The sequence below is a fragment of the Sturnira hondurensis genome, unplaced genomic scaffold, assembly GCF_014824575.4.
Source record: "Sturnira hondurensis isolate 20B ecotype Veracruz unplaced genomic scaffold, ASM1482457v3 Scaffold0021795, whole genome shotgun sequence".
Lineage (NCBI taxonomy): Eukaryota > Metazoa > Chordata > Mammalia > Chiroptera > Phyllostomidae > Sturnira > Sturnira hondurensis.
Genome location: NW_028094426.1, coordinates 2242891 through 2314979, shown reverse-complemented (window position 1 = coordinate 2314979; position 72089 = coordinate 2242891). Strand labels below are relative to the sequence as shown.

The following is a 72089-nucleotide window of genomic DNA, read 5'->3' as shown; positions in this document are numbered from 1 at the left end:
TGGATTGTCAACAACTACCATACAAACAATAAGACTGGAACTCACTTGAGGTTTAAGGAATGAACTGTGGAACCAATATTGAAGACGATTGAATTCTTATCACGAAGGCTATGGAAAGCTTCCTGAAGGAGTGGAATCAAAAGTATACTTTGGAGACCCTGGAGGTCCCTGATACCCTTTCAGGGGGGTTACAAAGTCAAAACTATTTTGTAGATTATACTAAGATATCATTTGCTCTATTTAGGTGTACAGTAGAATCTTTCAGAGGCTACCTGATGAATGCTACCACAGCACAATTAATGCTGAAGCAGTTATGAACATCTAGTTGCCTTCCTTCATTCCAGAGATTTACAAATATTTAAAACAATGCCCGATTCTACTATTTTTAGAAATTGTAGTTATTTCTATTAAAATATTTGTTATATTCATTTTTTGTTTTGTTTAAAAATGGATTAGTAAATATTTTAAAAGATCTAGGTTTTCACTTTCAATACAGTTAATAGCAATAGGTAAGACTCGCATAAACAAAATGTCTTTGGTTTTCTTAATTAATCATGTTTTAAAATTTAATGAAGTGCTGAAATCAAACTTTTGAGAACTGCTGGATCAGAGGAAAGGAGACTGGAGTTGGTGTCAGAAGACTCCAGTTCGGGCTCTCCCCTGCCACTCACCACCCCTCAGCTGCTGGGGGAAACCACCCAGCTGCACCAAGTCTTGGCTGCTACTCAGACAGACACAAGGGTAGCAGCACTCACCCTCCCCCGAAGCGTAGACCAATGAGGTAAAAATATGTGAAATTGTCCAAGTCGTGGGAGCTTCTTAGTACTTGATCGGTAATGGATCCTTCTTACTTCAGTGTAAAGTATATCAATTCAGTGTTTGTGTGTTGATTGGATTATCAATGAACACTATTGGCATTGCTATGACTTTGTCAATCCTGTTCACGGTGTGTTGTCTACAGGCTCAAAGCCAGATGAGATCTTTGTGCCACTTGAAAGAAGAGGTTTCTGGCCTAAAAGAGAAAATGTGTTTTAAGCATATGCTCAAAAACATCCTGCTTTTTAATTATTTTACTACAAAGAATCTACTTGCTTTTCAAATCTCTCTCTCTCTCATTCTCTTTCTTAATCATCTGACCTCTTATTTACAATCTGCTGTTGTGACAGCTTCCGATTCTTAGGTCATGGTTGTGATACCTTCGTCGATAGCCCTGAGGGCATTGATTAAAATGTTTAGCTACTTCTCTTCTGATTCCTCTCCCTGCTCCTTCTGAGTGCTGTTCATCTGCATCCTTCTGTTTTGTGCTGTTGATTTTACTTACACATTCTGCGATCCTTGGCTGCCTGCTCACATGTACACAAAGGGACAGGATAAATGCTAGACTGCCAGTGACCTCCAACTTCCAGAATTGGGGAAATTTTAATCTGCCATTGTAGGAATCTCAGTTTGCTTCATTTCTTTAGAAAAGTGTGTGGGTATAAATTTCTGGGTGGAATGTATGAGTGTTATTCTGCACTGAAGAGTGGAGGTGGAGATAGGGATGGTGGGTACAACTGTTCTCTAAAGAGACCTTTAGTTAAGTCCCCAGTTTTCAGCTCCACCTCTGAACTTTGCCCTCTATACCTTCAGCTTCACAGCCCAGAGTCTACCTAGAGCTCTACTTGGAACCCTGGCTCACGACTCTTCTTTTGGGGGATCACTGGGGCTACTACTCCTGCCAACAAGTTCCCTTCCGCTTCCCACTGTCCAGGTATTTATTGATGTCTTTCACAGACTGATGACTCCTTCCCTTTTTCTTTACTCATAATAGGCTTTTTTTTTTCACTTCTTTATGGCCAATTCAATAGGTCCTGGGAAAGATAGGCAAATACACATGCTCAAGCATTATTTTGTACTAGAAGCCCATGGCAATTCTCTTAGAAAGCTGTTTTAGGGACTGATGGACTACCCATTGTATCTTCAAATTTATTTCTCAAGAAATTGGGAAGCTAAATCCCAGTACATTAAAATACACTGCCCTGATCATTTTTCTTATTTTTTTTGCTTGTTATTATGTTGAGTGTGGCTCATATATGTGGATGATTAAATTTATATGGTGTCTTCAAGTATAAATAAAGAATGGAGATTTCTTTAATACCTTAAAACTGGTAGACAAGGAAAAATTCATTCGTGGCCATCTTAAAAAATCTGAAGTGCAATATGTGACTTATGTGATTTCCGTATGACAGTCACAAATTTATTTCGGTCAAAACATGATAGGATATGGAAGGCAGAGCTCTCGTGGTTAAAAGCATCCTTGGGAGGAATTGGCCAGGATTTCACTGGTCACCAAGAAAGTATATACACCCTGTTTACAACCAAGTACAGATGAGGAAAACTACAATAAATTAGGAAACTTCTTGTGGTCACCATGAAAAATGTTAGACATTCTTTGAAGGTTGAACTCACACTTTCAGAGCACTGTCACTAATTTATTCTACTCACCTGATCTTTAAACACTATCTTGGTTAAATATTGATTGTTCTTTAGGCTCCACTTAAGCTACGAATACTGATCACTTTTGCCTACTTTGTCATTTTTAACAGCTTTATTGAGGTATGATTGACATTTAATAAATTACACATATTTAAATTATACAATTTAATGTGTTTTGACTATGTATACATTCATGAAATCATCACTACAATTGAGATTATGAACATATCCATACCCTCTAAAAAGTTCTCCTGTCTCGGAGCAATCCATCTTCCCTTTGCGTCCTCAGCTCCACCATTATCTCCAGGAAACCACTGACCTGATTTCTGTCACTATGGGTTAGTTTGCATTTTTTCCCTAAGATTTCATAACACCACGTGTACATTTTCTTCCTGGCTACTTTCTCTTGGAATAATTATTATGCAGTTCTACTCTGTGGTTACTTCCAATTTATGACTATTATAAATAAAATTGCCATGAACATTTGTTTACACATTGTTGTATGGACATAAGATTTCATTTTTCTCTTGGGCTGGGTCACTGGTAGATACGTATTTAACTTTTTGAAGAAATCTGTGCTATCTTGCATGCCTAGCAACAGTGTATGAGAGTTTCAGTTCCTCCACAATCTTGTCATCTTTTGGAATGCTCAGTGTTTTAATTTTAGCCATCCTAATTGGTGTGTTATGAGATATCTTGCGGTTTTAATTTGTATTTCCCTAATGATGCTGTGCATCTTTTCAGGTGCTTATTTGGCATACATATATCTTATTTTGTAAAATGTCTATCTAAATTTTTTACTGATTTTATTGGGTTACTTGTTTTTTATTATTTAATTTGAGAGCCCTGTCTATATTCTGGGTACAAGATTTTTATCAGTATGTGGTTTGCAAATATTTTTTTCCAGTCTATGGTTCCTCTTTTCATTTTTTTACCATCTAAGTAATTTTACTTTTTTGTGGTATTTTTGGGAATTTTTATTTTTAAACAATGATGATAATCATATTTATTAGTAGCCTATCTAGTTTGGTTATCTTCTATACAGAAGGCTGAAGTGATGCCTCAGCATTTCGAACCTAACTGTCATGAGGCAGGGTACTTGAATTGTTAGTTACTGTGGGAAATACAATTCTATATAATCCTCAGAGGTCATTTCTTTCTTGCTTTTCCTTCTTTTTTTTTCTGGGACCACACCATTTTGTTGAGGGCTTTTGGGGGGAAGGTGGAAGGGCCTAGGAGGACGAGATCCAAAGTCCTCTGCCTGGCCTGGATCTCCCCAGCTTCACAGCCACCAAAAAGCACAGAGGTTATTTCTTAAAGTTAAAAATGATAAAAGCTGTAATTTTCATGGGTTTTCAAAAGTAAATTAGATTCTGAGTATAAGAAATGTACTTTAAATTTCTTAAGTTGTAAAATTATTTCAGGTATAGAAATTCTTTTAGCTCTCTGTCTCTCTCCCTCTCTTCATTTGGATATTTTAACCACATTGTTGTAATGAAATAATTTATTCAGTCTCTGTTTCAACCTTTTTATCAGTAAAAGACTCATAATCATTAGATTGGCCACAGAATTATTGGGATATATGACTCACATTCAGTAATAAATGAAAGGGAGACTATGAATCATGGCTCTATCACTTTTATAAGGATCTATAAATTCCTATGGTGACACCAAAGTTTTGCTAAATTTAGTCCTGCAATTAAGACAAACTCTAGGTAAGGGTGTTCAGGCACTGCATTTTAAAGTCGTCATCCTAGACTCCATTATGCGCCTTACTGCACACATTGGGAAGCTGAGCAACACTGAGCAACTCTACACAATAACTTCCTTGTCAATAATCTTATTTATCACTCCTATTCTTATATTATTGGGTGCTTGTGCAAACTAAAAATAGATATCCCTCCCCAAATAGTTGAAGTTGCATGACCTAGGTCTTCATTGGAAGTAGCTACTTCATCCTCTATCATGGAAACACCATCCCCCCCGTTGCTTTCAGTTAGATTATTGGGCACTATTTTCTTTCTGCCTTCATCCCCAATCCTATTGCCTTCATCAAGTCACAGTTTATTTGCTGGATTAATACATTGGCCCTATCCCGATGTCCCCGGTCCCATTATTTTCCTCCTTCAGTCCATTATGCACACAGCAGCCAGGTGATGCTTCCAAAATATAAATCCAAACACACACTTTTCTGCTCAAATCTTGGCCCCAACTTTTGATTATTTCAAGAATAAAGTCCAAACTTTTAGTGTGACTTTTCAAGGCTCTTCATGTTGGGCTTTATCCTTAAGAGAATAAGAATGCAACAAAGGGAGATTGAATTTTTAAAAACTCAGAATATAAAACCAGAAAAGCTCAGTGACTGAATAGATATAGGGTTGTGGCAGGGATCCAATGAGATAATTTAAATAAAAGGGCTTTGCGCAATATAAGATACTTAATGCCATTATCAAATTAGTATTATCCCTATCTTTCAATGAACCTCTGAGAATTATGGAATACCAGAAGTCATCTTTAAGTGGCTTGTTAGTCCAGCCTAGGCTCAGGAAGCCCTGTCATATGGGCTTGGTTGCTACATGGCTCTGGATTCCCAGCTAAATGCCATAGAGTTGGGCGCCTTTGTCTGCATCCCCAATCCTTAGAGGTGCTCAGCTTTGAGCACTAATGCTGTCTAGTGACTGCTCAGTCAGGATAATCCTGGGAGAGGGACAGTGAAGGCAATGGAAGCTCCCCAGGAATCACATACAACTTCAACTCACTCCGCATCACCCGAAGCTTCCCCTCTCATCGAAAAGCTCCTTGAGTTCTCCTCATTGTCCATTGTCATGGGCCCACCTGGAAGAGCTGACTGGAGCCCTTGGGGACCAGAAGTCTCAAGGCAATGGCTTGCAAGGAACAGAAATCCCTGAAACTAAGAACTGGGAAAATCAGGAACTGGAATTAGTCTCTCTAGATCCTAAGCACCACAAGGTCTTTCTTACATCTGTTTTTAACTATACGCTGTATTCTGCTTTAACCAGCTCTCTCCTTATTTGTCTTGCACAAGACCCAACATGCACATTCAATTCTATATATACTGTGTATATCTGGACTGGTCATCTCTGCCATTCACTAATGACCAGTCTAGTTGCTCATTTCCAGATTTACAAGAGAGGAATCTGATTGGCCTAAGTAAATTTTCCAAAAACGCCCCAAGTCTTACTGACTGGTCTAGGAATCAAATCTCCTGGGTCAGCTATAAGCAATTGTCCAATTACTTGAGAGCGTGAAATTCAAGGTCACATGCTTTGACACACACTTAGTAGACATTAAGAGTGAGAACTGCAGAAAATGAAGTGGCCATGGCAACAACAGGCATCCCTAATACATGAGAAACAATGAAGGGTAGTAGTTAAGTGCATGGACCGTGGAGCTGGACCATGTGGGTTTAAATTCTCTCTCCAACTGGTAACTTTGGGCACATGACTTTACTTTTCTGTGCCACCATTTCTTCATACAATGGAAATAACAATGGTATTCCTCTAATTGTGTTCTTGTATAGATTAATATTAGATTAATATCTGTGCAAGCATGTGCATGCTTAGTGTGTGTTAAGTGCTATAGAAATGTTAACAATCATGATAAGGATGAAAATCTGAAGGGTAAATTGAGAAGGGCTGTGCCTGGTTAGTTGAAAAATAACTACCCAAATACAGGGTGAAAGCCAGCATAAGTGGGAGATGTGGGAAGGAAAGCAAATTAATCAGCAGAGTAAGAATAAATTCTGAATTCTTTAGTTGGAATTTTGGGGGACTAAAACATGGGAGGAGTTAGGGGACAAAGGAAAAGGAAAAGAAGCAGAGTGGGTCTGGCTCAGGAGCAGACAAATGCCTCAGCTGCTGAGACATGGAAGCTCAGGTGTGCCCTTCAGGTCACAGCATCTTCCATGGTTGTCTCCAGCACAGTTGGCCCAGGGTCTGTTCTCCTGGTACCAACTGGTCTGGGGTGAAAACCTAAAGGCCTCCTGAGGAGTTTAAAAATATTAGATTCTCTAAAGATATATTAGTGTAGATATCTGACTAGATGAATTCATTAAATTATCCACTCATCAAATATTATTTGGCATTCACTGTGGGCCAGGCTGTGTTGGGGGTGCAACAATAAACATGTCTGGTAAGAGATCAGTGACTCACAGGCTTACAACTGAGGAGAGAACATTACTTCACACTAAGAACCCACGATGACCTGGGAACTTTCAAGAAGGAGCATAGGCGCTCTAGGAAAAATCTTGAGGGGCAGAGCTGGCTAAGGCTTTAGGGTCCAGGCAGGAGTTCTGGGAGTTAGCTGGGAGAAAGGAGAGAAGAGTGTCCCAGCCCGGAGAACAGTGCTCAAAGGCCCACCAGCAAGAGGGGAGCAGTACTTGAGGAAGGGCAGGAACCTCGTGTGGCTGGATACAAGACCGAGGAGAAGGTAAGGGCAGAGAGCCAGCGGGGGAGTCATACACATTCGGGTTTGTACTTTTTTACTGAGGCCAATGGGAAGGAGTAGAAAAAATTAAGCTTGTCACTTGCATTGCTGGATAGCCCTCTTGTTTTGCTGGGAAGTGTGGGCCAGGGGGCCTGATACTATTAGATTACAGGTAGATTCAAAAGTGAGGTGAGCCTGTGTCATGCAAACAAAACCTCCTGACTTCACCATTTTGTTGGGGACTCTGTGTTCTTAAACCATCACCAGTAAACAAAGGCTCTGCATGGGTGTGTTTTCAGTTTCTGGTGACTGCATCAGAAGTACTGGTCTTACTGTATGGACTTAGTTCCAAATGCTTCCAAAGAGGCCCTTTAAAATGGACTGAGCAAACCATACAAAAGACTTCAAGAACACACAAAATTTCATCTTCTAGTTTAAGGCTACCTGTTGAAAGAGGCAACAGACCAAATTCAACTGTGTACCCACCTTAGGCCCTCTGCAAACTATCATACATATGCACAGTGTTGCAGTCTCTCTGCTGATGCTTAGCACTTGAGTTATTGAAACCTTCTGATGGTTGGATCCTGATTTAGTCAGGCATTTACCTATTATTCATTATTTATGTATTTGTTTATCGTAGTGTTATAGTAAATATTCCCTTTGGTTGCTGTCTTTGTGTATGAAGAGATCACAGCTTGTCCTGACATAGCAATGTATGCCCTATGTTATGTTTTCTGATGGCACAGAAAAAGATTGTTCCCCGGGAGTACTCCATGCTGTGAAAATTAATAAAGGAAACCTCAATTAAAATTAGAGTAGGGAAAACCTGTATAGGGGGCTCTCATGCCTTACCACTCAAGGTCAATTACCCAAAATAGGAAGCTGTCAATTACTCTTAACAGGAAGATCACAGTCATAGACAAACCTTGCATTCCCAAACAGGAAGTGCACCTACTTAACCAGTCCAGCAGGAGGGAGGTTTTCCTGTCGCCCAGCAACAAGCCCAGCCAATGGAAATGCCACAGCTCAGCCAATGAGAAACTATCTTCACCTGAACTCTTACTTTCCTCCAATGAACTTCCATTTTTCTCAGGCTGACGAGTTCCATGGCCCACCCTTCTTTCTCTAAAAACCTTTCATCCTGTTTAGTCCCTTGGAGTATCTCTCCACTTGCTAGATGAGACGCAGCTTAATTCATGAATCATTTTATTAAAACCAATTAGATTTTTTAATTTACTCAGTTAAATTTCGTTTCTTAACAGAGCTCTCCGACAAGCTCTCTTGTAATTAGAGATCTTGGCAAGATTAAGGACTTAGTTGAAAAAGGTTGATGAATTTATGTTTCATTTTCTTCCTTTACTTCTTCTCCTGGAGGTGTGAACAAACGATGAAACTGCTAAAAAGGAATGGCAGCATGCAAGGAGGCTGAACAACTGGCCCTTGAGAATTCAGAATCTAGATCATTAGCCGTGAATCTGAGTTGGAGGTGCTGAATATTCATCCACACAATTGAGCACAGCGTGGCGAGATTTCTTTTCTTGACAAAATGAACAGAGTGTCCTGGCACCTTTAGATACTAGGGTGCTTGCAGAACCCAGTCAGAGGCGATAACAAGGGAAGGGACTTTCTGATTTACCTCCCACGCCAGCCCCAAAAGCCCCACCACTACTTACAAAATATAAACTAAACCACTACATTTAAGAAATTCAACTTTTTCCCCTTAACTGTCCCCTGGGCTTTCTGGGTAAAGAGCATATTTTTCTTTAATTAAAAATTTAGCTTTCAAGTTCATAGTTAAATAACAGCAATTTTAGTTGAGAGATATATTCTGGAGTGAAAGAAATATTATCTTAAGATTTTAAGATACATAGAAACTTGAAAGGATTTGAAATCATTTGAGAGGAATGGAAATTAAATAAGATTTTTTGGTCTTTTCATCTAGAATCACATAGCATCTCACACATAATTGGAGATATTGAGCAGGGGATGAATTAGAGATGAATTAATAATTTCCAAAGGAGGAAAATCCCTGTTGTCTGCCATTCCATTTAGATGTGCACACCTTGGACCCGCCATAATCCCAGCCAGGTTAGCTGTGTTCCAGGGAAAACATTGTTCAAGGACAAGAAGCAGCCTCAACAGAAAACAGAATGACTCTCTTACACTGCACAGAATCTTACGTAAGTTCTACTTCTGTTTAAGGGGGATTTGTTTTCTTTCTCACTTTGGTCACATCAGTAAAAAAAACTGTGATCTCTGTGAAAATCTTTTTTTCTTGCTTCGATTTTAGCACTCATTTTTCTTTTTTAATCCAAAAGAAAAAAAAAAGCTGTTGTAAATGTAGTTTGGAAAACTTTAATTTTATCCACTTCTTCGTTTAGCCAAATTCTGTGTTATCTTTTACTTGAAGATGTGATAGTAGCAAAGTTATGTTGTAAAACAAAATTATCATTTAGGACCAAAGTTCTCCCTAACATTCTGATTGTTGAAGGGAGATTAGTCAACAATGGAAGCCCTCTGACACTCTTTTATTGTTATAACTGTTTTCTCATTGGTGGCTTAAAAAGGGGGTTGGTGAGAATGCATTCTAAAACCACAGTTTCTCTAGATTCTGCAGGAAAGTTTACAAAAGGCAATTAGACAATCTTATCTAAAAGTGTGGTTGCGAAAGCAGAGCAATTACAGATCAAAGTTTAATAATTTTCCTTTTTTTTTCTTTTTCTTTGTAGGGTGATCTAAGCCAAACTTGTCAGTGAGATAGTGGTCTGAAGGAAACTAGTAAACAAGATCTGGCCCACTGATGTCTCTCATTGGAACACCTGTTATTGGAGGGTAACATTGTTCAACTTAGAAAAATGAAATCAAAGACTGAATTTTAAGATTGCAGAACTTTTTTTAAGTATATTTTCTTTTTTTTAAAGATTTTATTTATTTGTCTTTAGAGAGGAAGGGAATGAGAGAAGGAGAGAAATATCAAAGTATGGCTGCTTCTTGTGAGTACCCTGCTGGGAACTGGCCTGCAACCCAGGCATGTGGCCTGACTGGGAATCAAACCGCGATCGTGTGGTTCGCAGGCCCGTGCTCAATCCACTGAGCTACACCAGCCAGGCCAAGATTGCAGAACTTATATGTAGAAATCAATGTGTCCTGTTCAAAGTAGTCACTTTGGATGTCATTCCACTCAGGTGGTGCTGCTGCTATTGCTTGAACACTTTAAATTATTTTTTGAGAATTGCTTTTAAGCCCTATGTGCTCCATTATGTTTTATCTTACTTCTGCGTGGAAGCTAATATTGTTCTTAAAGGATGGACTTAATTTGTTGAACAACTGACAGTTGTTCAGAGGTGACTAAAGGATGTGGCCGGGTAGGAGGAGTCTAGCAGGAAGAATGGGCTAACCTAGCTGAGTCCCAACACTGCCATCAGGTAGTAGTAGTAAGACTGTGAGCAAGTGACACAACTAATCAGAACTTCATCTGTGAAAATGAGGAAGGGGAATGATTCATTCACTCATTCATTCATTCATTCTTCATTCATTAATTTATTCAATAGAGGCTATTGAACATTTACTCTGGGGTGCAGATAACAGGAGTGGAGGCATAATATTTGCCTCCAAATATTATGCTAAAATATGCCTTAGGTTTCTGATGCTAAAATTTGTCTTAGGTTGCTGATCAATATTTAACAAAATAAAAATAACAGGCTAGGTTTACATAAGCATTAAGTAATAAGAATGATTATTTGGGGTGGCTCATATATCATCTTTGATAAAACTCCCTAAGGAAAAGATTTAAATGTCTGCACAACTATAGCTTTGCTAAGGAAAAGTTTAACTTTTTCTAATTGACAAAGGTGAAAGACCAGGCTCATTTCAGATGCATTAGTTGGTGTCTGGATTTATTTATTTACTTATTTTATTTCCATTTTGGACAATTATAATCATAGCCATGCATTAAAATCATTTATGGAGACCTTGAAAAGCATAGATGCTATATGCAACACACTTCCTGATCTAGAATCTTTCTATGGATGCCTAGGAATCAGGGGTGTCCAACCATTTGGCATCTCTGGGCCACACTGGAAGAAGAGTTATCTTGGGCCACATATTAAATACACAGACACTAACAAAAACTGATGAACAAAAAAAAGGTTTAAATAAATTTACAATTTTGTGTTGGGCTGCATTCATAGCCATCCTGGGCTGCATGCAGCCCACGGGCCGTGGATTGGACATCCCTGGGTCATAGGCATTTAAAGAGAACATTACTGATAATTTTGACACACAACCAAAGAACCACTGGCCTATTACAACGTCTCATACTTTCAGAAATCTCTGCCTTTATCTTGTATATCTATCTCTCCTTCTCACAAAATTTTCTTTTAAAAATATCTTAGCAGTATCTTATAATTGAAACTAAATTCAATTAATATATGAGGATTTAATCCAATATAAATTTCTCCATCTGCCATGTTGTGATATCTTTTTAATTGAGCAAACACTCTGTTTGTTGTTTAGGTGACCTTAAAATAAATCTAAGGTCTAATCTCTACCCTAAATGGCCAGGGTTAGAAATCAGAGACATGGTTGATAGTGTTATGAAAGCACAGGTATAGAATACCAGATCCACTCCAAACCACAGTCACCCTTCCTCATGAGCTTCTTGAAGGATATAAACACTTAGGGAATGTGGGAAGTTGCTAACTGGACTTTGGACAGACACCAGTGCAGGCTGCAGTGTGATTCTCAGCCGGATTACAAGGCTCAGGCTGGTACCCAACCTGGGCCATGTCACAACTCCTGGTCATGATCTCAGTCACACTGCACTCTAGATGGTAGCGTGCAGGGAGGAAACTGGGAAAAAGGAGCATCAACTGAGAGAATCAAGGGGCCACAAATGAGCCTTTGAATGAAGGGGCCCTTAAGTCAGCCCGCCAGGTTTGCTTATAGGTGAAAACTTGAAGAAGCAAGCAAGCTTGTCCTGCTTCCAACCACTATGCCAGTGGGTGCTCTGGATTCTAACAAACCCATAGCAACTTTTTAGGGTGCAAAGTGTGGAGTGGAAAATGGGGAGATTACTGCTCTGTAGCCTACAGATGGCAACCCAGATTGGGGAAGAGTAAGGTACTTTCTTTATGAATTTTCAAAGCACTGTGTATATTTATAAACTGTGGTTATTTATTACACTTTATTCTGCATTCTTTCTTATTCAGTTCTCCTTGTGCTAACACAGTTCCTAGCACATGATAGGTAACCAACGATGTCTTACAGGTGAAGTCTATTGAAAAAAATTATTTAATGTATGTTGATATAAATAAAACTTATAGTATGTTTTTACATACAATGTTAGAGAAGTGCAGAAAAAGTACTTCAGTGGCTTGGATATATAGGAAAATCTTCACAGAGAAAGTAGGCTTGAGGTAGACCTTTAAAGTAAACCTTTTATGTATACAGAGAATGTGTGACCTAGGACCAGAGCTCTGGACTCTCTTTGGAGGTTGGAGAAGAGTGACAAGTCACCTGTCACTTTGAAAGTCAGTATACACTGGAAATTTGGCAAAAGACCATCACAGGCAAATATATAGACCATTGAATGGCACAGTTCATTTCTAGGTGAGCACCCACTGTAGAAAAACTATTATAGAAATTAGTAAATAGAAATATTTTATGTCATGAAAAGGAAGGAAGCAAAAATGTAATGTGAAATAATTGGAGTGAAGTCCTGGGGAAAGCTAAGGGGTTGTGTGTATGTGCATTTTAACATTATAATGCAATGTGCCCTTTACAACAGAAAAATAGAAGAGGAACATGTCATCCATGTATCACTGCCCCCAAGCAACTTCTTCTAACATACTGATGAGTGTTTCCTAGTTGCTAGTTTCATTCTTATTAAAACACAAGCAGCTTGCTTCAATAAACATTTCACATTTCCTCTCTTTTCTTTGCCTGTGTTATTTCCTCTGCTTTCTCTAAACAGAATGTACAAGAATATTAAATTATTTTTATTTAAAATATGGATTTTTTAAAAAAATTTAAAGATTTTATTTATTTATTTTTAGAAAGAGGGGGAGGGAGGGAGAGAGGGAAAGAAATGTCAATGTACAGGCCCTGGCTGGTGTAGCTCAGTGGATTGAGTGCGGGCCTGCGAACCAGATGATCACGGTTCGATTCCCAGTCAGGGCACATGTCTGGGTTGCAGGCCAGTTCCCAGCAGGGGACTCACGAGAAGCAACCATACATTGATGTTTCTCTTCCTCTCTCCTTCCTTTCCCCTCTAAAGATAAATAAATAAAATATTAAAAAAAAAAAAAGAAATGTCAATGTACAGTCACTTCTCACACGCCCCCTACTGGAGACCTGGCCCACAACCCAGGCATGTACCTTGACTAGGAATCAAACCAGCAACCCTTTGGTTGCAGGCCAGTACTCAATCCACTGAGCCACACCAGCCAAAGCTAAAAATATGGATTATTAAGGTTTTTAAGAAAAAAAAACTTATTGCTTGGACTTACACATACTGCATGATATTGAAAAATAGACTTTTTTCAAAATTACATGAAGAATTAAATATTTATTGCAGGTTGCTTATCAGTGAAAAAAGTAGATGTTGAAGAAAGTTGCAAATGATTGACAGGCATGGGGTTCATGAATACCAGTAAGTCTGTGTTTTTTCCCATTCAGGGAGCTGAGAGAGGGAGGGCTATTATCCCCTTATACCCCTGGGGGAGAGGAGCAAAAAAAAAAGTGAAACTAGGGAAGATTGTCTCCAAGGACTAGGCACAAAGAAGGAGCTGTTGTCTGAGCAACATGGTGAGGAAGGTCTGACCTGACACATTCCAGAGTCACCTCACAGATGAATAACCACAGGGCATAAACAGTCACTCTGCTGTGTCCCACACTTCCCAACTACACAGTCTGTGCGCCTTATATTGAGACACGCTGTAGTAGATTGTGACATGCCACAGCAGATTACAACACGCTGGAGTAGAATCACTGCCTTTTGTGCCTTGCTGTACCTTACACACAATTCTGTCCTCACAAGTGTAACATTTTACTACACTTCTCTGTGTGTATGTCTGTATCCCTTGAGCTGAACGTGAGCCCCTCGAGGATAGGAATCTGCCTTTTACCATATGGCACTGGGTTACTTGGTAATGTTAGGCACTCAATAAATGTTCATTAAATGAATTCAAGAAAAAAATGTCATACAGGCAGCCACTACTGAGGAAGAGGTACAAAGAAAAAAAATAAATGATGAAGTTACAGTTCATGTTTGGAAAAGGGATGCTTCCTATTGCCTTAAAGGACAGTAAGAATGTTGAACTTAGCTTGGGGTGTCTCCTGGACTTGATTGCAAGGGTACATTCAAAACATTCTAAGTGCCCAGACTCCACCCTGAACATAACTAAATCAGGCATGTAAAAGAAAACACATTTTTAATTAAATTTTTTTCAATTGCAGTTGACACACAATATTATATTAGTTTCAGGGGTACAACAGTGATTAGATATTTATTTAATTTATGAAGTGACTACCCTGATAAATCTAGCACCCATCTGACACCATGAATAGTCATTACAACATTAGTGACTGTATTCCAAACACTGTACTTTCTATCCCCATGACTGTTTTTGTAACTGGCAATTTGTACATCTTCATCCCTTCCCCTTTTCCATCCACCACCCATACCCTCTCATATTTGGCAATTATCAAAATGTTCTCTGTATCTATGAGTTTATTTCTGATTTCATTTTTTAGATTCCATATAATAAGTGAAATCATATGATACATATTTTTCTCTGTCTTATTTCACTTTGAATAATAACTTCTAGGTCCAACCATGTTGTTGCGAATGGCAATATTTTATTCTTTTTTATGGCTGAGTAATATTCTATTGCACACATGCACTACATTTTCTTTATCCACTCATCTGTCAACAGACATCCAGGTTCCCTCTGTATCATGCCTATTGTAAATGATGCTGCAATGGATATAAGGATGCATAAGAAAACATGTTTTAAATGCACTACAGCTTATTCTGACCTGCATCCTGGCTAAAAATCAGTGCATACAAGTATCTGCTAACTCACTACGTAGTTTTATGATTTAGGCTAATGAAAGAGCAACAAAGTTCCAGGTATAAATAAGCAGCTGAGCATGATGTTATACTGGTACAAATATAGTTGAGCTAAAGGTAGCATAGATAGATTATAAAACAGCACTCGGCACTTCCCCATATGCCAAATGGCAAAAGTTTGGTAAATAAACACCATATAAAATGTCTATCCTGCCCTACAATGGCTTGTATCTTCTACACAGTTTGACAGAAAATGTGTTATTTTAGTATTTCTGCTTTTTGGAAATAAACTCATGGCTCACCTGTCACTTTCTACATTTCCTTATGCCACTGTAGATCCGTAACTGCAGAGATGAGAATGCTCCTGGGCAACACTGAGATTTACCTGTTTGGGTATATTAGTCAGGAGGCATTCAGTTTCAAGGGTTTGAAATAGCTCATTTAAACCAAGGGCATACCTATTGACGTGTTTATTTTTTTAACCATTCAGCAAAAATTGATGGAGCACCGAGTGCCTGCCAAGACTGAAGACGCAGGGGTGAACAAAACAATCTCCTGCTTTGTGATGCTCCACAATGAGCTTGCTTCGGGCATCATCATTTTCTGGGGCTCAGAAAATGGCATGAAACCTCTCCTCCACCAGCTTTCGATCTTTTTGACTGTTCTAGCCTCTTTGCTCATTGGCCTTATTCTCACCTCTCATAAAAAGACTCCCTCCAAGTTGTGCAAAAGAAACCCTACCCCTGGCAGCCTTTCTCCCTTCTCAGGCCTGATGGAAGGATTCTGACCCACCCTGCCTTGGAACTGCCCTTCATATGCCTGACCCTTAAACACAGGCGAGGGGAGAGGGATACCACAATTGGCCAGATCCGATCCAAAGGCCCACTGCTGTGGTCATGGTGTGGGCAGCAGTCAGGCCAGACCATGTTGGTGGGGTGAGGGGTTGTTCTTCTATATGAAGGATTTTAGGCACAAAACAAAAGACATCTACCATGCCATGTGTGATATTTTAAAGAGGATAACATTTGAGAAATATGAACATTTTTCTGTTAAACTTTAACTAAGATAATCTGCTTAATGTTATATTATCAAAACATTGTTTTTAAAGTGCTAGCCATTCAGTATCTTTTTGTGAAATAATTTGAAATCAACTGAGGAAGTCAAGTGTAAATTCTCTACTTATTTTGAGGTAGCCATCACAGAATGGTCAATAAAAGATTATAAAATAAAACTGTGGTCCTTTTATGATCACTTGGGGTGGTTACAGACAGCATGTGACTCCGGTCACTTCCCAGAGGATGAGGTCAAAGGTCAGATGGGTCACTCAAAAAAAAAAAAGAAAACACTAGAGGAAGTGGGGGGGTGTGTGTGAGTCATCTTTCTTGAAGGGTCATTCATGAAAGATGACCCATCCAGAATTACAGACTTGGATGAGAGTAGGGAGGGTGGTGAAAAAAATTACATTGTGAGGTAAAGCACTAATTCAGTGGTTGAACTTCAGAGGTATCAGGCACTGAGTAAAAGGGAGGCTTATACTTTTTCTGTGGAGAGTGAAGAAGGAGAAACAAAGAAAACAGGATTGCCAAAGAGAAACGTCAGAGAAAGATAACATATAGAAAGGGGAAAGAAATAAGAAAGGGGGGCAGGACTAGGATAATAACTAACAATGACTGATTACTTGCCCATGCCAGGAAATGTTCTCTGTGCTTTATGAATTGTCATACATACTTCATAGGAACCTTCCAAGGTAAGCACTTTTAATATTCACTTTTTACAGAGAGGATATCAAGGCTAAGAAAGGTGAAGGAACTTGTCCACATCACACAGCTGGTGAGCCTGAGAGCCAAGAGTGGAAGTCAGGCAGTGTGACTCGGCATTTGCACGCATACCTACATAAAAACGAGAGAAAATTCATGGAAGGATTGTTGGAGAAAAAGAATATGGCCTACAAGATTTTGTCTTCGTGTCAAAGCTGCTTTTAATGTGGTAACGACTATAAATGGAACCAGATTCAGGGGGTTGTAAGTCTATGAAAACTTACATTATTATAAAAATGATAAAAGATAGCAACCTGTTTAGAGTCAGACAATGACTCACTTATTCTAACTAAGGAGGAAGATTGGTGGTCTGAGTGGAAATCATATAGCTTGCTTATAACACACAGGATATAAAAAATAACTTTGTGGTGTTTTTAAGGCTATTACTCAGAAAAACTGATTGTAGTTCATCTAAACTATCTCAGTTGTGTTATTCCCAAAGACAGCTATGAAAACAAAAATAAAAATGTACAAAGAAAATACACAAATCCAGGATTTTAAAGAAATATTACTTATATCAGAAACATCTAAGTCCTCGTGAATCTTGTGTGTATGCTGTATTTATGATTTAAAATGTTTACTAGGTCTATACACTATCCTTTGTACTGCGCTGAGTGCTGTAGGGCCAATCGTGACTAGGGAAGCCTGGGGTCTGCCCTCATGGTGCTAATGGTGGTGTAGTCCAGCAATGTTCAACCTTTTCCATCTCACTGCACATGTAAACTAATTACTAAAATTCTGCAACAAGACAAAAGTATTTTTTGCCAATCTGACAAAAAATAGCTATAATTTTGATTCATTCACAACACATGACTATTGTTGTGTTAGCTGTTGTCATTTTTCTCTTTGACGATCTATGGGAAAAGAGGTGGGTACCCCTGACTAAATGGTCAGGTACCATGGCATATTTTAAAAATCCTTCCAGCATACCAGTTGAAAATCACTGCTCTAGACTCCAGACGCCATCTGTTCCTGCTGCCCTTGGACTTGGCAGGGATATCTGCACACACAGCACTGCATGCCCTTAACATTCATGATTACCTGTACATGCAGCATACTGGTCCAATTTTCCTATACGCAACAACATCCAATGTATCATGATGTATTTGTGTATTTTTTGTATCAGTTATACCTCAACAAAGCTAAAAAATCCAAGTCATTCAGCTAAAATATAAATAGAAAGACTGCTAAACTTAGAGCAAGAAGAAAAAATGAAGCCCTGGGCAAATAACTTAACGACTCTGAAGAAATTTCAACTATATTGGGTTTTGGTTAGCTTTAAAGACATAATTATGCAAGAGTATTTTATATACATATACATGTATATATATACACATGCATATATGTGTATATACATATACATATACACACATATACATATACATATATACACATATATACGCATTCTAGATGGTTTTATTTTAATTTACAGAAATTACTGTTGTTTCTTTTAGAGAAATTTTTCAGAAAATGATGTATTTTCATTCAAATTTATCTACACTTAAGAGATATAACAATAAAATGTGCTGTGGGATAAAATGTAGCAGTAGAATGGCTCTATACCCCCAAATGTACATCATCTAGAATTAAAATATTGATACTCCATTCATTATACACATAGCCCAGAGGAGGCCAGAAGATACAAGTTCTCTCAACTGCTTCCCTCTCACTCCTGCAAACTCAACTGCACGTTACCTAGTCTTTCATTCTTTCCTCCTGTCTCGGCCTACAAAGGGACTTTCCTTCTGTCCAATACTCCCACCACAAGAAATTTATCTGATCAATTGTCAAAAAAAGAGGCAAACTTCTCTTTGACTTTATATTGTCCCTTTAGCTATAGCTTTTTCTGTTTCTTTCATAGCTAAAAATTTTCCACAGTTTTCTATACACCTATTTCCTTCTTTGTCCTCTTGAACTTAACTGGAATCTTAAAGCTGCTATATAGAGTCCTCTTGGCAAAGGAAACCAATGACCATCTTGCCTCTAAAGTCTGTGGAAGATTCATCTTTGCCTTATTTGATTTCTCTAGAGTTTAATGACAGAGTAAATTTGAGGTTCACTGGGGACATTCATATGGAGATGTGCATAAGTAGTTACATTTGCTAATCTAAAGTGAAGGAAAGAAGTCTGGGCTCTTTAGACAGTTTTTCGAGTCTTCATTGAAGCCATGGAATGTATAATGTAAGAAGGAAGAGGACCAAGAAAGGATGTAAGAAGGAGAGGACCAAGAGGACCAAGAAAGGACCAAGAAAAATTAAGATAAGTAAATGGATCTTAATTTTTCTTGTCCTGGGTGTGAGCTGGACTTAATGACTCCCTTCTAAAAAATAAAATGTGGCTCAAGGGTTGCTAGGTGACCTCTGAAGCCCTGTCATGAAAAGGATAGTGAGTACCTCGTTTTCTCAGTCTCTGAGTCTTTCATTCTGATCAAAGCCAGACACCATGATGTGAGGACACTCAAACCATCCCGTAGAGAGGTCAATGCCTAAAGAAGCTGCACGGAAAGGAACCAATTGGCCAGGAAATCAGTGAGCCACTGTGAAAGCAGAACTTCCTACCTAGAGATGATTCTAAGTATTTCAGCTGAGACTCCAGCAAATGTGAAGAAACAAACCTTTCCTGCTTTGCCTTATTTGAGTATTTGACTCACAAAAACCATGAAATAATAATTTTTGTTTTTCCAAACTACTCCGTTTTGGAGTGAGTTATATTATACAGCAATAGATCATTAATACAGAGTAGCCAGAAAGGTAGGAGAAAAATGAAGAGAGTGTGGTATGGTAATTTAAATTTTCAAGACCCAAACTTTGCTTTTTTCTATTGTTAATTAGTTATGGATACAGAGTGACTCCTTTTATTTCTTATTACACATAAAAATTGAGGTATCATCACATACAAGAAACATGCACATACCTTAAATGTTGTTCAATGAGTTCTCACAATTGTTTATACCCATATAACTACCACTCAAGGCAAGACACAGAAGACTCCCATCACCCCAGGGAGTCCCCGCTCCTCCTTTCCAGTCAGATCTCTCATCCCGATCCAAATAACTTTTTAAATTCAATGATCATGGATTAGTTTGGCATTTTTATTTTTATATAAATGGAATTAAGCAGATTAAAACTACTGAAATTGAGCCAGTAATAAAAACAACTCCCAACAGAGGAATTTTACCAAATATTCAAAAAAGAATTAACACCTGTCCTTCTCAAACTATTTCAAAAAATTCAAGGGGAGGAAAAACTCTGAAGCTCGTTTTACAGGACCAGCATTATACTAATTTCAAACCCAGATAAAGACACTTTGTACAAAGAAAGAAAATCACAGGCCAATATCTCTGATAAACATAGATGCTAAAATCCTCAACAAAATATTAACAAAACATTATCAAGTAGGATTTATTCCAGGCATGCAAGGTTGGTGTGATATCTGCAAATCAATAATGTGATATACCACATAAACAAAGTGATGGATAAAAGCCACATGATCATATTGATAGATGCAAAGAAAGCATTTGATAAAATCCAGCACCCATTTATAACAAAAAAATCTCAACAAAGTGGAAATAGAGGGAACATACCTCTATTTCCACTTTGGAAAGTAGAAGGCCATATATATATATGACCTTCCATAATAAAGGCCATATATGACAAACCCACAGGCTACATCATACTCAATGGGCAAAAACTACAAGCATTTCCTTAAGATTGGGAACAAGACAGGGATGTCTGTTTTCACCTCTCGTATTCATTATAATAGTGGAAGTCTTAGCCATAGCAATTAGACAACAAGAAGAAATAAAAGGCATCCAAATTGGAAAGGAAGACGTAAAACTGCCATTATTTGCAGATGACATGATACTGTATATAGAGAACCTTAAAAATTCCTCCAAAAAACTACTAGAACTGATCAATGAATTCAGTACAGTAGTAGGATACAAAATTAATTATCCAGAAATCAGTTGCATTTTTATACAACAATAATGAACTATCAGAAAGGGAAACTAAGAAAGCAGTTTCATTCACAATCACTTCAAAAAGAATAAAAAATACCTAGGAACAAATTTAACCAAGGATTTAAAAGAACTGTACTCGGAAAATTGTAAGACACTGAAGAAAAAGTTGAAGAAAAAAATTGAAGATTCAAATAAGTGGAAGCATATACTGTGTTCATGGATAATAAGAATTAACATCATTAAAAGTCCATACTACCCAAAGCAATCTATAGATTGAACACAATTTCTATTAAGATACCAGTGGGGTATTTCATGGGACTCTAAGAAATATTTTTAAAAATTTATATGGAATCACAAAATAGCAACAGCAATTTTGAGAAAGAAGTACAAAGTTGGAAGAATCATGCTACCTGATATCAAACTATACTTCAAGGCCATAGTAATCAAAGCAGCATGGTACTAGCATGAAAACAGATATGAACTCAGATCAACGGAACAGAATAGAGAGCCCAGAAGTAAACCCACACATTTATAGTCAATTAATATTTGAAAAAGGAGGCAAAAACATACAATGGGGTAAGTACAGTCTGGTCAATAAATGGTGTTGGGAATATTGTAGAGATGCATAGAAAACAAATGAGATTAAACTACCTTTATACACCATACACAAGAACACCCTCAAAATGGATTAAAGACTTAAATATTAGCCTCAAAACCATGAAAATCCTGGAAGAAAACATAGGCAGTAAAATCTCAGACATTTCTCATAGGAATATTTTTTCTGATCTATCCCCCCAGGCAAGGGATACAAAAGTAAAAATAATAAAAAGGGCCAAGTCAAACAAAAAAGGTTTTGCACAGCAAAGGAAACCATCAACAAAATGAAAAAAACAGCCCACTGAATAGGAGAACATATTTGCCAATGATACATGTTAATATCCAAAATTTATAAAGAATTTATACAACACAATACCAAAAACCCAATCCAACCAAAAAATGGGCAAAGGACCTGAATACATACTTCTCCAAAGAAGACATACAGATGGCCAATAGACATATGAAAAGATGCCTTCACACACACACACACAATCAGCAATCTCTGTAGACACATTTTGTGTATTGAGGCCAGTGAGACATATGGGCCAATGGTGTTCTCTGTGTAACTACTTTAAATCAGATGTAAATGAACATTTTTGATATATTTAATAACACATTAGAGAGATGTGATACAGACCCTGCAATTGTAATAATTTTCTATGACATCTGTTTTGTTCTCGGTGAAGTCTAAGATCACATGTTTAGAAATATGCTGGTTTGGAGACTATTTCAGTTGGGTCTCCCCAGGACATTTTATTGATGACATCGGTTGTGAAAAGAGTTAGCATATTCCCAGGTCTAAACTTCTGAAGCATACACCCTTCCCAAGAATGTTGAATGTGAGATACAGCAAAGAGAAATACTAAGCTTAATTTTGTTATTTTCCCCAGGGGATCAAAATAATCCCAAACCATATACATTAATGACTCTCCTGTGCTTTCTAATTTATAACCTCTGTCAGTTTGGAGTTATGGGTGCAGCCAATAGAGTATCTGAAAACACTTTGTTTCTCCTCTGCCTTTCTTCCCGGTAATATAAATATCTGAAGAGGTTATTGCTTATCCTATAAAATACAGACATTATAATTTATGAACACTAAGAAAACCATGTTCATTCCTGTTAAGTTATGTGATGAGCTGGAAATGGTGATTTTTCTCAGTGGAAAAGGTATATTAATGGAAGAGCCTTCCTTATATCGTTAAGGGCCCTCGGATCCCATTTTAGCCTTGATTACTCTCTATCACTCATCTTTTGACAATTTTCGTCACCTTATTCTTTGCTTCTACTTTCCTGTATCAATTAAGTGAAAATCCTATCCTCATCAATATCATCTCATGGTATTGCCAAAGGTCGGGCCCCGTGAGGCACAGATTCAAGCATGTAGCCCAGAATTTGAGCAGCTGTAGGGCTGCCTCTACCGCCGCCGCCTTCGCCTTCTTCGCCGGAAGCTGAAAATCGAAGTTGGCAGTTGTAATCAGACCAGAGGATTACAATTTATCTGGGCTGTTGCTCAGTGCTACTGGTTTCATTTGTAACTTGTCTCAGCTAGGCAATTAAAAGTAAGCCTTCACCGTAAGACTTTATGTATAACTGTTTTAAACCTCACGAGTTCTGAAACTTAGAAGACAAGCTTACAGGAGCATCCCATTATTTTGTTTAACAACTCTAACGCACATCTAATTTAAGGTTTTGAGGAAAAGGCTAGGGATAGTTTTATCCTTAACTAAATGACAGCCCAGCAGTGTGGTCAGCAAATACAGCTTGTATCTAGTTATAAATTTATAAAAGAAATGATGGTCTCCATCAACTATTGTATATATGATGGTGGTGAATCAAGACATTTTTTAAAGTTCTCAGGTAGCTATAGGTTCGAAGCTAATAGCTAATTCTGTGATAGATAAAATACTATCCATAATCATTATTGTTTAAATTTTTTTTAAAAAATGTAAATGGTCCACCCATTTGTTTGCCTATAGGAAGTAATTAATAAAACAAGTAATCCGCAAGAGTTCACATTTGGTTACTCTCCCCGCCATCCCCAACTAGGAAAGTGCCTTATTAATATGGTTATGTAATAATAAATATGGTTATGTAATAATTCTGATACTGTTTTTCATCTTTAAAAGTGAAAATTATAAAGTGGTTCTAAGGAATAACAGTAAGGTATGTAAAGCACCCAGCATGTGTTTATTACAGGATAGTCAGTAATTGGTAGCTATATTATTTATAACAACAAATAATTCCAGGCAATTAGCTTCCTAAAAATGTTTAGAGTGTTTACATAGAAAAATCACATATGGTTTGTTCTGTTTTTGTTACTTAGGTTGTTCTCAGTCAGGCCCACACCAGGTGGCCACCTTGGTTAACACCGGCTTTGATTTCACTGTCCTCCCTAGAAATTCTAGTAGTGGAATGGCCCCAAAGCTGAAAATGATCCCGTGCCAGCCCTTCTGCACCTTCCCTGAGCCTGAGGGTTGCCTCCTTGGCTCCAGGTAGAACACTGGGCCGCACAGTTTGGACTCTGCTTTCTAATCTACTGCATTTGTTCCATGGGCCATGTTCTTCTCACTACTCCAGAAAGAAGGTAGCAGGAAAACACTAATGTTCATCGAGTAAGTAAAAATATATCTTATAGTCTCAAAGGTATCTTTGTGTGGCCTAGGCTGTTTCCAAGAAGACCTGGTAACAATTAGTGTATAATCCTAAGGAAACAGAGCAGGGAGTTAGATGTTCCTTCAATTTGCTGAGACAGAACAACCTAGGAGTAGACTTTACCTCTTCTAGCATCTTGGTAACATCATTCATTTTTTAATACAGCTTTCTGAATGTTAAAGTGACCATGCCAATGTAGTATATAAATACTCCAAAGGGAGGGGATGATCTCTTAGTGGTTTCACTGGTATTTGCTCTAAGTGCTACTGAGAAGCATGTGGGAATCAGAATGATCAGTGTTATTGATTAGTTCTGCGACTTTGGGCAGGGACAAATTCTGCCTTGAACATCCTTATATTGCTGCACACTATACAGGTGCTTTAAAAATACCTTTGATGTAGACTGAGTCCTAGGGGCACAACAATCCCCCTAAGCACTGTTGTTGGGCGTAAGGAAGGGACACTGGCTAGGGGCGCCATATAAAGAATTAAAAGAGCTTTTAAAAGCAAATACATGTGACAGAGTTCACAATTAGCCCAGCATCTCTATAAACAGTTATTTCAAAAGCAAGTACCTCAATGGGGAAAATGCCTTTGCCAGTTGGATTGCAGAATTTAAAAAGAAAGAGCTTATGCCTTTGTTGGAAAATAAACAATTTGGCTTCTGGAAATGACTTCACAGCTTGGAGCTCAGCAATGCCTATTTTGGATTAAATTGTCTGTTAATTAAACTGAAATGATTTAAACATTCATCACCTTGCCTTGCACCTCTCAGACAACAAAAACAAACCCAAAACAACAACAAAAAACCGTGGGGTTTGAAGTGAGAACAACAGACACCACCCCTCCCCCCTCCTTCCACCGCCGCCCCCACCACTCCCCACCAAGCAGCCAGCTTGTTTAAAGTGCACAGGATTTATGAGGCCGAGGGACGCGCGCCGGCTTCCCACGGGCGATTGACAAACCCTGCTCGTGGGCCCAGCAGGCGCAGAGTCCCAGCGCGTTGGCAGTTGGCGACCCCCCTCGACTCCCCCTCTACTGCGAGCTCCCTGTGGCCTTTGGAGGCTCCGCGAGTCGGCTCCAAACGTTTTCCATATTTGTTCAGCCTCCGTAATTCGAATACCAGGGCAGGCTCAGCCCGCCCAGCGCCGAGCTCCGGGCCCAGCGCGCAGTACACGCACCCACCCACGCAGCCGCCATGGGCAAGGACAAACAGCCCCGCGGCCAGCGGAGGCAGGGGGGGCCTCCGGCCACGAACGCCACCGGGCCCGACGACATGGGGCCGAAGAAGGGCAAGGGGGCCCCCAAGGAGAGCGGGGAGGAGGAGGCCCGGACTTGCTGCGGCTGCCGGTTCCCGCTGCTGCTCGCCCTGCTGCAGCTGGCCCTGGGCATCGCTGTGACCGTGGTGGGCTTTCTCATGGCGAGCATCAGCTCCTCCCTGCTAGTCAGAGACACTCCATTTTGGGCTGGGATCATTGTAAGCATCAAGTCTGTTTTGCCTAAGTGCGTTTGCCGAACAGGAATGCAAAGCCGCATGGTCGAGTCACGACTAACCCAGCTGCATGCTCCCTTCCCCAGCTCCACTCTAACCCGCGCTCTGCTTGGTGACTGACGCCCGCACTGTCGGTTTGCCCCGGGGCCAGGCCCGGCACCTGAGGACTCGCGCCCCCTCTCCTGCTTGTGGCTCGGAACGCCTCCAACCCGCCCGACTCTGATGCGCTGCGGCGCTGGGGAGGCGAGTCCAAGCCCGCTTATTTTGATCAAATTGACCAGCTCCAAAACGATACATTCACTTTGGCTTTTTTCTTATCCTAGTCGCTGGACCCCACCCCTGTCCCCATATAAGTAGCAAACAGTGAAGTAGGTCCATCTTAGTGAAAAGTAGGTTAGGAAAATCCTGTACTTGGAGTTACCAATTGGGTAGTATTAATTTTATTCATCACATTTGAGGTTCATTAGTAAGTTTTACAAAACAGTGGCCTAAAGCAGGAAACGTGAATACAGCAAGAACAACCTTAGTCTGCTGGAGTCTAAAGAAGGATGAACTCGGAGCTCTGGCGGCAGCAGACGTTTACTTGGGACTCTGCTAATGGATGTACTGTTCTAAGCAGAACACTGCTCAGCTGTTGTGAGTGTTGAGACACACAGCATACTTGGCTTAATGAAATGGACTCTTTAATGTAAAATGAGTGCCATTCGTTGAGCACCTACTGTGTGCCTGTGCTGCTAAAGGCCTTACGTATATTTTTTCTAATCCCCACATCACCCTTATAAGATAGTTTTTACTCCAGGTCCCAAATGAGAGGACCCCGCACAGACTCATTCACCCAGGGTCGTGAGTTGGCAGAGTTGGCAAACCAGCCAAGTTGGTTTCTTTTTGCACGAAAATATATCTGCTTTTTCTTCATTGAGTCACATGGTCGCCAGATTTGACTTGTAATTTTAATATATATTGCTGCAGAGTCTGATTTATTTTTTTAAAAAAAACTCTTGCATAATAAGGGCCTGGAATTATGAGAAATATCCTACGTTGATTAATATGGCATTTTTGTACAGAATGTAATTTTAATATTATGTCCTATTATAACACCTTGTGGTTTATTGAAATCTCATTGATCCATGAAACAACACGTTGAGGTGGAAACTTTTTTTCCTCTTTAGACATGAGGAAACAGATTCAGCAAAGCTAAAGGACATTCTCGAGGCCCAGAGATTAAAAGTAGCAGAGTCAGGCGAGACCAGAATCTCACTTCTGGCTCCTCGTCTCATATTGCACCATTACTGCTATTACTGACCGCAGAAGCTCTAACTCATAACGCAACCCTCCAAGTAAGTTTGTGTCACGGCAGATGTTAGAAACACCTGATAAATATGCATTGAGGTTGGTATTTTCTAATTAAGATTATTTGAACTCACACATTCTTGCAGGGCAATTTAAACCTTTTAATCTGTGCACTAAGAATTCCCACAAAATTATCATGATTGGAGTTTTCTAAATCAAGTGATTTTAAAAATAGCTGTTCACCAAGATATAGTGAGTATTTTAGTCGTCCCAATGACTGTCAAGATCCTAGAGGGAAAAAAAGTCTGTTAAGACTAGGCTGATTAAAAAAAAAAAAAGGAACGAAACTCCTTCATTCAGTACTTTTGAATACCATTTGTGAATGTGTTTTCCAACTTTTTTTTAAAGATATTATTTATTTATATATCTTTAGAGGGGAAGGAGAGAGGGAGAGAAACATCAATGTATGGTTGCCTTTTGTGCGTCCCCTGCTGGGAGTTGGCCTGCAGTGAACTGGACTACACCCCAGGGATGTGCCCTGACTGGGAATCAATCCGCAATCCTCTGGTTCGCAGGCCCGCGCTCAATCCATTGAGCTACACCAGCCAGGGCTTGTTTTCCAACTTTTTTAAAATTTCAAAAGCCCATTACTAAACAAAAAACAAATTAGATGGGAAAACATTGTTTTTCTTAATGTTTAAGGCAAAACCATACAAATCATGCAACTCTAAAATTTCAGGAGCTCGTGTTAGGAGCATCACCTGGACGCTACCTGGGTGTGCTACAAAGATATAATCTATAGTTAGGTCTCTCTTCTCTCCAGTTTTCTAGTTCATAATGTAGGATCTTCCTGAAGTTGGTTTGTAATGGTATCTGTACTGGTATTTATAATCTTAAGTTTTCTTTAAAAAACTTCGAGTCTATTTGTAGAGCAGAGCAGCTAATGGAGATGCCCTGAGATGAGTGAGCAGAGCATCTGAGGAGCCAGCCAAGGACAAACTCTAATCCAGCTGGGCCAGAGCTGCAGGGAAAGGGGGCTGCCTCCCCTGGACACTGTGCTTGTTGTCCTCGTCTCGCTGTCTGTGGTTATTCCCAGGGCTCTCTTCCAAGCTTTCAGGGATGGGAAAAGACAGGGAGGCAGGATGGCGATGGGCAGATGGGTAAAGCCTGCACCTGTTGTCGAGCCCTAGCCTGGCCATTGTTCTCTGAGTAACTTTGGGCAAGTTATTTAACCTCTCTAGGTTTCCATTTTGTGAATGATGAAATCAGAATGATAATAATAATAATCCTACCTCTTAGGGTTGTCCTGAAGATTAAATAAATTAAGACATATTCTAATACTTAGAATAGTGCTGGCTAACGGTAAGTATCTAATGAGGCAGCTCTTTTTATTAGCAATTAGTGAAGCAATCGTGGGTGATGGCACTCTTCAAATGAGAAGAGGCTCTATTTTATCTCTAGTCTTGCAGAACAGTGATCCCGGACTTGCTACATTTCCCAGAGCAGTTTGAACCGTGAAGGGGATATCAATTTGGCCACCTCACTGTTTCTGTTCTCACCTAGTAACTCTGAGCCATCGTAGTGGTGTTAGGTCAGTCCTGTGCTTTCTGAGTTTCTCTGGAGGTTTATAAAAATTGACTTGGAATAAAGTGGCTCCTTTTGGGGGTCATTTTCCCTAGGAATATGGGGTGATTTGGGTCTAGTATATCCCCCAGGGAATGTTGGAATGCTTGCCCCGTTTAAAAGACCTGCTAGACCAAAGCATACTGGTCAATTGCTAGTGCTGAGGCAAAGTCAAACCACTTCCAAAATTTAGGCTGAATTCAAGCAGCGTCTGCAGACTGACGCACTCATACCATGGACAGCCTTGCGTGCTTAACTCATGTTACTTATTCATTTTGCAAGGGTGACCATCCCAGTACCCTGATATTAGGACATTGCCATCCCTACAATTGAATCTTTGTCAGTGGGCAGATCCAGTGAGGTGACTTCTTGTTGACCAATGTTTGGTTGCATTGATGAATATTCAGTGAACTTCTGGTTATAGACTGAAGAAGCTTTTGGTGATCTATGATTAGAGCGCCATGTCCAGTGAAACTTTAGGACAACAAACAGCTTATTTCTTGCCTATCCATAAATATGACTTCCTCATATCAGAGAAATGACTGAAGTCTTTTTACTTCAGTTACAAAAGGTTCCTGTAAAAGAAAAAATTGAATGGAGCCACTATGGAGACTAAGTAACCTGTCCAAGTGATGTTCTTCTATGAAAATTCTTTATAAATGGCTTAAGGGTTGTAAATCATACCACAAGGACAATACAAAGTGAAACAGGATCTTTGAGGATGAACGTGGCTAGGGGTAGGGGCTCCTAAGCAGTAGAAGTTTGCTCTGCATTTCATTCTACCAATGGCTTGAATAGGCATTTAAGGTTGCTCATCATTCTGGAATTCTTACTGGTGAGAAATGAGTATGGATTGAAGGAATCCAAGAATTTTGGGTAATTTGCTGGTGAAACATAACATACTTGAGCTTTGGCTTACTCTTCTTTATCCACTAACATTTGTTGGGGGTGTCCACTGTGCTGGGCATTGGTCTAAAAGTAATGAATTATATACCAGGAGATGTCCAGAGATCCTGATGGACCCGTTCCCTTACCATATCTGACATTAATGAATAGTTCCTATTAGAAAACTTAACCCACGCAAATATTTTTAAAGCCTATTTACCTTTCAAAGCATTTCACTTACAGTGATTTATTTCCTTTGGCATCTCTACTCTGAAGTCAATTTAAGAGCAAACTCTTACCTCTTATCCTCAATGGGGATGCTTAGTATTTGCTAGTCTCTTGGCCCTTGTAGGTAATTTTTCCATAGGAAATGGGGATTTCTTTGCCTTATTGTGGTTTTCAGCTTTCCTCATTCTCTTTCCATTGCTTCCAAACCCAACCCAACTGGAATAAAAATTCTGATATATATACCACATTAATCACATTAGAAAGTTTAAAGAAAGGGCTTAAAAGGGAGGAAAGAATATTTCCTTTTCTTAATGTCATTCATAAAACTCATTGTATAAATCTGTCATGATTAAGAGTCCTGTCAAGAATTTGAATAACAGTTTTCATATGTTAACTTACTCTAAGGAATTAAAAATGCAGGTGTATTCAGATTTCTAAACTCTATTTCTAATTTGACTTAACAGAAAGGAAAATTGGATGCTTATTTATTTTAAAACAGAGTACACCTGAAATTCACAATTAGGTATATGACACATAGCATGTATCAGTTTTCTACACAGATGCATTGACAGTTGAGAAATTTAATCTGGAATTATATTTTAGAATATACCATATAGCAATACATTATTTTTTATGTTGGGACTTTAATATGCTTCAAAATCTAATGTTACACCTGTGGTATCTCTGGGAAATAATTTTTATTATATCAACTATCACAATTGTTAGGAGCTGAGGGGTGATAATTACATGCCGTAACTCAATTTATTATAATAAATAATGGTAGGAAAATTATACGTGAAGTAATCCTAGTAAGTATACGTGGAATGTAATTCAATTAATTGGTCAAAAAATTAAAAAGTATGTGAAAATAAAAGGGAATATTAAAAATTTTGGTAGTATATTTTCTGAAATAATTTTAGAAATGCAGAATAAAGAATAAGAAAGGTTAAGACTGAACAAAATCATTTGATACTTGGAATATTAGGATAACTATATTTTCACCTTACATCTAGTGTCTTACTAAGCCAGATACACAAAGGCCATGAGAGTGCTTATAAGATGGAGCTTATCCCTGAATCTTCTTTCTCATTTTAAAATAAGGAAGAGAAGGAGCAGGTCTTGGTATTTTCAGTCTGGTACAGTGGCTGTATTCAATTCAGAAAGCCAGTCTTTGGAAACTTTTGAGATGTCAATTATCATTTGATTGTATTTTATATCCTAGAAACATTAATGTATAGAATGTGTGGGTAACCCAATAAAAATAGAGAAATTCATTCTCTATAAGTGTTTTACATGCCTGTGGGGCTACTCTGTATCTCCTGACACACAGTGGGTGTCCCAAAAGTGTGGGATTGAACTCTATTTATTTTATATTTGTCATTATTAGAGTTTCTGTTTGTATTGCTGAAAAGCAGTTTTAAACTATAGTTTGCAGACAAATTTAAGTTTATCGATAACATTTAAAAGGTAATATATGGTAACCATAAGGTAATAGAAGAAATGTTTTGGGTTCCTGGATTCCAGAAATATTCAGAATATATTGAATTATCATTATGGATATGTTCATTTCATGTTATAAAGTGCCTGCAGGGTTTTTAAAAAAGAGGAAAAAGAAATCATTTGACTTACTTTACATTCCCCTAATTAGCATAAATTAGGGCAAACTGGGATTGATGTCACTGAATGCTGGATGTCTTCTATCAGCAAAGAAAGCGATGGCATAGGTTTTCCTCATATTTGGTCTAACACTTTCATAGATTACCAATATGATGTCCACTTTGAATTTCTTCTGAGGAAATGGATGCTTTCTAGACTTTCTTGTCTTTAGCCTTGTCTGTGACATTTCTATGAAGAGTTTTCTTTAGCTGGGTCCACTTGCCTGAGTTGTTCCCTGAAAGGTCAGCATCAGCATTAAAGGTCACATGCAAGGGTATATGAAGAGTTCAGTTGCATATTTCTATGTTGCTGTAGGATAGGAGCGGAATCTCGTCATTAAACTTTAATTAGATATCATTTCACTGCAAAATACAGTTCATTTTTAAGGCCCCAATTCTGGCAAACTAGAGAAATGCTGATCCAAAGAGCCTATCAAATCTATAGCTGGATGGGACCTCATGAGGTTGTATTTTAACCCTGTAGTTTTTACTTCTTGTGACTATTCAAGGGCAGTTTTATTGTAGTAAGTTCATAAGCTGAAGGTAAAGTATTTTTTAAGGAAGAATGTTGGCAATCATACTTAAATTATAAACCATATAACAGTCTTTTTCAGAGGCCCATCTTCCAAATGGTTTGGATGCCACCTCAGATCTCAGTATATTGATGCAAAACTTGGCAGGAGTAACTCTCCGGTGCCCAAGCAAGGCAGCTCACTTGATCACCCTGGTTAATTTTAAAATTCATACGTGTATACCTACACATATGGCAGTACCCAAAATACACTTTTCTTTCTGTCTTGGTCTGCTCCAGTGTGGTCAGGCTCTGGAGCAGGGGCAGTCTCCAGGCTTGCAGGGGGCTGTATTCTCACTGTGCGTGCACGTGGCTTTTCCTCGGTGCGTGTGCTGGGAGAAAGGGAAGGGTTTTTCTCTTCTTCTTCCAAGGCCACCAGTCCTGTTGGATTGGGAACTGATCCACATGACCTTATTTAACTTCAGTTACTTCTTAAAAGCCCACCCCTGAATTCAGCCACTCTGGTGGTCTAGGGCTTAAACGTGTGCATGTGGGGGGACACGGTTCAGTCCACAGCACATTCAGTGAGGGATATAAAGTCATATACCCACTTCAGTGGTTCTGAAGCTGGTTTGTCTGCTTAGTCATGAAGCAGCTATGGTTTTCATGGAACGGCTAGACATCTGGATGTTTCTGATGAGAATTCCCAGCCAGTAGACTGACACATTACAGTGCAAGGAACTGGCTGGCTTTGTGCCCATGCCAGTGGTGAAACATGCGGAGGACGTTGTTCCACTGTGTTTATAGATTGCTTCTTTCATCAAATTTCTGTAAAAATAAAACAGTAGATTCAGCAAGTGAAAACAACTCTAGGGGTAGCTGAGGCATTTTATTTGCTGCATTAGCTCTTTAAAGTTCAGGAACCACCATTTAGTAAATCTCTGCCTCCCTTTTACTGTCCCAAGGGTGACTTGCCGTCAGGTTCTAGCTAGATGACACCTTTGCTGCTGAGGCAAGGAAACCAGGGTGTTTGGCTGAGTGGTGCTGTTGTGGGAAGCTCAGAGCAGCTTCCCATCCTCTGAGGGCAGCTGCTTGGTGTTTTTAGAACTCAAAGGAAGCCATCTCTCAGGGCTTTAGAATATGTAGCCACTGTTTTCATTTTCGATGATGAGTCTGAAAAGTAGAGTCGGACTCTCGGTTTTGTGGAATGGGTCAGAGTAAAACCCTGGGGTGTTCCCACCTTGGGCCTCTTGAGGTAACATCCTCTAGCAGGAGCCTGTGTCTCCTTGGTAGGTCTCCCCTTTTGCAGGCCTTCAAGGGCTTCTGATAGGATCCTGTGTGTCCTGCTTACACATCCCAAACTGGGCTTTGCTTTACTCTGTCAAGTGCTCCACAAACCCAAACCATCCCAGGAGAAAAGACAAGAGAAGATGGCCTAGAGCAGTCCAGTCGGCCTCTTTTAACTGCTAGCCTAACCCCAGTTCCAAAAGGAGTAGCAAACAAAAGCACAGCCGGCATTCCAGAGGCACCTTATGGTGTCTCCAGTCTGATTTTGGAGCGTATTTAAAGTTGATGCTCTTTGACCTAATAATGTTGCTAGAGCAATAGCCCCTGCCTAACACTGTGGTGAATGCACTTCAGTGGTGTGTTTTCTACATGCTGGCAAAAAGCCAGTAGGCGAGTGGACATTAGAAAGCGCAGGGTCTGTTCATAACTAAGCATTCTCAGATTCTGCCAAAGAAGTTCGGTTGAGGCCTGTTTCTGTTGTTGCAGAAATAAACAACTCTCCACCCCTGGCTGGGAGGGCCCTGGGGCTGGAAGAGGCTGCAAACAAGCTCGAGAGGGTGTTGTTATAGTGGCGTCCCTCTTGGCTGTTGTTTGGAAAGTGTTTGATTCAGCATGCATCATAATGAGCCATGAAAACTCATTTGAGGTAGGTTATTAATGCCTCTCTCAGGTGGAAGATGGTGACAGGTGACCAGAAGAGAGGGAGAATTGCAAGTGTGTTGACACGACTAGGGAGAGAATTGTAGCTTTATTACTAGGGGAGGGAAAAAAAAAACAAGACAAAACAACTTTCTAGCTCCTTCTCAAGTATCAGGTGTGGCACACATATCAGGCTTTTAGGCTCAGGCTGAGCTTTATCTCACTTCGAGCTGTGCCAGGAGAGCAATGAAGGAGGCCTTTTCCAAGATAAGGGGAACCGCTTTTCTGTCTTGATCACTGTTGTTGGACGGTGGAGGGTGCTGCTCAATGAAGGAGGACACGGGCTGCCTCTCCCGGGCTCCGTGAAAGGGCGGGGCAGCCAAGGAACAGAAGGGCAGACTCGGACTCCTTAAGGTGAACATGTTATAATGTAGGAAAGCTCCTGTCTCTGTGACTACAGACAGTTCCAACCCAGATTGTGACCACCCTTTAAGTTTCTATGTTACTTATTCAATAAATTTATTTCTCTCGTGCTTTCAGCTAGTCAGAGTCTGAACCAGAAGGATCAGACTCACATGGGTGGGCTTCATCTCATAATCTTTCTGTGATTTGGACACCTATTGAAGGGTTTCGATCAGAATTAAGAGCTTTGAGACCAAATAATTTTTAAAATGAGCATAGGATGACCGTAACTATTGTGTTATAGAACCCCCGATAAATAATTCTCATTCACTCCCCGAATCTAGTGCGTCACAAATTTTTCCACCTCGAGACCTCCCTGAAGCCTTGCTCCCTTTCTCCCTGTCCTCACACACACATCACAAAAAGCTCAGTGTCTAGTAACCCATGTTGCCATGGAAGGGGAGAGGAGAGACGCTGGAGAGGCAGCAGCCTGCCTGGGGACACTGACCTCCTCATGTTGAAAAGAACAAAACACTTTTTCAAAGGAGAAATAATATTGTATATTCCTTAACGTTCCGTTACATCCTGGGATTTTGTTTTGTTTTGGTAAAAAGTGCTCTCAATTAGAAAACCACTTGGTAATATTTTTTATAGGTCAGACAGGATGGTTCTGTCATTTTTACTCCTGTTACAATGTTATATACTTGGATTTATATTGATTTATTATATAACTGCTGTATACTGTAATATCTCATAAGTTTTTATTTATTGTACTATTTCAGATACATGAACCAGGGGTATTAATGGAGAGTTAACTCTGAAGTCCTTTCTAAAGAGGGACCTAATTTGAGAACCTACTTAATTGTGCCTGAGTAATAAAACCCTGCCTACAACTGTATCCATGGAGTAGACTAAATCCACATTTACATGATTGCTTTCCCTTCTGAGGACTTGAAAAATCCCAGTGAAACAAATAAACTATAGGTTGTTTATTTTTCTCACAAATATGGAGCAATTATACCCCTCCTGTTGATTTATGATAACTTCTGGAATGCAATCTTTATTTCTCTTACCTTTTTTGAAAATGGATTATTTTGCAAAGTAGGTATTTGGAGAACTTAATATTAGTTTCTGATAAGTCACCACAAGAGTGAGTTAAGGTGGCTGATATGAAGCAGAACAGGACCCTATAAAAGGAGGAGTACTGACCCGTAAGACAGAAGCTTTTCACATCTTCACCAGCCCCCCTTTGTCCTTCGCCATGCCACTCCGGAGCCCCCAGGAGCTCAGCGTCTGGCTGGAGATGCGCACCTACAACTAACTACAGGACAGTTTAAAAAACCAAGGGTTAATGGCTGGTGTAGCTCAGGGGATGGAGCATGGGTCTACAAACCAGACGAACGTGGTTCGATTCCCAGTCAGGGCACATGCCTGGGTTGCAGGCCAGTTCCCAGCAGGGGACACACAAGAGGCAACCATACATTGATATTTTTCCCCCTCTCTCCTTCCCTTCCCTTCTAAAGATAAATAAATAAAATTTTTTTAAAAACCAAGGGCTAAAGTGGTTTTAGCCGTGAGAAAACACCCATGAGAAAACAGCCCCACAAGGGCGTAGTTATCCTGTCTGGGGAGGACCAGGAAAGAGAGGGGGGATGGAACTGTAGGGGCTCCATCTTTGGATAGACTCCTGGGTCTACCCATTTCAAAACAATTTTGGTGATGATTTTTATTTTCATTTTTATGAGGGTTTGAATAAGTGTGGGCAGTTCTATGATTATTTTTAATTATGAAAATTTCTAAGTCTCTCATAGCCTATCTAGAGAATAATAAAACAACCTCCTACTTACACACAGGTTTGTCAAGTTTTAATATTTTGTCACAAATGTCTTTTTAAGGAAAGAAAATACAATACATTGAAGTCGCCTGTTTCCTTTCTCAATCATATTCTCCTACCCCACCACCCTTCTTTCTCTGGAGGTATCTCTTGTCCTGAACTTGGTATTCATCATGCCTGTGCATATTTCCTAACGTTTGAATTGGTATCCATCCATAACCAATAGCTAGTTTAGTTTTACAGGTTTTAAATTGTATGTAAATGGTAGCACAATATTTTTACATATTGTTTTTGTTTTCATGTTTTTAATTTGATTTATTTATTCTTAGAGGGAAAGAAAAGGGGAAAGAGAAGGAGAGAAACGTTGATGTGAGAGAAACATCAATTGGTTGCCTCTTGCGGGTGCCCTGATTAGAATCAAGTGGGCGGGCAACAATTCTCTTTGCAGGGTGATGCCCAACCAAGCAAGCTACGCCAGTCAGGGCTTTGCTCACTGTTTTTGAGATTTATTAATAATAGTACATGGATACCATTTATTTATTTTTACCATGCTGTATTTTATTATAGGAATATACAATAATTATTCATTCTCCTGTTCATGAAAATTTAGGCCGTTTTCAAAAATATTCTTTTTGCAGTTATAAACAATTTTGCAATGGACATCCTATTCCATGGCTCCCTATACAGATATTTCTGTTTCTTTGGGGCATATTCCTAGGACTTTGAACTCACTAGATATTGACTGATCAGTACCACAAACCCAGAGCTCTATTAACCTGTACTCCCACTGACAGTGAGTCAGAGTTCCCACTGGTTTCACAGACTTGCCAACATCTGTAATGGCAGACAATTTTAATTTTTGCACACTTGTGTGCAATGATATCTCATTTTAATGTACATTTTTTTCTGCTTACTGCTCAGGTTGAACATATTTTTTATGTTCATTGCCCACTTTATTCTGTTTTCTATTTATTTAGTCAACAAATATTTTCTAGGGGTCATTTATTTCTTACTTGCTGAGTTATAGGACTTGCTATCTCTGTTTCCTAACTTCCATGGTGTTAGGTGCGGTACTTGTGTTTTCCTGGTTGGTACCATGTCGTCTAGGTCATGTTTACGGTGCCTGTGTGTGAAGGATTTAATTTTACTGTACTATTTATACTGATCAATCTTTTTATGATATGTGCTTTGAAACATTTTAAAGAAATCTCTTCCTATCTCAAGATCATAAAAATATTTTATATATTTTCTTAAAATGTTGAAGGTATTTATATTTTTAATCTCAGGGGTCTAATTTTTTGCATGTGATGTGAGGTAGTGTCCATATTTTGTTTTTTTTCTCTTAAGGATTGTTAATTTTCTAGTACCATTTACTAAATAATCGATCCTTTCTATACTGAACTGCTATGTCCCTTTATCATCTATCAGAGTTTCCATATTAGATTTGAGGATTATTTTTGTGATTCTCTTCAACTTAGTTGCTTTGTGTATGACTGTGCCAGCATCACATTGTCTAAATTAAAACAGCACTGTGACCTGGTCGGTATGGCTCAGTTGGTTGGAACATCCTCCTGTAACCAAGGGGTTGTGGCTTGATTCTCTTTCATGGATATGCCTGGGGTGTGGTCCAACCAGCAATGCTTGGTCCAGATGCAGTCCTGGGGGCCATGCACTTGTTCTTGTGGCAGCCAATCAAAGTTTCTCTCTCACATCAATGTTTCTTTCTCTCCCTTCCTATCTACTTTCTCTCTATCCAAAAGCAATGAAAAAATATCCTTGGAGGAGGATAAAAAAAACAGCACCGTAATGCACCTTGTATAACAGTGAAACTATAAGCAACCCATCTCCTCTCCACCTCGCTTATCCTTCTTCAAAACTGTCTCCGTAAGTCTTAACCATATGTATTTTAGAATTGGCTTTTAAGATCCAACAAGAATACCTTTGGTATTTTTTAATGTATTTTATTGATTATGCTATTACAGTTGTCCCATTTCACCCCCCCCCTTTATTCCCCTCCACCCTGCACACCCATTTCCACCCATATTCCCCTGCTTTAGTTCATGTTCAGGGTCATACAGATAAGTTCTTTGGCTTCTCCATTTCTTCTACTATTCTTAACCTCCCCCTGTCTATTTTCTACCTACCATCTATGCTATTTATTCTCTGTACCTTTTCCCCCTCTTTCCTCCTCTCACTCCCCTGTTGATAACCCTCCGTGTGATCTTCATTTTTGTGGTTCTGTTCCTGTTCTAGTTGTTTGCTTTTGTTTTTGTTTTAGATGTGGTTGTTAATAATTGTAGTTTGTTGTCATTTTACTGTTCATATTTTTATCTTCTTTTTCTTAGATAAGTTCCTTTAACATTTTATATAATAAGAGCTTGGTGGTGATGAACTCCTTGAACTTGACCTTTTCTGAGAAGTACTTTACTCTGCCCTTCCATTCTAAATGCAAGCTTTGCTGGATAGATGAATCAATCTTGGATGTAGGTCCTTGCTTTTCATTACTTGAAATACTTCTTTCCTTCTTGCCTGTAAGGTTTTTGTTTTTTTTTCTGAGAAATCAGCTGATAGTCTAATGGGTACTCCTTGGTAGGCAACTGTCTCCTTTTCTCTTGCTGCTTTTAAGATTCTCTGCTTATTTTTAATCTTGGGTAATGTAATTATGATGTGTCTTGGTGTGTTTCTCCGTGAGTCAAACTTCTTTGGGACTCTCTGAGCTTCCTGGACTTCCTGGAAGTCTATTTTCTTTGCCAGATTAGGGAAATTCTCCATCATTATTTGGTCAAAGAAGTTTTCCACTTGCTGCTCTTCCTCTTCCCTTTCTGGTACCCCCATAATTCAGGTGTTGGAACATTTAAAGATGTCCTGGAGGTTCCTAAGCCTCTCCTCATTTTTTTTGAATTCTTGTTTCTTCATTCTTTTCTAGTCAAATGTTTCTTTCTTCCTTCTGGTCCACACTGTTGATTAGAGTCCCAGTTTTCTTCACATCACTTTTGGTTCCCTATACGTTTTCCTTTATTTCACTTAGCATTTCTTTCATTTTTGCATCTAATTTGTGACCAAATTTAACCAGTCTTGTGAGCATCCTGATTACCAGCATTTTGAGCTATGTATTCTGATAAGTTAGCTACCTCTTTGTTACTTAGTTGTATTTTTTCTAGAGCTTTGATCTGTTCTTTCACTTGGGCCATTTTTTATTGTCTTGGTGCACCTGTTATATAGGAGGGATGGAGACTTAGGTGTTCACCAGGGCGGGGCAACCGCCCATTCCTGGGTTGTGATGCTGTATGTGGGGGTGGGGTCTGAGAGGGAACAATGGTGCTTGCTCTGCTCTCTACTGGATTTGAGTCACTGCCCCCACTTCCCACAAGCAAAGTGGGCCCTTCTGATTCTGATTCCCAGGTGGGTGGGCTTGTGTATGTTCTAGAACCCTGTGGGTCTCTCCAGCAATCTTTCCTGTGAGGCTGGGAGTTTCTCCTGCTGCAGCTTCAACACCCACAGGTGTTTTCAGTCAGGGGTTTGAGGCTCTATTTCCTCACTGGAACCCTGGGTTACACAGTCTGTCCCGCTCCCCTGTTGTTCTTCCCAGTTTATCTGCACATGAGCGTGGGACCACTCACTCCACCAGCTGCCACCTTGCCAGCCAGCTGCAGCCTTGCGTGCCCAGCGCCACAATCTGCCACCTCCCTGGTGTGTCAGCCACCACCTTGCTGCAAGTCCTCTCTGCCTGGCTGCCCAACTCAGCCCCGCATGCCTGTCTGGATGAATGTGTCTTCTTTAACTCCTTGGTTGTCGGACTTCCATACAGTTCAATTTTCTGTCAGTTCTGGTTGTTTTTTATTTCTGAATTGTTGTCCTTCTTTTGGTTGTGCGAAGAGGCACAGTGTCTCTACCTTGCCTCCATCTTGGCTGGAAGTCCCCTTTGTTTTTTTTTTGTTTTTTTTTTTTGATTTGTACTTTCTTTACATGAGAGAAAATATGTCTCCATTTATTTGATATTCTACAATGTTCACAGTTTAGCTACAATGTGTCTAAATATGGAGTTTCTTTTTATTTATCTTACTTGGGATTTCTGTTTCCTGAATCTAAGATTTTTGTGTCTTTCATGCATTCTGAAAAAATTTAGGATTTTGAAAAATTTATATGTATTTTTTCCAACATCACCTGACTCTTCTTTTTAGTCTCTTTGGAATTGCTATCAGATGTATGTTTAGACTTACTTATGTCATCTTTTCTTAACCTCTTTATTATGCTTTATCTCTCCATTTCTCCATGTGGTATTTTGGATTAGGTTTTCAGATTTATCTTCTAGTTCACTATTCCCATTTTCAGTTGAGTTTAATCTGCCTATACATGTCCATTGAGTTTTTAACTCCAATGATTTTATCTTCATTTCTAGAACTTATATTTTGTTGTTTTTAACATATCCCTGGTGTTTTAAAGTGCCCCATTTTTATTCATGTTTTCAACTCCTTCTTTCATGACTGTATTTTGAATATAGTTTTTTTATAGGCTCCATTTATTGGTTCTATTATTTGAAATTCATGTGGCATTAATTCTGAAAGACAGAGAACACACATACATGGTTATACGCCACCTTCATTAATGAGTTGCTTCTTCATGTGTCTCTATAACTGGTTTGTGAATTGAGCCTCCAAGAGGCTTTATCTGTGATAATTTGGTGTAGCTACTAGATAGTGTAACCCTTCCAGACCATTTGTGTAGCCAGGTGTCCCACGGTATCATGAGCCAAGACCACTCTCTTGTTTCTTTGACCTGTTTATTACAGAAAATTTCAAGCTACACAGGAGTATATAATATGATTAACCCCATGTTCTCATCACTCAGCTTTAATAATTGTTAACTTAAGAATAATCTCACTTCACTTGTATGCTCCTATGTTCCATCCATATCCATACATCACAGAATGGATTATTTTGAAATAGATACCAAATATTATATCATTTCACCCATAAATATTTCACTATGTAAGTCAAAAAATGAAGACTAAAAATAATCAAATTCCAACCACACTTAACAAGTTAACAGTTTCTTAACAGGATCAAGTCAGTGTTCAAATATCCATGATTAACTCATGAGTATTTCTTCATAGTGTGTCACAGTCAGGACCTCAATAAGATCTATGAACTGTAATTGGTTCATGTATTTCTTATGTCTTCTTTACTCAAAGATTTACCCCTTCTCTATCTTTTCTGTTCTCTCTCTCACACTCCTTCCCTCTCTCTCCCCTACAACTTGTTTGTTGAAAAAACAAAAACAGTGTTTCTTCCCCAGGGTTGTTTTCATGTTACTTTCCACTGTCTCATTTGAAGGGTTTCAGGACTACTCAAATAGTAGAAAACCCTCAAAATCTTCACTCTACCATCAGCGGAGACAGAACCATTTTCCTGATGTTGTTCAGTGCGGGTGGGTTATGTTGTAGTCATGTAAGGGTGTAGCCCTTTGAAGGGCCTACCTTTATGCCCTGGTCTTAGTTCCATCTTTTCACCTTTAGAAGCTCAGAGCATTTTAAATTGTTTTAACAAAAGAAGGGTTTCACACCATTTGGTCCTCAATATTATGCTTAAATAAAATTTCATGATGCTTTAAAAAGTCTTTGAATCAACTTACAAGTTTCTTAACCTCTCTGAGTCACAATTCTCTGTAGAATGGGGTAATTTTTTTACCAACTGCATTTAGGGAATAGATGAGGTAATGCATACAAAGTGGTGATACACAAAAGGTAGCCTTCCCAGGTAGAGGAAATCCCTGAGCAGGGTTTGAAGAATAACTGTTGCTGGATTCAAAATGATTGAAGGTGGAGTACCAGGAGTGAGGCATAAGGAACTAAAAGACATTTCAGGTCAAAGTACAGTCTGTGTCTTGTGACTACCCAGCTCAGTTTTCATCCACAACCAACTTAATTACTTCACAATTCTGTTGTTTGTGCTCATTGTCTTTTGAGGGTGTAATTGCAATAATTCCCAGCAGTTCCCATAAAGCATGAAACTTAAAATGGATATACAAATCTGTTATAGAATTAAAATAAGACCAAACCAAAGGAATTCTACTGACTGTCTCTGATAAGTCATACACCAAGATAGTTGTCAGATTTTCCTCTCAGTTTTCTGTGAGGTGAAGAAACAGTTGTGGGATTCACTGATGTAGAATGTGAGCTCTTTGCAATGATTTTCAAGCAAAGGTTTGGAACTCACAGATTGTAGCAGCTCTGTGCTGCTACAGATGTCCTCGGCTTTCCGGCTTTGCTTTAGCAGGAACATCAAGGAAAGCACACTGTATTCACAGGATTTGGGGAATTTGCACTTCCTTAATCTGGCTGCTGGTCACAATTCCACCTTCTTTTTATCAGTTCCATCAAGATACTTTTCTCCTATCTTATAAAGCAACATGTGAGATACAAGTGAACATCTGCACTGCAGAACGTGTGCTGAGGAACAGCGCAGCCACGGGACAAGCACATTTTCCTTCCCACTCTTTCTGTGCTTGTTCAACAGCTCTTGCTAACCTACCGGGCAATGCAAGTTACAGTGCAACACTGGTTAAGAAAATTGAAGATACATATAATGCATAAAGAGATATAATATATAATATGTATACATAAATCAAAACAGTATACCTATATGCCAGATCAAAAATATTTGACAAACATTACTTTGTGGCTGACATGTATATGTAGTTAGGCCCACCATCGTCGCTTCTGTACTGAACATGCGTAGACTTTTTTTTGTCCTTATCCCTAAACAATACAGTATTGTATTATATTATGTAAATGTAACAGCTATTTACATAGTATTTGCATTGGGTTAGGTATAGCAGGCAATCTAGAGATGATTTAAATCATACGGGAGGATGTGTGTAGGTTGTGTGCAAGTACTGTGCTGTTTTATATCAGGGACTTGAGCATCTACAGATTTGGGTATCTGCGAGGGTCCTAGCACTAATCCCCTGCAGACATGAGGGAAGCCTGTATAATTCTGGTAATGGGACAGTTTTAAATCATGATAAAATCCACCACTTTGAAGTAGAAAGGATGTATGTTACCCTGCGAGGGATTTCAGCCTCATGTGTACGGGCTCCTTGCCTTCTTTACCACAACAGAGCAGGTCCATATCTGCTCTCACCGCCAGCCCTTGCATGAGCAATAATGTCCTTAGGAATTGCCTCATAAATTCTTAGAAATTTCATTTTTATCATTATTTTCCAAAGAGATCTGGATTTAGCAAAGGTCTAAGTAACAATAGGTCTGCTTTTGTTTTTCAATTCAACTAATATATAAATCATTTATTTTGAATCAAATCTGAATGTCTTTGCAAACACGTGTGAAAAGTCCCATGCATTTACAGTAATTCCGGTGTGGAAATTGTCAGGGATCAACTCCTCAGGCAAAAGGATAATTATACAATAAAAAGGAAAAAGAGTGAGTAGACCTTATAAATGGATATTATACACCTAGGTGTGGTTGAACAAGTGTCTTTTCCCTTTAGACACTGAAAAGAAACAATTTTCTGCAACAGAATTTGTCATCTAGAATTACCTTTTCACTGACATATTCTTACCTGGATTTCTACTAACTTTTAAAAACATCTTCGAGGTCGTCTTTGCAAAGTAAATAGTACAAAGTGTTCTCTCCAATCCCCACAGAGGGATGTGGACATGCACAGACGGGGTGTGTGTCATGGCCCAAACTCCTCCCGGGCCAGGTGGAACGCAGTCCTTAGGTGAAGAAAGCATTTCTGTCCCAGAGCTCCCAACAGACAATTTCTACTCTAAAGAAAATGAGTAAAACTGTGAAGCTCTAGGCAAATTGAGTATCTTCCTGATATATGCTTGGCTTCCTTGATAAACCAAGCAAAACAATTCTAAGCAAAAGTTGCTCCCTATAAAAAGTGGTTGCCAGCTATAGTTTTGTTTGTAGTGGAAAATAAGCTACTATTTTAAGCTTGGTTTAATAAAAAACAAAAAAATTTAATTAAAATTAGTGTCTTGGGTTCTAATGTCCTGGGTTCTATTAATATTTGTAAAGTTTACAGACAGACAGTTGGTCTCCTTCCTCAGCGTGATGGTCAACTCTGCCATAGATTCTTTGGTTGATTTGGAATCTTTGTATTTACATGCTATTACTTTGTGAATTTCCCATTAATATCTGTGCACTTGGTTTGGCTGAAACAATTATGCTTTTAATGGAAAAGTAATATTAATTTTGGATCTGTTATGGACAGAAAACATTTTTAGCTGAACAGCATTCTTTTTTTCCCCCAGAAATTGAATGCTTGTCTTTGTGAAACCACAATAGTGTAATCAGAGAGACGTATACAGCGTGGCATGTTTACCAAGACTGGCATTTCCTGGGTAGTGGATAATAAGTAGGCTTGTATCAGAAAGAAAAAGAAGCAAAAAAAAAAAAGAAGTTTTATAACTCTTAAGTGTTTGCAAACTATTTATGTCAACCGTATTGGAAAGATTTCTGAAAAGTGGTCCTCGCTATGAAAGCAGAAGTAGCCCAAGCCACTAAATGAAAGAATTCATTTATTCATCTGACAAATATGTATTGACTGCCTCACATGTGCTGGGTGCTTCCCGAAGTCTTTACACATGCTCTCTTATGTAATCCTCACAGCGATGTATGGAGTAGGCATTCTTGTTCTCATTCCACTGATGAGAAAGCTGAATCCCAAAGAGGTTAACTTGTCCAAGGCCAACAGCTGGAAGTGGTGGAGATGGCTTTTGAACCCAGGTGTGTCAGAGCCAGAGCTAAGAAATATTGCCTCGGTCTCTGTACATAAGTATGTGGCCCATTTTGCTGTAAAACTTTATATAGTTACCCTCTCTTGCCGCTTCTCCAGGGCAGGCAGAGCTGAGATAACTTAGAGTGGGTGTGTTGTTGAAGTCACAGAACCAGCAGGGTTCTCATAAGAAACAAGTGTGAGTCCACCATCTTTTTTTTAAGGTGTTGTGGGACATTACCAATTCATTTTATTAGGGGGAGCAAATCATTTTAAGGCCTTAATTGTTTGCATTTCCCTGACTCCTATATATCATTTTCGGGGGAAGAGAAGCTATGATGGTAAATGCCATGTTCTCCATAGCTCTTTCCAACAACTGACATGCATCTACCAGTTTGTTTGTGGTCTGTCTCCTCCCTCTAAAGCATTGGCCCCATGAAGGTAGCAATCTTTGTCCCTTTTGTTCGCTAAAGTATCTCCAAAGCCTCAGAGAGAAGCTGTCACATTGTGGTGGGTACACAATAAACATTTGTTAAATGATCAGAATGGCATTATTCCTAAAATGTGGTAGAGGCCTACCTTTACATATATTAGTTATTTCAGCTCAAATTTCAGAGTAAGTTGTACTAGCAGAGTAAGTTATAACTTACTATAGTATACTATAGCAAGTTATACTATAGTAAGTTATACTATACAGTTTGAGGTCACAGAGATGGAAAAAAATAATGCCAACTATAATTCCAGGCACATTATTTATGATCCCTAAATTATAAGCAAAGTATTATTTTCTCCATTTTATGTATGATGAGATGGAGTGTCAAAGACTGTGGCACCTTCTGGCAGCTTGGACAGGTGTGTGGACCTCAGACACTGTTTTTTTACAGTCTGTCCCAGAAGCGGTGCTTCGAGCCACTGAGCACAGGCGAGGAGCAGATGATGGAACAGCCTCCAAATCTCTGCACTTCCCATTTCACTGACAGTGCTGTCAGAATTCCACCAGGGAGGCGGCCGGGCCAGGTAATGGTTCAGAGACAGGCTCTGTGCTTTGGCAGGTACAGCTATCAGCCCTGTATTTGCTGTGTGATCTTGAGCATAAAGCCTTTCTGAGCTTTAGTTTCCTCACCTATAAAGTAGGCTAATAATAGCAATTACCCCATAGGATTTATATGATGATCAAGTAGGATACGCTACAGAGAACGCTTAGTTTAATGCCTGCCATGTGGAGCAGTCCCCCTTGTCCATAGTTCCAGTTTCCATGGTTTCAGTTACCCATGGGCAATGCCAGTCTGCAAATACAAAATGTGAACTTCCAAAAATAAACAATTCATAAGTTTTAAATTGGGTGTAGTTCTGAGTAGAATGATGAAATCTCGTGGCGTTCCACTCCATTCTGCCTGGGATGTGAATCATCCCTTTGTCCAGCGTGTCCACACTGTGGACACTCCCCACCCCCATTAGTCACTTAGTCGCTGTCTGGGTTATCAGATCGACTGTTGTGGTGTCGCAGTGCCCGTGTTCAAGTGACCCTTACTTTACTTAATAATGGCCCCAAACACAAGACTAGTGATGCTGACAACTCGGATATGCCGAAGAGAAGCTGTAAAGGGTTTCCTTTAAAGTGAAAGCATGTAAGTTCTTGACTTTATAAGGAAAGAAAAAAATTACATGCTAAGGCTGCAATGACTTACAGTAAGAAGAAATCTTCTATCTATGAAATTGTGAAGGAAAGAGAAATTTGTGCTAGTTTGCTGAGAGAGAGACCACATCCACTAACTTTTATTATAGTATGTTATAATTGTTCTATTATAGTATCAGTTGTTATTGTAAATTTCTTGTGGTACCTAATTTAAAAGTAAATTTTATCATAGATGCGGATTTATAGGAAAAGACATGGGATATATAGGGTTTTGTACTGCCCATGGTTTCAGCATCCACTGGGGGTACTGAAAGCTATTCCTTGTGGATAAGGGGGATGACTGTGATCACAAACTAACCTCATTTGGCACCAGATGCTTCTGGAAGAGAAGGGACTCAGAAAGGGTAGAAAATTCAGTGGCAGTGCAGGGGTATGCTAGAGTACCTCTGATGAGTTTGTGAAAGCTGATTATGAGCATCTCTTCCCAGGTCTGTGCGCAGTGGCCTGATGTTAGTAGTTTCATATCAGCCACGCTACAAATATCAGCTGCTGCCCCTGCATCTGGCTGTAAAACATTTCCCAGCACACCACTGTACTGGTGGTCCAGTTTTGGAGGTGATTGCTTTGCTTTGGCGTGGGGCGGAGTGAGCAATGCCTGTCAACAGCAGCAGAGTGTCACATCCCACACACTGACTGAGGATTGAGAGATGCTTCCCAAACCACCAACCAGACACATGGAGGCTACCGGCTCTCCAATGAGGTCATGTTCAAATAACCGTGAAGACAAAGGGTTCCACCCAATTCTAAGGACTCCTACAATAACAAAGACTGAGCTTCTTTGGGGGGAAACTAACTCATCCATAGGAAACTCCACTAGTTGGTGTTTCAATCTAGACCCCTAACCATTCAGATAAATGCTATACCAGATGCCAGCATTTAGAAGGCTACTTTTAGCTTAGGCTAGTGGTTCTCAAAGTGTGGCCTTGGGACCAGCAGCATCAGCATTACTCAAGAATTTGTTAGAAATACAAATCCTAGGTCTCCACCCCAGACCTATCAGATCAGAGATTCTGGGGATGGGGCCCGTTTTTACCAAGCCTTTCAAGTGCTCCTCGACCAGTGGCCTAGACTTTGACTCGCCATAGGCAGTGGCAGTGAGAGTCCAGTGAAAATGCTTAGTTATGCTAAAGTATTCTCTCCCATCCTTCTGAATTTTTGATCCAATAAACAGCCTTTAATAGATCCTCATGAAATGCTCTTTTGTGCATTGTTTAAATCTCTGACACACTGTATGCTAATCAGCAATTCTCCTGAGTGAGATTGCCTTCAGCTGACAGATTGCAATACATTGAAAGTTTGTTGACAATGATTTCTAATAGTCTAGCTTAAATTCTAATAAACAGATGAAAATCCATAGGAATCCTCTTGAGAAACAGCCAGAGAAACATTTACAGCTCTGCTGTATCTCTTGTTGATCAATGGGTTGTACAAACATGTGAAGAGAGTTTGCCTTGTTAAGATAGTGACTGAATTAAAGCACTTTAAATACAAAGATGAAAGTTCATTAACATACAGAAATAGAGTCACATATCAGGTACACGAATGGTGGGGAGGTGGTGGGGGAGGTGAAGAAAGAGAGAAACCTGGAAAGGCATTTGACAGCGGAAGGTTGGACGCCCCAGATAGCTTTGTCAGGCAGCTCCGTTGACAACAAAATGGGGGAAGCAAAGACATTGAAGGTTGTGTGAATGTCACAAGACCAGAATATAAATACACATGACACCAAGAAAAATAAATAACACAAAATACCACAAAATATTTAAGGGAGATACCTTGTAGCTTGGCCAAAATGGAAAAGAAAGAATAATACGTAGGGAAATCTCCCAGACACGGATAGAGTATTCAGCTCTTATTCATAATGCCAACCCTCAAAAGACACCACTATAGGTACAATAGGCCAAATAACAAAAACAAGGACAATGTGTGACAAGATTTAGGACTTGGACATCTAGAAATAAACGTAACATTCAGAGAACATTTCAAATCTGTTTAACTTTCTACCTCAAGAGAGAATGCAATCTCCACTCTAAGCAGACAAAGAATACTTTAAACAGAATGTAGAACTTGAGCGTTAGGTTTTCTCTTTACACTAAACAAATCGTAGAAACGTGCATCCAAAAATAGGTTAAAAGTGATGGTCATTGTCATTTTCTCTTTTCTATTAGAGAGCACATCAAGCTTTTCTTTGCAACATAATTATGCCTCTGTATATGAACTAAATCTTAGCAAACTCTCAAAGGCTAGCAGACCTTTCAGCACCAGTCTTCCTAACCTCACCCAGTTCCCAGTTGGCTTTGGCCTCAATGACACCACCTGTCTGTCCCAGGCCTGGTCCAACAAATGCCTTCTTGGAAACTTTACATAACTGCCTTTTTCCTGTTCCACGGGCCTCACCTCACCATACCTAATGGAAGCTCTGGCCCAGAATCTGGGCATGTTGTTCCAGATAGGCCTGGCAGGTGTCATGTCTCATTCCCATGAGTTCTCCTTCCCTTAAATGGGAAGCCAGAACACCCTGTCTTCCTGGTGCATCCAAGTCCTACTAGCTCAGGAAACAAAACCTACAGTCTGGTGTGAGAAATCTTGTTTCCTCGCCATGGCCATAAGGACTTAATTTCTAAGTATTCAATAAATACTACTCTTCTAGAAGGTACTTACCCTCACCCCCAATAAATCCTCTGATAAAGAAGTATTGCTTTATCATGCAAAGCTGTAGGTAAGAAAATGAAATACCCACTCCTCTATCCCATTGAGCCCTAGAAGAAGGCTAAGAATTAATTAGGTTTTATAGCAAATACCCTACACAAAGACCTAGAAGTGAAATTTTTTAAAATCCCAAAGGATGATCAGTTTTCATAGTATTTGGACATGTCCTGCTGTGCAACCAAAAGTATAAGAAGTGTATTTGGGGTGCTTTCTGTTCAAAAAAGTCAAAGCTTCTCCATAATTGGGTAACTTCCTTGGTCCTTTTCTGTTTTCACCAGACTCTCTGGATGGTGCAGCCTTTCTGATCATTTCAATTGCTTTACATATGCTGATGGCTAACAAGTGCTTCTCTCCAGCACAGACCTCTTTCCTGGGCTCCAGGCCCATGTGGCTGAGCTTTGAGTCCATGTGGGCAGCATCCTTTTCCACTCCCATTCTGCTCCTCTTCTTGTATCTCATGTCTTTTAAAATGTCAACACCATCCACTTGGCAGCTCAAGTCAAGTAGCTAGCACCTTCCTGACCCTTCCCTCTCCTTCAGTCCTCATGTCTAGTCAGTTCCTAGAGCCTGTGTATTCTGCTTCCTTCCTGTCACTGAAGCACACCCACCCTCTCTCCCTACTGCTACTTGAGCTCGGGTGCTCATCATTTCTCCATAGATGAGCAGCCTCCTAGCTAGTCTTCCCTTCCCAATCTGTTCTTCACAGCCAGCAGGACCATTTGAAAAGGCGAAGTTGATCATACCCTCCCCTTGCTTCAAATGAAATGAAAGTCCTCTGTGCTCTGCTTCCTGTCCGTCTCTGTGAGCACATCTTTTGCCTACTCTTCTTTCATCCTCTGAACTGGAACTGCAGAAGTTTTCAAATGTTTGTTCTGTGTTTCCTCCATGCTTTTGTGTCTATTACTACTCTCTCAACTCTTCCTCACCTCCTTCTCCCAGCTAATTTCTTTTTATTCTTCAAAAGCCATCTTCCTCTGGGAAGTTTCCCAAGTTATCCCGTGGTTAATCACCCCTTCTGTGCATTACAACAGACAGAGTCCTAGCACTTACACAGTACTAAAACTTCAATCTCCTCTCTTTCCCCACTGGCCAAGAGCTTCTCAAAGGCTTAGACTGTCTTTTCACTTCTCGGTTCCCAGAGCCGTGCACAGGGTCTGACTATTGCATGTCCTCAGAAAAGTTCAGTCTATTGACTAAGTGAAATCCTCTACAATGAGGTCACATGCTCCTGTATGACTTCTTCCTGGAAACCAGCCTAGGTTAAAGCTACAAAGAAGTGGATTCTACTGAAGTGGGGAATTTTGTTCAAGCAAGGCACAGAGTCAGATTTCTAAGATGCTAGTCAGTGAGGCCTGGTTATGGAATGTATTTCTCATAAATACAAAGAAAAAAGTCCTGGCAATTGCCAACTTTGGTGCAGCAGCCTCCAGGGACAAAGACAGTGACGTGGGAGAGAGCCTGACCTTGTGCACCTGCAGACAGACACTAATGGGAAGCACAGGCACGTGTTCAGGGATTTAACAATCCCCATAGAAACAGCTTTAGCAGCCTCCATCTGGTTGGTTGCCAATACACAAGAAGAAGATTTTTTCCCATTTTCCTGTTCTGTAAATTCTTAATGTGGGAATACATACTGGGCCCTTACAGTCCTTGTCAAACTTATACCTGAATTAGATATTTTTTAAAAATGAGTTTTGAGAAAGTACTTTATCCCTGACTTGGAAACATCAGCCATGTTGTGGGCTATGCAAACAACTTCAGAAGCATTATTTCCAAATCTTCCAGTGCTCTGCTGAAACTCTGCCTCCTTGGGTCCTACCTGCTTTGCTTTCTACCCAGACTTCTCCAGTCCATGCCATGCTCATGTCTTTTTGGTCTGTGTGTCTCCACTGGGAACGTTATCTACTTACTGCTGTCAGGACATTCAGCTAGTCCTGGTGATGGGGGGCCTTGCAAATAGCCTCTCCTAAAGAAGGCTTGGCTCTTGGCTTCACAGACCAGTAGAAACCTGAACAGCCCTGAACTTGGGAACCCAGTAGGGAATAAGCAACTTACTGATATTGTAATCAAGGGAAGAATAGGACCGAGGTGTTACATGAAAATGCTATGTTGGCTTGTAATTAAACAACTCTACCACCCTAGCTGGGATGCTCTTTGGTCTGAAACTGGCCTCAGGGGCAGGAACAACGAATATCTCCAAACCAGCCATTCAATGACTTGCTAGGTAACTCTCAGTCATTCTACCACCACCTCTAGGAAAACTGTGCTTATCAGAAAATGCAATACTGTTCCTTATGTTTTCTACCTTAAAATAGAACTTAGCAACATTGTAGGGTTTCCAAAACTGGGAGTGAATAGGTAACACTTTGATTAGAAACTCTACACCACAGTTTGGAAAAAGAAAAAAAAAGTGCACTAAAAAGAAAATCTATATCCTTTTTTTCAAAGTTGCCATCCTTCTTCCAGCCCATCACATCCCCTCTCTTTCCATCACTGACACTCAGAACTTGGGAATTGCTTTCTCTTCCTCCCTCTCCAGCGCCCTCCCTTCAGCCATCTATAGCCAAGATGTACAGAGTCTGCTTTTGCTACACTTCGCTATTCCGCCTCTTTCTCTGGCTTTGCCCACCACCACCTGAGCTCTGGCCCACCTGGTATCTCAACCTTGCTTTGATTAGTAAAATAATATCCTGATGTTCTTTCACTGCCAACCCATCTAATACCACTGCTTATTTCCCTGAGACATGTCTTTTAAAAATATATTTTATTGATTATGGTATTACAGTTGTCCCCATTTTCCCCTTGCTCCCCTCCACCCAGCCCCAACTGCTCCCTCAGGCAATCCCCTCACCACTACACATCCTTTTTTTAAAGAACTATTTATTGATTTGAGAAAGATACAAAATAGTGGGGTGGGGAGAGAGAGATGGAGGGAGGAAGGGAGGGAAAGAGAGGGAGTGAGAAAGAGAGAGAGAGAGAGAGAGAAACATCACTTTGTTGTTCCACTTACTTAAGTATTCATCAGTTGCTTCTTGTGTGTGCCCTGACTGGGGATCAAACCTGCGACTCTGGTGTATCAAGACAATGCTCCAACCAACTGAACTACCAGGACAGGGCCTGGAATGTAGTTTGAATCATGTCATTTTCCTGCTCAAAAATTTTCAAGGGAGCCCCACCACTTACTGAATAACTCCTACAATGCCAAATTTTCAACCTACCTTTTCTGATAGGTCTATATTTTAGCATTTTTTTCCAGGTAACTGTATATTTTGTTATTTTAACTTTGGGTACATCCTGGCTGTTCCTTCCACACAATATGTGCGGCCCTGCCTTTGCACTATTGCTCATGCTGTTTCACTCAGGCTACCTGGTCGGAGTGACGATCCCATCACTTACTAGCTCTGTACTTCTGTTTCTTTGTTTATGACATGAGACTCATAATAGCACCGACCTAATAGGGGTTTGTGATAATTATATGAAGAAATCTAGAGCCCGGGCACAAAGTAGGTATTCAGTAAATGTTAGTGATCACAATTGTTATCATCATCCCTTTCAAGGACCATGTCAAATCTCCCTCTTTAGTGAAGCTGTTTTTAATTGTCCAGGGTAATGCTATTTTCCCCCTTTTTGTGCGTCTCTGAATAGCACCTGACATATAATGCCCTGCTCCAGAGTAGTGTGTGTACTTATCTTGGCCTGGACTGGGCTGCATGCTTATTGAGGTTGAGGAACTTTTATTTATCATTGGATACCCTGAAGGACCTTGTATAGCACATCGAAAGGACTTCATAAATACTGGCTAAATTGAAATAATTTGACTTTACTATTTTTAAAACTGAGAAAAACAGCAAGGAAAGATAAGTACATGAAATGAACACCTTGAGAGTGAGGAGGTTGCTGGAGGAAGGCACTGAGATTGCTGACATCAGAATGCACAGCTCACCCTGACCACGCCCTCTCCTGCCTGTTCTCTGTTGCAGGTCTGCCTAGTGGCCTATCTCGGTTTGTTTATGCTTTGTGTCTCGTATCAAGTTGACGAGAAGACATGTATCCAGTTTGCTATGAAAGTAAGTTGACATTTTTCTTTTTTCTCTTATCATCACATAGAAAGAAACACAAGTGTAAAATAAAGGGGTGCTTTTTGAAGCAGTTGCATATCTGATTATTCCAGAAATTGCATTTTTAGGCAGGCCAAAAAATGTTTTAGGAGGGCATTCATCCAGACTCCAAATGTAACACTAATTTTTTTAAAGTCTTGATTTCCATGAACTGGGTTGGCATGGAGCATATGAAATCTGTCCTTCAATGCCCTTAAAAGGAATATTGAAAATTCATCAGTTCAACAAAAAGACTTTGCCAGGGAAAAGATGCCTATATCAGGGCCGATTTCCATATCCCGGGGCTAGTTCAAATATTTTAATGATGAAGCAGTCTATTTCCTCTTGCAGGTGGGATCACTGAGACAGGAAAGGTACATCGTGTACAAACAAGCGATCTGCACCAAGAATCTGAGGGCACAGGGGGCAAGGGCTAGGGTGTGCCTGGCTTAGCATGTGTGTGTGTGTGTGTGTGTGTGTGTGTGTGTCCTTTCTGTGCATGGAGTTTTGCTCTGTTAGAGACTGGTGCTCAGTTGGAGCCACTTCAAGTACACAGCATTGCCACCACACATAGAATCTACGCCAAAGGGACGCACACACACACCCTTTCAGAGCTTAGGGAAATGTACACCCAACTTAGCAGTCAGAACTGGTAGAAGTCAAATTCCTACATTTTCTTTCAACTGCTGTAGCAGAGAACAAAGAGCTTTCTGTAGTGGGTTTTTTTGTTTGGTNCAAGGGCTAGGGTGTGCCTGGCTTAGCATGTGTGTGTGTGTGTGTGTGTGTGTGTGTGTGTGTGTCCTTTCCGTGCATGGAGTTTTGCTCTGTTAGAGACTGGTGCTCAGTTGGAGCCACTTCAAGTACACAGCATTGCCACCACACATAGAATCTACGCCAAAGGGACGCGCACACACACACCCTTTCAGAGCTTAGGGAAATGTACACCCAACTTAGCAGTCAGAACTGGTAGAAGTCAAATTCCTACATTTTCTTTCAACTGCTGTAGCAGAGAACAAAGAGCTTTCTGTAGTGGGTTTTTTTGTTTGGTTGGTTTTTTGTCCACTCACATGGTATACTTTTCTTCTACGATAAAATACATACAAACTGCATACTCCTTTGTTCACTAAAACAAGAAAGCATGACGCATGAAAGTAAGTTAACTAGATTATTTGGAAATTACAAAGAAACTTAGATATTAGTATATTCTAGTATAACAGAAACTGTTGGTGGAAAAATATGTTGATATATATATATATATATATATATATATATATACATAATGTGGTGAAAGAGTAATTCTTAGAGTAATTATTAGAATAAAAATGTTTACATTATATTAACCAACAGAAAAGCTGGCTACATAAAAATGTATGGCATGACCCTACAGAAAAAAAAATAGTTCTATGTGCTTAGAAAAAAAGAGTTATCTGTAAAAGGTGCGATTTTAGTTGCATTTTGTAGTTTTTTCTCTAATTTTGAAATGTTATTCAATTAGACACAACTTTTTTAATTAAGAAAAATTAACGGAAGCTATTTAAAAAATGATAGAGTTAGAATATACCCACATTTAGAAGTTTTACTTTTTCTGACGGTATTCCTTAAAAGAAGTCCAGATGAAACAGACATCAGTCCGTGCTTATTTCATTTTTTTGTAAGGTAAGGCTTGGTGATGATTTAAAACAAACAAACAAAAAAAAACCCAGCCAGGACGCCCAGTAAGAAATGGTCTGTTACATTACAGTAACTTCATTCACCGGGTAAAAAACCGTTCTAAACTAGATGCATCAGTGTCTGTGAAGGGCCTTCATCTCCTCCCCCAGGTGGTCCTAGGAACAGGAAAGGCAAAAGCACCAGCTTCACAGAGGCCCCCAAAGCCATCTCAACATCTGCCAGTAAAAGGAGGAGCAAGGGGGAAAAAAGTCCCTGCCAATGTCAGCCAGGTTGAGAACTCCTCACTAGGAACATCTCATTAGCTTTCTTTCGCCCTGGCCCCGCCCACCTCCCGCCCCCCTCTCCCCCCCACACACACCCTGTGATAGGCATTGACAAACACTAAGGCAGATTCCTCCTGCATGTGGCCTTTAGTGATGCTTCCTGCCGGCTCTCTAAGATGCCCGCTATATTATCTTCAGCTAGAAAACGAACTTCAGTCCTTCTCAAGGTTTCCCAAAGGCACAACAGGTTACAGCTGACTTCCCTTGTTCTTCTTACACCTTTTTATGGGGAAGAAATGAAATACATCTCCATGTGGTGTTTCTCCCTAGCATAACCATATTTTAGTGCCCCTTTTTGGAACCTTGGCCTCAGCTTCGAGAATTTATTTCCTCCTGTTGAGGAGGCGGATCGCCAGGCCAGCAATCAGGTGATGATGACAGCGTCATATTGTAGCCTGCACAAACACGCACTTTTTTCTTAAGAGACAATAGCCACGGGGGCTTGTCTTTTCATCTCAACCTAACACAGTCTTCTCCGGGGCGTGGGCAGGCCCTGGACGCCTCCGCACCTTCCTTCTTTCTCCTGGGGCTCTGCCCCTGGGCTCGGCAGCCCATCCCTCCGTGGGCTGGGCCTCCTGCCTTTCCTGTGGCCCGGCTTTCTAGAGCTCACCTTGATGATTTTTAGAAACGTGTCCGGTTCACGTGCTTGCAGAAGCACCCCGGGCACAGTCCCCACAAGGGCACTTAAGGCGCAATTGCCTCGCACCGTCATCCAGGAGGCCCCTAGGCTGCAGCTGCCATCTCCTGCCTGCCACCGGGAAGGTAATTAAATCGAAGCCGAATCGCCCTCCTCCCGAAGTCACCGCACGTTGAAGCTGCAGCCGGGTACCAATTAGAGGCAGCCAGCCCGCGGAGCGGCGCTTGGGCGCTGGGTTACATAAGCGCCCGCGGCCACCGAGCCTCCGCCCGCCCGCCCGCCCAAAGCCCAGCGCCAGTCCCACACCAGCACAACAAACGCGTCCCCCACCGGGCTTTTATCAAGATATATTTGCTCGCATTCCCAAGGTCATGGTAAACTCTTTCATTGATAGCTTATTCATGCTGGGTAGGTAAAACAAGCCACTTGATTTTAAATTACAGATTCTAACACAGAAGCTTGTTGCTGTCAAATGAGCTAAATCCATGAAGGAAAAATGCTACAACGCTGCCGATGTAGCCCACAAGCTTTAGGGTATCAAGTACATATGTATGTCTTAAAATAGATAATGAACCTGATATTGTGGCTCACTCCTGTTTACTTGGCCGGATGCTTTCGTGGAGGGGGAGACGCAGAATCACAATGTGTGAGGTACGCACCACTGGAAATGGTGAGGGGCGTGGCTTCTGTTTGTGCTCTTCCAGGCTTCTAGCACATTAAGACGGATTGCTCAGTTAGAAAGGAGCAATCTCCGTGTTTGTGTAAATGTTTACATCCTTTCTATGAGCTAAATTTGCATCCTTACTCCCACAGGACAGAGAACAAGACAAAGCCAATAAAGTTGATAGCCTGAGTCCTGAGAACAGACAGTGTTTTTTCATCTCCACTAATTTGGTTATTTCACAAATACTTAAATAGTGCTACTATGTATCTTAGCACTGTTCTAAGCCCTTCACAGATATCAACTCTTTTGATCCTCATAAAAATCCTGTGAAGTAGATGCTATTATGATCATCATTCCAAGTTTACAGGTGAAGACACAGAGGTACACATGGGATTGCTTGATGTGCCGAGGTCCACAGCGGAGGAGAGAACTGGGATTTGAACACTGGAAGTCTGGTACCCTGGTCCATGCTCCTAACCATCACCCGGCACTGATGTACATTATTAAATGTCTTGGGCAAATCTTTTTTACAAATTTTTATTTACTTATTCTTAGAGAGAAGGGAAGGGAGGGAGAAAGAGAAGCAGAGAAACATTGATGTGCGAGAGAAACATCTATCAGTTGCCTCTCACATGCCCCAACTGGGGACCTGGCCGGCAACCCAGGCATGTGCCCCGACTGGGAATCCAACCAGCAACGTTTTTCAGTTGGAAAGACAGCACTCCACCCACTGAGCCACACCAGCCAAGGCTTGGCAAACTTTTTGACCTCTGTGCCAAAGGTCGTCTTTTTAAAATAGACACTGTTCTCATTTTAGCAGATGGATTTTTGTGGTGATTATGACAATAATATTTCTATAACAATTAGAATTATTTACAGATTGAGTGATGGATTATCTCAGTTAATTCCATATGTTATGCCAATGGGTGCTGTAGACATCTGCTCTCTCAGGCTGTACGTATATGTGTTGGAGATAGAAAGGTTATTACAAGACCCACACACTCCCTAGTTCCATCCCTTGATGGCAATAAAATGTATGGAGAATACTCCATTTGGGACTGTTCTACTAAGTAGATGACTCTCAGGTGGGAGATTATCTCTCTAATTTGAGCCTTCCCTGCTGGTAAAGTTATAGATGTACCTATGTTCCAGCAAATAATTCCAAGTTCTGCGTTGGCTGCATTGGAAAGGCAGCTACACGGGGCCACATGCATGACACAGCCAACACGATTTAATTTGGCTCCCGGCACCCAGAGTTTGAAGTCAGTCATCAAGCTTGAGAATTCCAGTACAACCCAGAGTATTTCAAATATTCTGCCCCAGTGGCCCCTCAAAATAAACCCATGCCTTTTTAGCCTAAGCACGCCAGTGTTTGCAGAAAATATGGCCGCTGAAATTCTTGGGGATTGAATGCAATGGCATTCAATAACACAAATTAAATATTGCCTTCGTAAATTTTGTAAATGTGTCATTTTGTATTCATCTTGTTCTCTTTTTCCAAGGGAGACAAAAAGTGCTGAGTATAAGTTACCCTTCTTATATCCCTGAGATGTAAGATGTTTCTATAAACAGTGTCACCGGTGGGGGGAATGTGGATTATATCTGATAATCCTTCAAATGATTGGAAAATTAGAAGTAGTGTGTATAGTCAAGATATTTTTGATGAGCCCTAGCTGGCGTAGCTCAGTGGATTGAGTGCGGGCCTGCGAACCAGACGATCGCGGTTCGATTCCCAGTCAGGGCACATGCCTGGGTTGCAGGCTGGTTCCTTGCAGGCTAACTACCAGCAGGGGACGCACAAAAGGCAACCATACATTGATGTTTCTCTCCCTCTCTTCTTCCCCTCTAAAGATAAATAAATAAATAAAGTTTAAAAAAAAAAGATATTTTTGATGAGAAGATCCAAAGAATCCTCATACTCCTTGGTTCATTGTAAGACCAAATGCTGTTAACCACTGTCTTTCTGTGCACTCGGGTGCATAGCCAAGCTTCCTGGCAAACCAGACACATGCTGAGGGCACCAGCAACCACATATGTGTATGGGTGCACATGCACACCCACACTACTCAAGGAAAAAAATTAATTTTTAAGTATTCTATCTCTAAGGCTTAGAAAAGCTTGGAATTGTTAATGTGTGGAAAATCTCTCATTTGGAGGACTTTTTCATGCATAACCATACATGTATGTTTTTATTTGAATTGCATATAGTTGGTGGGGGGAGGGCCAAATATTTTTAGAGCTACTTTAATCTGAACTTAGGCATGATTGGAACTAATTTTACTTTGGGGAGTTCACATTCACCAGAACTGCTCCTCGTATAGAATGCATTTTGACTATAGTGATATAAACCTTGCTCTGTGTTGAGTACACCAGTCCCAAGACCTAGGAACTCTTTTCCTTATTTAGACCCTTGGTAGGCAGAACCATTAAGACAAATGTGTCCAGTTAATGAGATTGATCACAAGAATATTTTTTGTTCTATAAAATGTTTTTTTGTTGTGGGCATGTCAATGAGTACTCACAATTTTTCATCAAAGTACTTCAGGTGTAAGCTAAATGTTTGGATTATTCAGGGACTCCACGTTTCTTTAATGGCAGAATTAGACCTGTAACCTGATTCTTCCTTCCCAAGGCTGGCATTCAGGCCAACAGTGTTTAAACTTGGTGGCTGGGGGACAATTTAGAGTCTATTTTCATGCTCAGGAACTACATGGTTGTAGTTGCATCTGGGAGGAGACTTGTAGGTGATGAAGTTGACATCACGTCACCTACCTTCTGGAGCCAAAATTTTTTTCTCCCAGCAACTATTTACTGGGGATCTTGGCATTCCTGGTCACAGTTTGACAACTCTACATTAAATATAATATTTTTAATAACCTGTATTTCTTGTTCACCAAGAATTAGCAGTTTTGGCTGACACAGGATGCACCTTGCAGAAATGTGTTCTTTACTTTCTAGTCTCATTTCAATTTTTATCTCATCAGTTCTTGATATCAAAGCAAGCACAGCATGCCTTTTGGGGTGGCTCTTGTGTCTGGGATTTCTCTAAGCTGCTTGCTACCTCCATACGCAGACACCGACAACCAAGCTAATATTGTTGGCTTAGTTCGTGGAAAGCACCCAGCATCTCTATGGCACCGAGAGGTATGATCAGCACTTAAGGATTACTCACTGACAAATAAACCCGGAACAATTTCTATGTCCCAGGTACTAAATTTCTGAGGAGAAATAGCCCTCCACCAGGGAACTTCTTGGGAGAGAAGGAAAAAAAACAGCTTTTATGATTAGCTTTCTCAATAGTCATTTGATGTCCTTTGTAACTGGAAAGGTTTTCTTCTCTCTTGCAGCTATTGTACTTTTTGCTGAGTGCCCTCAGCTTGATGGTCTGCGTGCTGGCCGCAGCGTTTGCTGCCCACCACTATTCTCAGCTCACCCAGGTCACCTGCGGAACAGCACTCAACTCCTGCCACTGCAAGCTGCCCTCCGCGGAGCCCCTCAGCAGGACCCTGGTGTACCGGGATGTGGCTGACTGTGCCAGCATCACGGGCACTTTCCAACTGTTCTTACTCATCCAGATGATTCTTAACTTGGTCTGTGGCCTTGTGTGCTTGTTGGCCTGCTTTGTGATGTGGAAACACAGGTACCAGGTCTTTTATGTAGGTGACAGGATGTATTCCCTAACAACTTCCGAAGGCCAGCAGCAGCAGGTGTAACATTCCTGCTGAAAGGTGGGAGACAAAATGGCACGCTGACTGGCTGAGGTTAAAAAAAAAAGGAAGGAAAAGAAAAGAGAAAAAAGACAAGGAAGAAAGAAAAAAACTGACAATAAGTAATAGTTACTATTCTAAATGAATATTTTTATATTTTTCAAGAAATGAAACAGCATTTCTCCGTGTTTCTATAGTATTTTTTACAAATTCTTATGAGAAAAATAAGATTCAAATTGACTTTGGGATCCTGAAAGGACATCACGTAGGACAGAATAGCATAGGTTTATCTTTACAGTCTGGAGTTTATTCCGAATGCTCATTTTATCCATGACTTTTATCATCGTTCCTGTTAGTCTAGTTTGATGGTGTGAATTAGCAACTCGGGCCCACTTGCTAAATTCTGTGGAGGCTTTTCCAGGCCCTCCTACCTCCCACCAGGGCATCCCCACCATATCTCGGAAGAGGCAGAAGGTGTGGAAAGAACGGAATGGCCAAGTTGACTCTCTGTTTTCCCTGGTAGAGATGTCTTCAAGCCATGGAACAAGTTAGAGGAGCAGAATAGAAAGGGAAGGGTCTTTGCTAAAGACTAAATACTTGTGAGCGCCTGAGCTGGGGCAGCGGCCTTCTCTCCTCCGCTCCCTTGGCTGGGCGCGGGAAGCGGACCACTTACCGAATCTCGGGTGATTGTCTGCGTCTCGGTAATTGGAAGTTGGTAGTAGTGGTATCCTTAATGATGTAGAAGGTTAAAATAATTACATTATGCTTCTGTTCTATCATCTAAAACAAATCATTAAAACCAATTTCTAGCTAATTGTTCATTATAATTATGCTCAGAAGTCTATTTAATGAGCTCTGGTCGTACTTACGTGGCACAGTCAGTATTAGGAGATGTGACTCTCACAGAGAAGAGGCTTAAACATTGTCTCTTCTGAAAGCTAAGCTTTACAAGGGAGAAAAAAATTATTAATAGCTCAGGTTAAATATATTCATTTAAACAAAAACCAAGAGCATTTGTAATAGGAATGTTTCTACAAATAGCACATTTGTGATATGTTGTAAAGTATTCTCTTGGCAGCTAAATACTTCTGAGAAAGATTGGGTGATGCCAATGTGTTTCATTCATAAAACTGTCTTTGGTATGCAATCCTATTATTGGTTTGTATGCACAGTCAACCTAGGGACTAAAACCAATGCTTTGAGGTTCTTATTTGAGCATATGCGCATGGACTTGGGTAGTTTTTGTTTTCTTTTTAAGTAACTGACATAAAGAAGCACAGGTTCCCTATGGAGGGACTTTTCTCTATTATTAGTGCTATTATTAAATTTAGAACACTATCAGTGTTTTAAAGAAGGAATGCAAATTCGTGCAGCGTAAATGTTATTAAAACTCTTTCTCAGCATGCTCTGTTGAAAGCATAAATTCAAGACAATTGAGTTCAATTTGCCTTTCTACATTGCTTATATACTTTACTAATCATGAAATTCTATCCTAAAAAACATTTTCTTGTTTGCCTTAGAAAATAGATGAATAACTCCACTGATCATGATGAGAGTGTTTATTTCTACACAATGTAAACACCCAAATGAAAAGAAAAATGTTAAATCGGTTAGTTGGAGGATTGTATATATCTTTTATGTCCCCCAGATAAAACAACAGATTAACAGATGTTAAAACCTTTTTATGTATTGACTTGCTTTTTAAAAACGCCTGCACAGAAGCTCAGGTCAAGAAGGCACATTGGGGGGATTTAGGGATAAAACTCTGGAGAAGAGGTTTGATCACACACAAAAATGACATCGACAGAACACCAAGCATCCTGAGGATGACCTGAAGAGTTCTTTGTGCTCTGTTAAAAAAACAAACAAACAAAAAAACCCTTAGTATTTGAATCCATTTTCATTATGGCAGTTTTTTATGTAAAGAAGAAAATGACTCAGAGTCTGAAATTTTGTAGGCTATTCTTTAAAGAGTGCAAAATTAGTGCTTTAATGTTAAATACTGTGAATCTTGCACCACCGGAAGCACACCCCGAATACCTTTAACAACATTTTATAGCAAACACTACAGGTTTTTATATTCGAAAATTAGAATGCTACACAACACTAAGGTGCTGTATGCGCTACAAGTATATTCACAGGGTATTTCAAATAGCAGACTATTTTGGCTGGTGGGCTTCCTCTTCTAAACAATGCAACCAGTAAGAACTGACATGGCAACCAGCTTGATGACAATCAGGAGATTATAGAGATGTACATTATGGGGATTTTGCTATTGTGTAATTGAGTCATTCTTAAATCCCCAAAGTCAGGGAAAATTGCAAGAAGAACCAAAAACACAAAGAAAAGAAAAGAAATGAAAAGAAAAAGAAAGAAGCAAGGAAAAGATTTCAGTTCTGCGAGCTCACTGTGTATTGATATGTGTAAAAACTATGTCGCGTGAATAACAAACTGCTTTGGGCTTGATTTGAAGTATTTTGAGTTTGTGTTTTGCAAATATTGAAGATACCATAACTGCAACAGAAAAGGAGCAGATACACAGCTTTACACTTAGCAAAATGTTACATTTAAAATCTGACAAGAAGCCAAGATGGTGACTGTCTCCTCTAAACCATAAAACAGTAGGAATCGTGCAGTCCTCCTCCTCTCCCACCTCCTGCAGGAGGATTAAATGAATCAAGACTTTGGAAAGAGGGGGAACAGCCTGGACGTGGCTGTGCTGGAAATAGGAGGAATACAGCAGCCTGAACGCACAGACCCTGTAACTGAGCCCACGCATTCAGCCTGTGCCTTCACGTGACCACCATCTGTGCCTCCTTGGCTCCCTCCAAATTTGTGTAGGCAGCTCCTGGGAGCCATGCCTAAAAATAAAGCTACCCCAGACCCTGGAAACTGTAGTCAGCTAACAGGCCTAACGTCCTTGGATTAAAAGTCTATATGATCTCTCTTGTCGGGCTTCCAGCTCACACAACAGTGTGTTGTTCTGATGGTGAGAACCCTTCCATGTGTGTTCTCTATTCACGTCCAAAGCATCAGAATCTTTTCTTATTCTTGTACTTCCCCTCTTGCTTGCCGTATATCTTGAATATGTTTATAGATTTTTAGTAGAGGGAAGGGTAGAGGGTCAACAAAGGGAATTCCAAGGGACAACAGCAAACAGTATTTAAAGATAATCAGAAAGGAACTTCAAAGTGATCCTGAAAAGTCAATCATATCATATCATCAAGTACACCTTGACATTTTGTAGGGATTATCTCTGGACTATTGCTATGTGGCCCTAAATTTCTATAAATCACACTGGCTCTCAGTTCTCACTCTACTCAAGTTAACTCTATCGTGTGTTTAGATGGAAGCTGTACGTATATTCAGTATAATGTTTAAAACAGCTGATGGCCAAGTACATGGACTCAGAGTGGAAACATTCATTTGGATGAAGACTCTGGTTCAGCCTGTGAAATGAATACCTTGATTTGTTGCTTCTGATTTTTCTAGTACCTTATTATCTCCAGTGATTATGCCCTTCAAAAACATTGCTCTGTACTTTGACGTTGTGGCTTCATTCTCCTGGCACTGATGAAATGGCGAACAGAAAACGCAGTGTTTCCTATATGTTTGAGGTGGTTGTTTCTATAGGTGATGTGTATCATGTAGATTTTCTTTGTTAATAAAATTTTCATAACCTTTCAAAACACCGTGTTTGGGTGTGCTTTAAAGTGGTGGTACATTGCACATGAAGTAGGACAGTGTATGTAAAATCTGTCTGATTCCTATTTACTTCAGAAATCTGGCTTTGGTACAGACCAGAACTCATATTCATTTTGACTCCTTTGTTTCAGTGACCGTCTATTCTGATACACTGCACCCATTGTAGAAGTTAGGGTGGTAAATGCTCTGCAGGCTTAGGGACCCCAGGCTGGAAAGTATCGTGCCAAAAGTACTTAGAACACCGATCTTCACATATCTCCATTAATGACAAGTAAAGTGTGGTCTAAAGAAAGGGGTACATGCTGAGTGTCACATGTTCAATCACATCACGCATTTAATTACATGGACAAGCAGATGGCCTATTTCATTTCAAATCTGAATGCAAGAAGTCCTTACCAACTCTGAGGCAATTTACATAGCTGATGATACTGTAAAATACAGTGGTTCTTTTAGTTTAATTTAGGTAGAAAAGCTTATAGAATGCAAAAGGAAAGAGGATGACTTAGGATGCAGGCTGTCAGCTGGGTCTCCTATCCCAGGTGTCAGGGCTGAAGGTCTTAGTGTTGGAAATCTGCCACTATAGGGTCTGGATAAACCATAGAGTCTTTAGCTTCCCCTTTTGTAAAGTAGAGAAAAACATCACTGCCTCACAGCCTTATGGGAAAGTTAAACGAAGTAGCACCTTGCGAAGTGACGGCCTCATAGAGGGAGCTTACGAACATTCGGTTTCTTCCACCCTCAGCTAGTTTTACATAGCTGGTGCCACTTCTCATTGATGCAGGTTTCTGTCCCACATCCAAGGAGAAAAGTAGTTGTTTTGCTCTCCCCACTCCTTGACTTTCTTTTTATAAACCACAAACATTATCAAATGGGCCTCAATCAAAAAATCTGGTTTTTACTGTAAGGTAGTACCAAGTCTTGTTGATGATAGCTGTTGGAATTATGTGCTGGCTGGGCCCCTACTTGTTGGTTTACACATCTGGATGTTTCTTTTTTTTAAATATTTTATTTATTTATCTTTAGAGGGAAAGGGAAGGAGAGAGGGAGAGAAATATCAGTGTACGGTTGCCTCTCGTGTGTCCCCTGCTGGGAACTGGCCTGCAACCCAGGCATGTGCCCTGACTGGGAATCGAATTGCGATCCTCTGGTTCGCAGGCCCGCGCTCAATCCACTGAGCTATACCAGCCAGGGCTAGGGTGTTTCTTGAATGTGGCTATCTTCTGTCAGTTCTTCTCCCAGGCAGAAGTAGAAACTGAGACAGTTCTCCTGATGTTCATATTACTTCCAATTTAATGTAATAGAAGCATGTGTAACCCCCACTTTTAAAAACACAGCTTTACTGAGCTTCGGCACATTATCAGTCCTCTGTATGCTGGGTTGCAGTATACAAGCCCTTATTTATTTAAAAACCACCCATCAAGTACCTCCAGTGTGCTTGACTCTGTGGGTCATTGATTCTTATTCCAGCATCATAAAAAGATTTATTTTTTAGCACAGTCAGAAAATACCAACTAGAGCTTGATTTTGTAGACTGGGTATGAAAAACCTCACAAAAACCTTTACATTTGTGCCAAATTTAATTATTGAAATTTTACAGCCAGCAATCTACTTTTTCCCTTAATAGAGCCTATCTTTATAGTTCATAAGAAATTATTGTAAATTATTTTTCCATTTGATATATTCATATCTTTTATTGCTTACAGTATTTTTTTTAATTCAGATTGTAAGCAAATGAAAATAAATCTAATGTATAGGGATGCCAGTTTGGAGACTATTCATTCTGTCATTTCTTTCCAACAAATATTTATATATGTTTACACCAAAGCATGGGTTCTTAGAGAACGTCTTGTTGTTGTAGTTCTTGTGTTTTTTTGTTTGTTTGTTTGGGAAGATCCTCTAACCAGAGGGATGTGGAATATATGCTCATTTGTTATTCTAGGGGAAAAGCAGGCTCTAAAGCCATAATCCAAGTACAAAGATTTCAACTGAGACTGAAGTCTTCCACTTACCAAGATTCTCTGACTGGAGGGGGCGCAGCGGGGGCCTGGAGAGTCGTCTGTGCGATCTGTGCTTGCCCCTCCTCCTCCACATGAACACCTGCCGGAGAGGGGAGCAGGGGTTTCTGAGCTGGGCTCCAGGCCCGCCTGCTGAGGCCAGGAACTGTGGAGGAGGCTCTGGTCATACCTGATGAGGCAGCTGAACAATGAGATGTAAGCAGGGGCCCTTTGGGGTCCCTAAACCTAGGGACTTTGGCTTCTGTGTGGGGAGTTCCACTTACTCTGTATGCATTCCTACTCAGACCTTTTCCCCAGAAATTCTCCCTGGGTAGTCTTCGCGTGATCAGGTATGACCAATAGAGTAAGAGGGTGGCTCTTCCGGGACCACAGGGAGCAGTGACACTTGTGACCAGAGAAGATGACTGTAATTTCATGAAATATACCCCAAATTGGTGTCTCTACATCTTCTTAGGCATGGGTTTATTAGACCATTGGCTACCCAGGGAATCCTTGCAAAAGGTGTGCTGGCCACAATGGAGTGTCAGAAATAGAGGAAGCAGAGTCTGAAAAGCATGTGATCACTAAGCTCAGTGCATGGTTTTATTCTCTTTCACTCAGGACAGAACTCACAAACCCACAGAAAAAACAATGTTCCCTCAGTTACCTTTATGGGCAAGGGCAGACTTTTAATTTTTTATTAAATTTTTTCTAGATTGCAACAAAAATGACCAAAGGATGGTTATACAGTTGAAAAAGAAGAGAGAGCTTGCTTTATTTTATTTAATACGGAGAATCTTGAGATATGAGACATTAAGCTCCGCTATTTAGCCAATGGCTAGGTATGTGCACGTAGGCAAATGTAGGGAGGAATGACTTCATTAGTATATTTGGGGCTTGTAGAAGGTGACCACAAGTACAACCCTGGATTCCATCTAACTTAGGTTGGGTTAGAGTAAGAGCAACCAGCTTGGTAAAACCCTCACACCCACCCATACCCGATTTTATTTATTTATTTATTTATTTATTTATTTAAAGATTTTATTTATTTATCTTTAGAGGGGAAGGGAAGGAGAGAAGGAGAGAAACATCAATGTATGGTTGCCTCTCGTGAGTCCCCCACTGGGAACTAGCCTGCAACCCAGGCATGTGCCCTGACTGAGAATCGAACCACGATCGTGTGGTTCGCAGGCCCACGTTCAATCCATTGAGCTACACCAGCCAGGGCTTATTTTATTTATTTTTAAAAAGATTTTATTTATTTAATTTTTAGAGAGGAGGAAGGAAGTGATAAGGAGAGGTAGAGAAACGTTGATGTGTGAGAGAAACACCCATGGGTTGCCTCTGGCACACCCACAACTGGAGACCTGGCTGGAAACCCAGACCTTTGCCCTGACTGGGAATTGAACTGGCGAACTTTTGGTTCTCAGGTTGACATTCAATCCACTGGGCCACACCATCCAGGGCAACATGCGGATTTTACAGTCATTTAGGACAGTTCTGGGTAAAATGACAGAGAAGGCCACCCTCCCCTCTGGAATTTATATACCTCTCTCCTGGTCTCTCTCAACGTTTCTACAGAAGAGACTGCCACTTCCCTTACCCCAAACCCATTCCACAGCCAAACCTGCTCCTCCTCCACCCCCTGTTCCATTTGTGTAAGACTCAACTATGGTTGTTAACTCAAGTACGGGAGTTCAGACTTCAAATACAGAAAGCTCTATAAATAATATTTTCATTTTCTAGACTACTGTAATATTTATCTTTGTCTTCCCTTTAAGAGGAAATATAAGTAAGGTTTTTTACTTATATTTTTAACTTTATTTTTGTTGTGGACACTATTACAGATGTCCCCATTTTCCTCCCTTTTGCCTAACTCCATTCAGCAGCCCCTCCCCCCCCTCCCCGTTCCCTCTGGCCATCACCACACTTGTCTGTTTCTATGAGTCATGCATATCTGTTCTTTGGCTAATTCTTTTATCTTCTTTCTACCAGTCTCCCCTCTCTTCTCCCATTCCCCCTCCCCTCTAATATCAGTCTGTCTGTTCCATGTGCCCATGCCTCTGTTTTTATTTTCTCAGTTTATTTTGTTCATTAGATTCCACATATAAGTGAGATCATATAGTGTTTGTCTTTCTCTGGCTGGCTTATTTCATTGAGCATACGATAAAATCTCCAGGTCCAACCATGCTGTCACAAAAGGTAAGATTTCCTTCTTTTTTACAGCACCATAGTAATCCATTGCGTAAATGTACCATTAAGTTTATTGCACTTAGACATTAAGTTAGAAAAAGTTGGAAGAATATGTAAATCTGGAAATAATGATCATGATAATAGCAATAATTTTAAAAAGTAACAGATTCTAATTTTTATCTATTTAAGTAGATCAAAGTAATGTCAACATATATTAAATAATTTGGAAAAGTAGAAAGGTATTTTAGAGGTGACTATAACACATTATAGATCTATAACTTAGAAGGAACTTCTGATATATTTTATTGTAATTTCAAAAATACATACATGTAAAAATATTGTTTTCATTTTAATAGGATATTACTAAAGATCAGAAGACTTTTCAGGCCCAGAGAAATGAGACATTATAATGGGAAGGGGATACCTGCCCAGTAGTCCCTTCAAACCCAATCACGCAGGTAGCCACCTACACTGTCTGCTTTAAAAGAATCAGTTTCAGAGCCTGCAGAACTTGGAGAGCATTTCCCATCAGCCCCTGCTCCAGCTGAAACTCGGGAGCCCAGGTGGGTCTACAGTTGAACAGGCTGCTGGTTGCAGCCAAACAAGTCTCTGCTCAAGTTGGTTGAAGAGAAGCATCCAGACATCTGAGGGAAGGGGTTTTTCCTCCTACAATTTCAGAGGATATTTCATTGTGGAAGGCAGAATGAGTAAGAAAAGGGAGAAATTTGTGAGAACCTCTTTGCCCGCAGTGTTGGGCTTCCTGAACATCACTGTGACAACTCACCAAGGTTGACTAACTTTGCTCTGATCCCCGGGCTTCTCTATTCATCCCACACAGAACACCCTCAGAGACTGGCTTGGCTTCACATTGCTGCCCAGAGGAGGACGTGTCAAGGGAGAAGCAGGAAAAATGTTCGTTTTTTTGTTGAAAAAGTCCCAAATTGTAACTTAACAGTGCAAAATTTTTTTTTTAATTTCCAAAATGTGCTTTTCCCCCAGAGTCCTTGAGCACAGACCTGTGGTTTTCTCTCTCCTGGGTTTTACAGTCTATCTGCCTCAAGCCAAGAGACTTGGCTCGGCTCCCCCTGAGTCAGAGTCTCGGCTGGTAGCTGAACCCAGGAAGCTTGGCCCCACGTCTCTCTCTGGAACCACCAGACCACACAGCCTCCTGTACTCAATCCTTTGGCGGGGTGTCCTGCCGCCTCTTTGTTTGGGGAGAGATGTCTTACGTAACTGCACAACCTACTAAATGCTCCATTGTCTTCCACTTGGGAGAGCTCAAAATAAACTATTATGACTTATGACTTATCACAAAGATACAATCTATCACCACGCATGCACAGCCCCAGGGGAGTGAGCCTCACCTATGTCACTTAGATCAACAATCAGCAAGAGCTCAACGACTGTGGTCTTTGGAAAATTGTGAGTTCAGGACAAGGTGCCGGAAATATGAAGCCTAGTTCATCTATAGGTCACAGTACTTTGCTCAAACAGCACATGAAAGTCATTTGTAATTCAAGATTAAAACAGGCATAAACAATTCTGATCTGATTACTCTTTTATTAATCTGATTTTGATAAACAGCTGATGAAAGTGGAAGGTGTGTGGTCACCAGAGGAGAGATATTCAGGCCATGAAATCAGTTTTTCTTATCTCACTAGTCAGGGATTTATTTTGAGGCTCCTATTAATAGCCCACAATGCCAAGAACTGTGATCATTGCCCTGGACTGCAAGAGCCTTCCGAGCAGAATGACAGAAACCCACTGGGTAAGTTCTTCCCCTCCATCTTTATTTTCTATGAATCTCTGATTAGCCCTATTGGGACTTCTAGCAATTACTTTAAGCTGGCACTTCTAGAAAAAATACATATACCTCTTAGGATTCAATTATAAATGAAAAGAACCTCTGCATGGTGTTGCCAAGGAGCTCTCCCTGGATAAGGCAGGGTGTGGACCAGGAGGAATAAAACACTCAGCATTCGGTGACATTTCCATCTGGTTCTGCTGCCAGAGCAGCCCTGTGGGGAGAAGCTGGACAGAGAGGGGGACAGCCTGCTGCAGCCCGCTCTCTCTTCCCCATGGACCTTCGAGTCTTTCAAGAATCCCCCAAAGCTCTTACTTATTTCTTTCTGCAGCAGACATTTTCTCCTCAGGGACCAGCTACGTGATTAGTTTCAGGTAGAAGCACGTTTCTTTCCCTGCTCTCTGACATGTGAGCCCTCAGCCAAGCTTTCCAAAAGGGTGCCTCCCTGAACTTGGGGAAGTGCAGCCATATCCAACTGCTGTGTGAAGCACACCTGGGCAGCAGAGAGAGAAGAGGGGAGGGGCTCTATCCCCCTCCCGCATCTGCCCCTGCCACTCCCTTAACGCTTCTGTTTCATGTACTAAGCCACCAAGTTCAGTGCATGGGTCTGTAAACAGCAGCAGGCAAAATGAACAGGTAAGAAATCTTGCTGTGCTGAGTTTTGTGTACAAACGTGGCACAGGTCTTATTATATTTAATTCACTGAGTTAGAAAGAGCAGACGGGGGCTTCCATGCTAGCTTCTTGAAAAGAGTGATTCCCACAAGGATCTCCGAAGCCCAAGCTGTTTGCAGAAGCTACTTGTGTACACGACAGGGGAACTTTTTAGGGCACATAATCTGAAAAATGCACCCACTTTAAAATAGTAGGAACACAATGTACTTCCTTGGGTTTCCTATTTCAAGAAGACAAGGTGGAGTTCAAGTCCACCTCAAGTGAGAAAATGCAATAGTTTCTATTTTATTTGAGTACAATCTGCATCCAAAAATGGGTGGAAACTACTTATACTGCAAGAACAACTCAAAAGAGTGCTTGGCATAGCCCATGAAAGTGTCATAAATTTGTTTTTCTTTACGATGCTAACTTGCTGTGTCAGAAGGATTTAGAATACATGGTAGGAAGAAAATCCTAACTATGTGTATAGATGAAAGAAATCATCCAGGAAACATAGAAACCCTATCCCTGTATAATAATATTATCTGGAGATAATTAATAAAATAGTACACCACTCTTTTTTTTAAGAATGACTCCATTCCAATTCTACCCACAAGCTACAAGAAAAATTTCCTCCAAATAGAAATCATGGGAATTCACCAAACCAACAGACTTCTAATTGTGTTGTGATCTCTTCTCATGTGTCCCTGTTCTCTTCTATGTTTTAAAGTGCTTCTGGCTTAGGGAATTTTGGAAATAGGGTCAAAAATAAGGAAAGTAAAGGCAAGTAGGAAAGAGTAGAATTTAAATATCAATGATCTATCACTTCAATGTAGCCATAAAAATAAAATATGTAGCAAAAAATTTCTGGAAAATAGACTACATAGCCCATCAGTAAATGAGCAGATGAAAAAAAAAGCTGTGGTACATTTACACAATGGAATACTACTCGGCTGTAAAAAAGAAAGAAATCTTCTTTTTTACGATGGTATGGTTGGACCTAGAGAATATTCTCATAAGTCAGAGATATCTCGAAACGAGACTGAGAAAGAAAAGTACAATCTGATTTAACTTGTATGTGGAATATAATGAATGATATAAACTGAAAAACAAAATAAAAAGTCTCATAGATACAGCAAACAGACAGACAGCTGCCAAAGCAGAGGTATGTTGTGGGGCTGGGTGGAAAAAGTGAAAAAATTAAGCAAAGAAAAAAAACTGCACAAACACAGACAACAGTGTGGAGAATACCGTAGGGAAAGTGGGGTGGGGGAGGTAGGAGAGGGTAGAGGGGGAATAAACGGTGATGGAAGGAGACTTGACTTGGGGCGGTGAACACACAATAAAAATATACAAATGATATGTTATAAAATCGTACACATGAAACATATATATAATTTTATTAACCACTGTCATCCCCATAAGTTAAATAAAAATTTTGAAAAAGCACTACATATTTTTAACATACACATAAAAATAATATGCAAAAATACGTCTTCTTTAGCTTGAATTAGACAATCCCAGAATGTTGTATTAAAGACCCTTAGAATTGAATGCCTATATGTACCGGAGAGCTCATATATACTGTTCTGGAATTAGACAGCCTGGGTTTAAATTCCAGTGTGTGGTGT

The 72089-nt window shown here is 40.1% G+C and overlaps 1 protein-coding gene across 2 annotated transcripts; it reads left to right on the top strand.

The window, feature by feature from the left end:
- The first annotated feature begins 24974 nt into the window (after nucleotides 1-24974).
- SSPN (sarcospan) lies at nucleotides 24975-60217 on the top strand. Of its 2 annotated transcripts, none has more exons than XM_037033885.1 (3): nucleotides 24975-25495; nucleotides 52991-53077; nucleotides 59750-60217. In XM_037033885.1, exons 1-3 carry the CDS (start codon nucleotides 25217-25219, stop codon nucleotides 60113-60115), a joined length of 732 nt encoding a protein of 243 aa, XP_036889780.1. In that variant the 5' UTR covers nucleotides 24975-25216; the 3' UTR covers nucleotides 60116-60217. The 2 variants fall into 2 exon arrangements, with proteins under 2 accessions (XP_036889780.1, XP_036889781.1); XM_037033886.1 differs by lacking the exon at nucleotides 24975-25495 and adding an exon at nucleotides 33587-33635.
- Nucleotides 60218-72089: the final 11872 nt, after the last annotated feature.

Excerpts from the sequence above, each read along its gene's own strand:
- SSPN (XM_037033885.1), top strand. The coding sequence starts at position 25,217 with ATGGGCAAGGACAAACAGCCCCGCGGCCAGCGGAGGCAGGGGGGGCCT. Across the intron at positions 25,496-52,990 it reads CATTTTGGGCTGGGATCATT|GTCTGCCTAGTGGCCTATCT; the intron begins GTAAGCATCAAG and ends TCTCTGTTGCAG. Across the intron at positions 53,078-59,749 it reads GTATCCAGTTTGCTATGAAA|CTATTGTACTTTTTGCTGAG; the intron begins GTAAGTTGACAT and ends TCTCTCTTGCAG.